This window comes from Mirounga leonina, unplaced genomic scaffold (assembly GCF_011800145.1).
Source record: "Mirounga leonina isolate KUSES-001 unplaced genomic scaffold, KU_Mleo_1.0 Mir_128, whole genome shotgun sequence".
NCBI classification, from domain to species: Eukaryota; Metazoa; Chordata; class Mammalia; order Carnivora; family Phocidae; genus Mirounga; species Mirounga leonina.
This window is the reverse complement of record NW_023270320.1, coordinates 34,385,022-34,445,969: the sequence shown is the minus strand read 5'-3', so window position 1 is coordinate 34,445,969 and position 60,948 is coordinate 34,385,022. Positions and strand designations below refer to the sequence as shown.

The following is a 60,948-nucleotide window of genomic DNA, read 5'->3' as shown; positions in this document are numbered from 1 at the left end:
CAGGACCCAATGCCCCACATGTGCTTAATAACCAACCACCTGTGGAGTGCATGGTGGGATAGGGTGGATGAGAATGAAGCAGAAGCGATGTGAGCAGGGGAGAGCAGAACAGAACGGAGGAGAGGAGATACACCCCTGCTCACTTGGCCCCTGGCCTAGAGCGGTAAGTGAGGGATGTGAGTTTAGCTACTCAGAGTCCAGGGAGGGATCTCTGCAGCTCACAGTAGGCCGTATAAAGCTACAGCCCTTAGGCACGCAGCTGGTAACAATGCTGGAAGCACGGTCCAGGTGAAGGGAGAGGCTGACGGTGGATCCAAAGAGCCCCCTGCAAGAACTGTGTTTGAGATGCTTCTACAGACAGGTGCCTCTTGCACTTGGCAAGCACCAGATTCGGGGAAGGGTCTCAAGAGAACTCTGGGGACAGGGCGTCCAGGCTGCACGGGGGCTCCCTATGCAGAGGTCAGGGACTTCGGTTTCAGCTGCTATAGGTACAAAACCTGGAAGTCACCACTCCTACCTTTAAATAAGGAAAACTCTGAACAAACTGAAGATCAATGATTTTTCTTAGCCCTCTCAGGGAATTGAGGTCACACGGCAAACCACTGCTCCCAAATTTGGAGAGTCACAGCCGAGATGTGCTAAATGGAGAAGAAGACTCTGGAACCGTAAACTGCTTAGGAACACTTTGGTAATTTTGACACATTGCCAGAGGCTGAGTGAGCACAAGCCTGAGCCAAACTACCGAGGACCACGGGCTAAGGGACCGACTCCTTCCTGGGTTTTAACCCAAGGAAACTCATGAGGTTCTCATGCCGAAGAGCCAAGAAGGAACTCCCAGTGGCTCTGGCAAGGAAAAGGGGAAGTAATTATGTGAAATGTGTCCAGAGTTTTCCACAACAAGAACTTACTCTCCCAGGAAAATGATTTTACTAGAGCTTTACCTGGGGGAAAGGCACATCCCCTACACCAGCCCATCCAGCTTCCTCACTCAGCTGAATGGGAGAACCTAGTGAATACTGGTGAAGGTCACATTGCAGGGACACCAGCCAGGACAAGACTGGGGTTTCTGTCCGTATGGTGGAGGCATGATCATGGACATTTAGTTTATACTCTGGGTTATGATCCAACACTACTTTTTTTTTTTTGCTCAAATTAATTCAGTTTTTGTGTTCCTTTGGCATACTGGTGCTATTGTTTGTTTGTTTGTTTGTTTGAAGTTCTCCCATATGTTCTGCCACTGGCAGTTCCTCTGGGTTTATCTTGTACATTTTCTGCTCCAGTCCTAGAATCGGCCACTTCTCCAAGGATCACTGGCTCCTTTTATTGGTTAATGGAATTACAAACCAATATGTGAGTCCCAGGTGCGCTCAGAGTTGCTGGAATGTCCTTGCTTCTAGGACCTCTCAGCCAACAGAACAAGGAAATACATATTTATTTAATAACGCACATCCACACACATATCAATAAATATTTGTATCTGTTACCATATGTTACCATCTGTATCAAAGCCCTGTCTCCACCTCTGATCCATCTCCACATGGGTCATTCTATCTTTCCCTTGCTTATCTATAACCTCCCTCTCTAACCCTGGCTCCCATTTCTGCCAGTCATGTACTTAATTCTTCAATTTCGGCTATTTGTATATAGTAAGATCTGAACTGCTAAGTTTATGTTACTGAAGAAATACGTCACCCACTAGAGTGTGGTGCTTTGATACAGTTTCTTTTGTCTGTAGACTGAGAGATAGCACTCACTGCCAAAGCCACCTAGGCCAGCATCACCAACCTCCCCACCTTCAGTGAAGTTGTTTTACACATTTATGACACAGTTAGATAGTTTTGTCACATTCTGCATTCCATCCTGGGGTAGCCTTGACTTTGCAAAATTCACTCTTTGTACTGCAAAGTTTTCAGGGTTTAACAAAGGCCTAGCATTATGCAGAATAGTCTGGTATTCCATCTTAACACATTCCTTGTTTTTACCCCTGGCCAACTCTTGGCAACCATGGCAAAAAAATCACTTCTTTTTATGATCCTTAGTTTTTCCCTTTCCAGAATGCCTTATAACTGGAATCATACAGTCTCTAACCTTTTCAGACTGGTTTCTTTCACACAGGAATATGCATTTAAGATTCCTCTGTGTCTTTTTGCGACTTGATAGCTTATCTCTTTTTATTCCTCAATAATATTCCATTAGTTGGATGAACCACAATTTGTTACCAACTCACCTATGAATGGATATCTTGGTTGCTTCCGGTTTGGGGTGATTATGAACAAAGTTGCCATAAACATTTCAGGCAGGAGTTTGTTTGGACATAAGTTTTCAAATCAGTTGAGTCAAATCCTACAAGCCAGTGTTTGGCAAAAGAGCAACAGGAATCCAATGGAGAAAAGACAACTTTTTGGACAAACACTGCTAGAGCAATGAAACACTCACAGGCAAAGACAGAAATGGAAACAACAAAACTGACCATCTTACAGCTTTTAAAAAAATTAACTCAAGGTGGTTCTTGGATGTAAGTGTAAATGTGAAATGATTAAGCTTTTAGAAAAGAATATAGGAGAAAAGCATCTAGGGCTACCCAAAAAGTTCTTAGACTTGACCCCATATAAACCCCACAATTCATAGAAATAAGTTGGATTTCACAAAGTCTAAAAAAAAGAAAAAAAAAATTGCTCTGCAAAAGACCTAGCAAGAGGTTAACAATACAAGCTGTAGATTGGGGGGAAAATATTTGTAAACCACGTTTCCAACCAATGACCCATATCAAGAATATATCAAGGACTTTCAAAACTCAACAGAAAAAATCCAACAAGAAAAAGTCCAATTACAAAATAAGTATGAGACACACATTTCACTGAAGGAGATAGGAAAATGGCCAAAAAAAATAAATAAATAAAAAGCACAGGACAAGGTGTGAGACACCATTAGATTTTAGAGAAATTCAAATTAAAATCACACACAAGCTGTTGATACACACTTATCTGACTGGCAAAAAAAAAAAATAGTGACAATTCTTTGCAGCAGATGTCAACGACAGTGTGGATAAGAAAGGCCATGCTTACATTCCTGGTGGGAGCTTAAAACAGTGCAGCCACTCTGGAGAATAAGGCATTCTCTCATAAAAACTGAACTTGCAAACATAGGACCTGGCAATTGCATATCAGGACACTTATCTCAGAGTAATGAAAACTTGTGTTTGCTCAAAAACCTATAAACATTAATGTCAGAGCACCTGGGTGGCTCAGTGGGTTAAGCGTCTGCCTTCAGCTCAGGTCACGATCCCAGGGTCCTGGGATCGAGCCCCGTGTTGGGCTCCCTGCTCAGCGGGAACCTGCTTCTCCCTCCCTCCCTCCTCGTGTTCTCTCACACTACCTCTCTCTCAAATAAATAAATAAAATCTGTAAAAAAAACCTTCAAAAAACATAAATGTTGACAGCAACTTTACTTGAAATAGCACCAAACTGGGAAGGACCCAGCTGTCCTCCAGCAGGTGAATGGTTAAACTGTGGTACATCCATACCGTGGACTACCACGCAACAACAAAGAGGAAAGATGTCCTAAGACATGAAACAAACTTGAAGAATCTCTTGTTCTTGTGAGTAAAAAGAGAACTATCATGAGTACAAAGTCAATTCCCAGAAGTTACCTCGGTATGATTCCATTTATTTGACACTCCTGAAGGGACAAGTTGTCGAAGTGGAGAACAGATTAATCTCACCAGGAGTTAAGGCGGAAGTGGAGGCAGGAAGCAGAGTGGCTCTGAACGTACAACATGGCGGGGGTCTCTGTGGTGATGGACTTGTTTTGTATCCTGTCAATATTTGGTGGTCATATTGTACTCTGGTTGTGCTATTGGGAAAACTGGATTAAAAGGTAGAGATGTATCTGTATCATCTTTTACAACTATATATGACTCTATAATTATCTCAAAACAGAAAAATGTCATTAAAAAAGATGTTTGATTCCAACAGGATTAAATACATTGACCTTGAGGAATCAAGAGGCAAATAAGGCAAGATTTCTGATCCAGCAGGGAACCAAGGCTGGATCTTAGGCCTGTGGAACATGACCAGGAATCCTTACCTGAAGCGAGTAATATGAAAGCTTAGTGCCAGGCAGTAATTTGGCAAATCATAGAAAGTCAATCTGGGACCAGGACCCAGGTCCCTGGAGATATTGTCAACTCTAGATACTTACAATCCCTCTGTCCATCAGCAAATTTGATTCCAGACTTATGGATGGGGACAAATCCATAGGGAATATGTAACTGTCTCCAATTAAAGCCATGGAGTCAAGATGATTAATTTAGACATGTATCTGACACATGAGAGTCCTTAATAAGTAAATTTATCTGCTATCTATTTGTCATTAATATAACTATCTGTATAGATATATGTTCAATTCTCTACCCATCCATTTATCTATCCTCTATCTCAACAGGTGGTTGGGGCTGACACCTGAGGACAAGCTAGAGGTTTGTTGACTTAGTCTTTACCAGTCCCCTTTAAAAAGAAATATCAGATGGTTTTGGGAAAATCCCCTTACCAAAAAATTACAGAAAAAGAAGCCAGTAGGCAGGGACCATCAAGGTTAACTACTCACATTTCCTTATTCTAAGTGAAGCACTTGACAAATTGATAAAAGACATTCATTTATTTTTATTGAGGTGTCTTCTCACTGAAGAGGCCAGAGTAAAGAGAAGACAAAACTAGGTCATTTATGTCACTCTGGAAAGCCAGAGTCTTCAGATTTAATCATCTTTACTCTTCCAACATGGCTGGAGCGTCAGGCAGCATTTCAGAGACTTCTGGCAGAGAGCAACAAGTTCTTCATTTTTCCGACAAGAATTCACGCATCTCCCGTTAAGCTTGAAGCATTTCTCATCAAAAAATGCATTCCTGGCTATACAAGGGAAGGAGCCACCTGGATTAATTCTCTTCTCAGATATGTCCAGTTACCAGGTACGGTCATGTAACTGGCTAGTGAAGATTGCTTTACGAGCTGCCATAGTGTCTCGCCCTGACAGTAGATGAGATAGTAGGGAACTATTTTCTCTTTGATTTTTTCTATCTTTTTGTCATACGTGGATTAAGGACCAGGACGAAGAGATTTATCTTCTGGTATTTGGGGTAAGGCTGGGGGGGGGGGGTTGAGAAGCAGAAGCTATCGTTCTTTTATCAGAATCTATTGGGGTAATGGTCACCTTATTCCTGTAAACCCCTCCAGGGTGGGTAACTTCCCAACACTGTCAAAGTGATCCTTGGTGAGAGCAGGGCAAGTCTGAGGCTGGGGAGATGGTCCAAGACTGGAGTAAACAAGGATAAATATATAGAAAGGGAAACATTTACTGTTGTGTGTGGAAGCAAAAACATTGTTTAGAAAGGCTCAATCAAATTTCTTTAACACATTTCACCAAATGTGTTCAAGAGCAGGTAAGGGCGGATGCTGGGAGTGGCTCTCCAAGACTCCTCTTGTCTGTTCTGCACAGAATACCTGCTCTGGCCTTAGTATTTTACCAGTAGCAATCGTAGGAGCAGCCCCCTTCAAGTTAAGGACAGACACACATCTTATCAGAATCAACATTTTAGAGTTTTAACTAATCCTGGGATACATAAAGACAGCATCCGATGTACACAAATTGAAACTGAGGTCGACATATAAAGGTGGCTAATTCACTCATATGTAAAACTAAAACCAGGTGGATTGGTACCAGCATGTGCCTAATCGTTTCTAGCATCAGCATTTAAGTTCATAAGTACACATACTCCAATGTTTCAAAGCTCAGTGAACTGTGGCTCCCACTGCAGGGGACTCCAGCTACCCTCTTAGTGTTGTAAGGTCAATTGTCAATTGAACAATTGGTATTGGACCTCACTCTTGACAAGAGCTCTTGTGTTACATCCAATTGACAGTGATGGTCCAGAAACAGAAAGCCTCTGCAAAGGGAGAGTACATCTATCTGTGTGTACAAGGCTTTGAATGGATCATCACACGCACCCATCTAGAGGTTAATGGAACTCTCTGTGTGTGTGCGTAGGGCACATAAATAGGTCAGCTCCATTTGCTTTTATTAGATAACTGTTTATTACATGTTTGCATATTGTGTCGACTAATTATATAATAAGTCTGACTGGTCTGAAAAGGGAGCCTTGCTCGGTTTCCAATGTGTACATTGGATTTCTGGGTATCGTTTGACCTGGCACGAACACAGAGTCTGACCTCCACCCCTTTCCTTGTCCAGCACTCCTTTCTCTGGCTCTTTTCCTTACCTGTTCCATCTCTATCACAATTATTTTTTAAAAGATCCACTGATGCCTACGCTTGTTTTTATATTTTTTCCCCCAATTTTTGTTTTTGTTAGTGAGCATGGAGCTAGGGACCAAAGGGCATCTTTTCTGGCATAGCTTTCTTTCTTCAACACTGTGATACCCCATCCTAGACAATAATGAAAAATGAAAGGGATTTACAGAAGAGGCATTCAACGAAAATCACCTCCTGTAGCAAATGTTCCCCTGCAGGGTCACCTGGCTGAGTACACCCAGGTGCTCACTTGAAGCAGACCTGTCTCTGGGCCACCACCTCTATAACCTTCCCTGCAAAGATGTTGGTTTTACCTGGGGCCAGAAGGAAGAGAACAACAAAGAGAAAGAGGAACGTCCTCATGACTCGCAGGGTCTTGAAAGATCAGCACAGTGTCCATGATAGAAGAGCAGCAAACATTTATACATTTCTCTAAACCAAAGAACATCTTGATCAACGAGGCATGTCAGAAATGAGAGCCTGTCCATGCTCCGCTGAGTAGAGCCCACACATCTCAGTGGGTGGTAGGCTGCAGCTCATTGTTTTTCTGATTCTGGAAAGTTCACAACAAGGACAATGGGGAAGAAGGGAAGACAGAGGAGAGGGTGCCTTGATGACCAGGGGTAGATAGATACACCAGCAGGAATGAAAGATCTGGAATCTGGCAGTCTGGATTTCTAATCTTGACTCTACTCCTTAATAGCTTTGGTTCACTCATATGTAAAATGAGAGTAATTATATAATATCATAATGGAGTCAGTGGGATCTGAATTCCAGCTCCAATATTTGTGAACTGTGTACACTTGGCAAGTTGCTCAACTGAAGCTTATGTTTTATTATTTATTTTTTTTAAAGTGCTACACAGGGGTGCCTTGGTGGCTGAGTCAGTCAAGTGTCTGGCTCTTGATTTCAGCTCAGGTCATGATGTCAGGGTCCTGGGATTGAGCCCTGCATCAGGCTCTGTGCTCAGCAGAGAGTCTGCTTGTGATTCTCTTTCTCTCCTCTCCCTCTGCCCCCCATCATTCTCTGTCTCTCAGATAAGTATATAAATCTTAAAAAAAAAAGTGCTACATACAGTATCTTATTTAATCTTTAAACAGCTCCCCGGATAGTTGTGAGCTTATGGGATATTTGATTAAGACTATACACACACACACACACACACATACATTTTATACATATGTACTTATGTATATATATATAAAATATCCATATACTCTGAACGTCATAGTCTCCCACTAATTTGATTACCTCTTTTTCCTAATCTGGAGTAAATCAACTAAGTGGGTGGAAAGACCTGAATCATCCACTTTAACACTTCCATCTTGTGGAATACCTCTCTTTAAAGCAACCTTAGGGAGATGAGCCTCCCTCATCATCAGCCCCCTATTATTACTGCTACTAAAAGTTGAAATACCTTAGAAGTGTTTGTTAAAATAATCATAAACCCCCGAAAAGCAATAGATGCTTGCTGTGTTATTGAAAACATGGTTTTTGTATGTGATCTGGACAAGACCATCCATTTACTTCCTTGTGCCATACTGATATCAATAAATGATTGAATACATAAATACTCTAAGAAAAGGGACACATTTTTAACTTTTCTCTATTCCCTTCCAATCCTCAATCAAAAAGATTTAAATCCATAAGAAAAGACCAACTTCCAAACATTTTCAGTGACACACAGTCTCACTGGTCTTATTTATTATCCCATTATGTCATTTATCTCTGCTTCTTAAGGCCTGTCTGATTCATCAGGAAGCGAAGGTTGCAAACTTAAGGGAATCATAGTTGGACTTTGACACAAATAAATGTTACTGAGGTTATGGGAACCCCGTTTGGTGGTAGGATTTCACATGGCTTCTCCTCTAAACTCAGGTGGTGTCTCAGTCCCTTTGAGTTGCTGTCACAAAACATCACAGATGCAGTGGCTCATAAACAACAAATATTCATTTCTCATTGTTCTGGAGGCTGGAGACACAAGACTGAGCGCCCGCATGGCCAGGTGCAGGTGAGGACCCTCTTCTGGGTTGCAGATGGCTGACTTCTTGCTGATCTCCCTTGGAGGATAGGGACAGGGAGCTCTCTGGGGTTCCTTTCATAAGGCAATAATCCTATTCATGAGGGCCCTTAACCTAATCACATTCCAAAGGCTCACCTCCAAATACCATCCCTGTGGGGATTAGCTTTCCACATGAATGTTGCCGGGACACAAATACTCAGACATGGCACATGTTATCTTGTCTGAGCACTCCAAAGAGCCAACTAACTCTCCTAAGGGACATGTGGGGCACTGCAACAGCTAAGAGCCGTCTTGTTCCCACCTCACTGTGGAGAGGACAGATGCCTCCGAGTGGGTGAATTCTAAGGGCTGGAGTGTGGTGAGTTCCAGGGTTTGGGGGCTGCTCAAGGAAGAGAGGTGTCATCAGGGGGCACTTGGGCAGGGTTGCCTGGGGGGAAGGCCCTCCCAGAGATGGTAGCATGAGGCATCCACCCTAAAGGGGAAGGGAACTCCAAGGGGAGAGGGGCACCAGAGAGGGGCTCACGTGTCTAAATGATACCTCTCAGCAGCAAGGTGGGGAGTCTTGGGATCACAGCCCTCAGGAAGGCTGCGGCAATTTGGAGTCTTACAGCTATGGGCTTTGTCTTATCTACATTAACAGATGTTGGGGGCATTTTGTGTGGCATGCAAAACAGGCAAGCTCTAAGTGGCTAAACAAATGCTTATTTGCACCCTACTCGAAGCCCTCAGGTGTGGAAGAATTTGAGTTTGCAGCAAGGGGCTTAGAGCTATAGAAGTGAGCGCCCTAGGGACCACTACACAGGGGCCTCTTTGGCCCGTTCATGTAGCAAGGAGGTCTTGTGATACCCATGACAAGGCCCAACCCTTTAATTTGAGAGTTGCAAGACTCATTTTTCTAAGGCTAGAAGTTCACTCCAGGTCAGGACCAGCTACATAATGTGCTGACCTGAGTGCATAATAAAAATGCGAGGTCCATATTCAAGAACCAGAAAAAGGTGCCATTAAAGGAACTGAGTTCCTCTGTCACAGAAATTTTTCTTTGCTATTTAATGTCACAATTCCTCAGGCACAAGGATACTTGCAGGGCACTTGCAGACCCTCACAGGTCCTGCCAGTTGTTGCAGGACCACCATGCCTCGCTGCAGAGAGAGTCAAGCCAGGTGTGTTTCCTCCGTGAGCTTGCCACTCCCACCCACGGGGACCGGGCAGCTCTTAGGTCAACATCTGTGCTGGGAGGGAATCAGTATTGAATTGGGGGCTCGGGAGAGGTCTGCTCCTGCCGAGTTGCCCGCCTACACCATGGCACCATTATCACTGAGACACCCCCATCCCATCGCTACGTACATCTGCACTCAGTCCAAGCATGGGGTCTGATAGCCACTTGATACTCATTTCAGTGAGTCCTTTTAAATATCCTATGAAGCAGTACCTTTATTATATCCCCATTTTAAGGTTCAGAAACAGGTTCAACCAAGTAAGCAACTTGCCCCAGGTCACATACTTGCTAAACCAACCTGACTTTAGTCTGCCTGGTTCAGTGCTCCCATTTTGCCTTCCTAAAGTGAAGAACAGAGCCTTGCATTAAGCATAGGCAATAGGATGGGACTTATTTGGGGGTGCAGTGATACCTGTTAATTCTGATACCCATGTTCTTGAAACATGAGAAGGATGTGGTAATTCTGGCTTCGGGCTGCTAGGACATTGTTACAGGCTTGGGGATTCAGAGCTCACTTGGCGAAATGATGCCCCTCCCCGCTTTGTTCCTGGGGGCATTGACAGGTAGTACAAATGAGACCCGGGGAAGGAACAGTGCCTGCTTCTTGGGCTCCTCTTAGAGGGCACCAGTCCTCCTTCCAAGCCTTCCCTGTGTTCCAAGCATGTCCCCATCATCATCCCTAGAGCTTGACACCAAGCCTGAGAGGCTGGCAGAAGAACTGTGTTGTCTCTTAGCAACTGCGGTTGCTCCTTATTCAATGGAAGAGAAGAGTAAATTCTGAGAAAGGAATGGAGTAGGAGGCTCCTGCTTGCTGGATTGGGAGGATCGGGGTGGCTCCTGGTTTTCCAGCTCCTGGCCTCATGTTCCTTGCACTACCCTGGCCAGAGCTTCCAGAATACAAGGCTTTATGGAGGCCAAGGGTTATTGTGCATCATGTCAGTCCTTGATCCTGGGAAATGGAGCATATAAATGTGCTTTCTTTATTGATTCACTTCACTGACCAAGAGCGTTCCCCATTACTTTCAAGTATAAGTGAGCCTCTTGTCCTCTCAGAGAGGTCCCAAACCTCTGCTCTGAAGAGGCTTCCCTCAGAGATGACCCTAAGCAGAAAGATGTCTTATTTTGTCTTTGCCTTTTTCTTCATTTTGGCTCAATTTCTATCAGGTAATTGCAGAAGGATGGGATTGTGAAGGGGGCAGATCATAAAGCCTGATGGCTTTTCTGTGGACCATCGTGAAACTGAGAGTAACAGTCGGCTCCCCACTGAGCTTCTCACGGGATTTTCTTGAATCTGCAGTGGTATTTTCTAAGCACACTATGACCCTGCCCACCCTTTTAAAACCTCTTACCGGTTACTGGGAGTGCTGGCCTTAAGAAATAGAATAAAGATGCAGCCTCTGTGATCTGTTATCTTTCGACAGCAGATGTGTGGAGCTGGGAATACTGTTTTATACATCATTATTTCCTGCACTGATTTTAATATTCAAAATGTGTTGTTTTGAATCTAGGGTGCCAGGCAGGACTCGAGTATTCTGAGCCACTTCCAGGAGGTAAGTTGAATCCCTTGTGTATAATTTCTACGTTTAGGACCTCTGGCCTGACAGCTCCCTCTGACTTCCAGAGACAAGAAGTGATGGAAATGATAGTGAGAATAGAGTTGCCTGAAGTCCCAGATTTCTGCTTCTGTCTTCACTCCTCTTGTAGCCAGCGTCATGCCTGGGTTTGCCATCTCACAGAGAAATCTCTGTGTTACTACAAGGGAATTTTAGCCATAGGGATTTGGACCTGGTGGCTAGTCTCATTAGCTCATGGTGGGAACTAAAGTAAGATTAGAGGATCACGCTTGTACCAGCCAATGAGCACTGACTGCTCTGAGAACATGCTCATCTGTCTCTTACAGGATCTGGTCCCAAAACCTGTAAAATGTGTCCCAATCTCTGCTACTAGTCTAAGAAGGATCAAACGCTGTGCAATCTAATCACCATTATATAACAGCTGTGCACAATGAAGAGCCCCCAATCTCTATTTGTGCACTCATCTTCTACAGGAAGAAAGCGTATTATAAACAGAACCAAAAGAAACACCCCTGGGTTATTACAAACAGAATTTAAAAGTGTTTAGACAGAATTTTGGAGTGAGAAAAAAAATTCAGGTGGCTACTAGTCACTGAGTGCTGACTATATGCCAGGTAGTCTATTAACCTTATGTGGATTATGTCATTTAATCTTCAAACATTCCAATGATGTGGGTACTTTTGTAACTGCCACCTTATAGAAGATGAGGAAGCTGAGACATAGATGCGATGTTCAATCATTTTGTCCAGGTGACACAGTGATAAGTGGTAAGCTAAGCTTCCAACTCAGGACTCCAGAGTCACAAAGTTTTAATTCTGTAATTCTCAATCAGGTAGAACAGTGCCCAGAAATACCCTTAAGCAGAGGTAGCATACAAAATCCTCAATAAAACTGCAGCACTGAACAGTCAGACCACCCACGCCCTAAAAAGAGCAGATCCCGTCACAAAAAGTCACTCTGCCCATTGCAGAGAAGACCTCCATATAAATGCATCCAGAGAAGGTCACCAAGGGTGATGAGTAGAAGAATGTGTATTCCAATTCAGCAGCAAAGGGGCATCTAGAGATAATCCCTGGCATGCCAAAGAGTAGGTCAGATTAGAAATACAACATAATTCTATATCCTATCTGGTTCCAAGGCTGCAAATGCCGATTCTTCCCTGCTTCAGTAATGCAAGGTTCAGGAGATAAGACAGGCTGGGGCATCAAGTCTGGGTGAAAACAGGAAGAACTCACATAAGCTGGGAAAACAAGGTAGATGCTGATGCAGAAGTTTCCAGGCAAGGAAGAAGGTTGGAACTCAGAAGGAGAAAATAATAAAATCAGGAGCTAGAAGGGAATGAGAAGTTGAGAAGCTTGAGGTATAGCAATTGAGTGGAGATGCCTCGGAGGCACAGAATTGTACTGTAGGGTTAGACCATCATGGCGTAGAAGCAAGACACTGGTTCTTTATTTATAAACGTTATCAGGGAGCTTTGGTGTAATCTCTGCTAGCAGAAAGGCATCTTCATTAGAACGTTAGCTTGTGCCTGTCCTCACCTCAAATCAAAGCAGGCTGGAATAAAAGTCATCATCAGGGACTTTGTTTCAGAGCCAGTCAGAATTCTTAACACAACGTGTGATGAGTGCACAAATATCAAGCCCAAGAGGCAGGTGATTCTAACCTAGGCTTACCAGAGCAAAGACTGACTCTAATGGTGGACTCCATAGAAGCAACTGGACAGCCACGGCCATCCCCATGCCCACAGCAAGCTTCGGCCCAATGCAAGCAGCAATTAGCGTGAACAGAAAGAGTCTCTGGGTGAGTGTTCAGAAGTTAGGTGGGCAACTTCAGGAGATCCAGCATCAAGGGGATGGAATGCAGCCCAGGAATGGACCAATTCTGGGCCCGTTACTGAGCAATGATGTGAGAGGGAGGAGCAGGTGGTGAGACAGGAAGCATAAAGCCTGAAATATCCCCGGGGACCGGCAAATGGGCTGTCAAGGAGCCCAATGAAAGGTTGCAGTAAAGAGCGAAACCTGTAAGCTTCCATGTAGTTCTGAGGTTCCTGAGAAGAGGGTGGTTAATAGGAAAGAGAATAAGGGGTTACAACATAAATGTTGCCCTTGGAGAACCAGACCAGCATATAACGGATTCTCGGCTGGCAAAGGCCCTACCTTCCTGGTCCATGAAAGTTACCCTGAAAAATTTTTTGCAGTCATATAAAAAAGCTTCTGATTAAAGTAAACAACAACAAAAATAACTAATGGAGGACATAGTGTTTGGCAAAATATTCTCACATAAATTACTCCATTTGACCACTAGAGAAATTTACAGTGTAGACAAGTATTTCTAGAATGTCCATATGACAAGTGAGAAAGCTGAGATCAGGCAGTTTACTGAGGACACACCACCGTTACCAGGCCCAAACCAGAACTGAACCTAACTTTACCTCTACCTTCAAGAACCTTTTCAAACCACAAGGTAGCCCTCCCACCTTCAGCCTGTAACCTTTACAGAAGTATCAGGTATGTATTTTTATGGTTCTACCGTATACATGACACTTCATCCCACTGCGCTTGCCTACTTTTGACCTACGCAAGACACGGGGAGCAGGGATGGCGTCCACCTCTTGCTTCAACATTAACTCTTCCCCAACTCCATCCTGAAGAAAGTAGAGCCCTTTGAAAAATCAGGGCTGGTTCTTTAAAAACACTCTTTATGACCATAGAAACCCTCCCCCTTTTTTTGGTGGCTTTTGACCTTCTCCCCGTTTCCAGGGAGTCCCTGGAGAGATGTATCAGCTGCTCTTTGTTGGCCTAGGTGAGTTTGCTGCTTGTGAGCCTTGCAGGCTCGGCCGGGGCAAATGCAGAAGGATATGCACCGAGGATGAGAAGGTTGTTGGAAATTGCAAGATGAACTTCTTCTGTTGCCGACGGAAGATCAGGTGAAGCAGGCCAGCACTCTCCTGGCCTTCCAAGGAGGACTTGGTATTGAAGGGAGGACAAGAGAAGTTGTGTGCCTTACCCAGTTACACTGGGAGTGAGTCTCGGAATCATTCTCATGTCGCTCTCCCTTTATTTTGTTTCTTTGCTTATGTTTTAAGATAATCCTTAAAAAATCAAGATCTGAGTGGGTAGCTGATAACCTACTCAGATACTACTACTACGTATTTGTAGAGTACCTTATAATTTTCAAATCTTTCCCCCAAACTTTCCTCCTATGACTTAAGATCATCTAATGATTTTATTATCTCCATTTGTATTTGAAGAAATTGAGACTCGGAGAAGCTTTCATTTCTTCAAGGTCACAGCCCGGGAGCCAGAAAAGTTGTGTTCACCCCTGTCATGTGCTGTGTATCTATTTCTGTGTAATAATTTTAACCAAACAGATAAACAGAGACAGCATCTGCATCTGTGTTAATGGAATTATAATTCTACAGCATACTAGAAATATTAGCACACTGTCAGTCATCGATTCTAGTACTTACGGTGCATTTTTAAAGCAAATCATACCTACTCAGTTAATGTCCATGCCACCAACTTTGCACTTCTCTTCTTGCCAGTAAATGAAAATGTCAGAGATTAATTTAAAATGCTCAGCCTGGACTATGAATGAATGGTTGACTGTATAACTTTTGCCTTATGAAATAAAATTTGTAGCTTCACACAGTAAAGGTCAGAATTACTTGTCCTATGAGCAGCTCCTCAAATTTGATCACTTGGGTTTCACATGGGTGGCTGACAGTGTTTTGCTTCACATTTGAGCTACCATCGTATCGTCTGTCGCTTCGCACTCCGATACATTCCTTGCCCTTCCCCTGCTCTGCTCTGAGCGCTGGCACTGCTCTCTGCAAACGCCCGTCTCCACACCTCCTGGCTTCTGGCCGGCGCCTGTCGATACGGGTGCATGGTGGGAGAAGGTGCTCCGTCAGTGGCTCATCTCCCATAGCAAAGCCCCTGCTTCTGTGTTCTGGCTTCTCCCTCCTTTCTGCCCCTGCAGGCACAGCTCCCGCCGGCTAGTCCTGGCTCCTGGGCTCACACCACAGCCTCCCGCTTTCCCCCCAGCCAGCTAGGGCTAACCCTGGGGCTGCCTCATGGCTCCCGTTTTGCATGTTCAGCTTTTCCGACACTTCATCACTTCCTCTCCAAGTGAGATCATCTCTATCAAACTACCTGGTGTGGGAGCTGTTTTCATGCCTGGAGCCTGACCGATTGGGCTTTTCCGTGGGCTCTACTGTCAGATCAATTGACATTTGATCAATTGTCCTCCAAAAGAGACCTGAGTCATCACCTTTGCCAACCTGAGAGTGTTTCCCTCGTTTTCACAGGAATTAACTCAGGGAAGTGGGCAGTGGGGCAACGTAGGAATCTACAAGTGAGTGATCATCTGCGAGTGCGTGCTCCTCCTCAGTTCTCCACAGCGAAGAGTACTGTTGATGGTTTACAGAGGACCATGAAACCAGATACTCCCTGCTCATTCCAAACACCACATTCCTTGATTCCCCAAACTGAAAACACCCTGGACTCTAACTGATGTCTCTTTTATGGAAGGAGTCATGTGCATGTCTCAGAGTCATACAGAGAGGTGGACCGGTGGCTCTGCCCTGATGTTCCTTTACTCTTTACCTTGTACAGCATCCCATAGATGCTCGCCTACTCAGGAATTATTCCTTCTCTCTTCCTCTTGCTCTCTCCTCTCTTCTTCACTTGGCTTCCTTCTAGGACATTTTCATCCCCTCCCCTTCTTCCTGAAACACTCAGTCCTCCCTACAAAATAATAAAGTCTCAACCCATACTAATTTCTTATTAAATTCAGCACTTTCAGGGGTCAAGTGGCTGCCCTTGGCTTCTTCAGATAAATTTCTGTTGATTTCCATAGTAACTCATGGAGATCTCCAAAATCAGTCTGCTGGATTTTCTGAAAGGGAAAGTCTCCTACATGGTGGACAGGTCAGAGGGAAATGGTCAGGAAGAAGAGACACTGGTGCAGCTGGTTTTTCCCTGAAGTATCTCCACTCTAGTCTACATAATGCTCCTGCTTAGCATGACTTTACCTCCATTGATTTTGAAACCGTGGCTCTGGTCTAACTATGCTAACCGTGCATTGTCCCTTCTTGGTTTGGGGTTCCATTTCAGAACTCCCTCCCCATAGCTGAAAGGGAACAGCAGTGCCTGTAGAGTAAGATTGATCAGTTTGGGCTGAGGACAAAACATTAAGTATCATTTTCTCCCACATTCCCCCCTGAAGTACCGGACCCCAGATGCAGGAATAGTAAAGAAGTTGACCACAAAATGTGCTCTGAAACACTTAGCCTTCTTCCTGTGCCCGGAGGGTATAAAAGAAAGCTCAGGGACAGATTTCTTTGGAAAATGGTCTGCTGTGCTGTGATTGGGACCTCACTCTGGCTCTCAAGGAAAATAACACTTTCACATCAATCCTTATGAGATGGGCTTCATTTCAAGCAGCTACTTGGAAAACTCAACACTCTGCCCTGTCGTGCTCACACCTGACAGTATCTGCAGGCGAAGAACTCCAGCTGGAGTTGTCCACAGTGGCAGGACAGAAAGGTCAGCCATGGGGTGGCTGCATTTACCATATTAGGCAGGGCAAAAGGGGCGTGGCTCCCATGGACCAAGCAAACGCTACACAAGATCACTGGGCTGAAACCATCCTATAGGAAACTCCCAAATACTGTGCCCTGCTAAAGCAAAGGGACTCAGTAGTAAGTGGTTTTAGGATACAGCCCTGGGAGGTGAGGGGTGGAGGGAGATTCCTAAGATGGACCAGAAAGAACATCAACCATTCAGGAAACTGTGCAAGGCTGTGGGCCACACAGGAACCTCAAAAGAACACATCAGTGTGTTCCCCAAAAGGCGATCTACCTTGGAATATTCTTGCACTCGTTTCTTTCACTGTGTCACAAAGTACCACAAAAACTAGCAGCTTAAAACACCACACATTCTCTCACACTTCTGTGGGTCCCAAGTCCAGGCATGGTGTAGCTGGAGCCCCACTCAGGGTTTCGCGGGACTGACAGCATGGGGTTGGCTGGGACTTTCATCTAATCTGAGGCAAGAGATCCCCTTGCACCCGCTCTGGGGCTTTGGGGAAAATTCTGTCACTTGCAGTTGTCGGCCTGTGGTGGGTGGCTGTCCTCTTGCAGGCTGTCAGCCAGGAGGCTGTCCTGAGCACACAGAGGCTGCCTGGCATTCCTTGCCCTGTGGCTCTTTCCATAAACAGGCAGGTTTCTCCTTCAAGGCCAGGCAGAGTGTCTCTCATACTTCAAAACTCCAACTTCTTTCTAACAGCACAAAAGAAATGGGAGAAAACCAAGCTATACAGAGTAACGTTTTTGTTCACCATTGGAATGGGGTTATTATTAATTCAAACTAGATTGTTTAAAATTGATTGCAAACCCCCAAGTCATTTATAATATAACTCAAACATACATAGCACCACAAATGGCAAGGGAATTCAAATGGTACCTCAGGAAATATCTATTTAACACAAAAGAAGACAGTAATGCAGGAATGGGGTGGGGGAGAAATAATGTAGAAAACAAATAGCAGGTGGCACCTGGGTGGCTCAGTCGGTTCAGCATCTGACTCTTGATTTAGGCTCAGATCATGATCTCAGGGTCGTGAGATTGAGCCCCATGTCGGGCTCCACGCTAGATGTGGAGTCTGCTTGGGATTCTCTCTCTCCCTCTCCCTCTGTCCCCCACCCCCAGGCTCTATCTCTCTCTCTGTCTCTAAAAAAAATAAATAAAAAAGAAAACAGCAAATGGCAGATGTAAATCCTACCTCATCAATTATGGCATTACATGCAAATGGATTAAACACTCCAGTTAGAGCCTAGCAGAATGGAGTTTTTTTAAAAAAAGATCCAACTATATGCTGTGTGCAAGAGACACACTTTAGATTCAAGGAAATGAAGAGGTCAAAAGTAGAAGAATGAAAGAACATGGAGCTAGGGACAAGAGAACTTTGTATAGTGAGAGGTGCATCAACCCCTCAAGAAGACATGACAATGATAAGCATGTATAAAACAAACAAGAACCACAATGAAGTGAGAACTGACACATTGAAGGGAGAACTCGATAATTCAACAAAAATATGAATGTTTTATGGCCTAGTGTGTGATCTATTTGGATGAATGTATCATATGTACTTGAAAAAAGTGTGTGTGTGTATTTTGCAGTTGTTTTATGTTGTACTGTGTAAATATCAATTCAGTCAACACAGTAATAGAGTTGTTTAGGTCAACTTTGTGTTTACTAACTTTTGGGTCTACCCTTTGCTGAGAAGAGCGATATCAAAATCTTCTGCTCTGAATGTAGAACTGTCTGTTTCCCCCTTCACTTCAATCAGTTAATGTGTAAACATGTTACGCAGCATCCCGCTTTCTATTTGATAATATATTCTTTTTTTTATCTGAAACGAATATTGCCACTCCAGCCTCCTTACTCTTGATAGTTTCATAGTTTATGTTTTTCCATTCATTAGCTTTCGACCTTTCTGTGTCTCTTTATATTTACAATGCTTTCCTTATAATTTGTGGTCTGATTTTACTCTGCCAATTTATGTCTTAGCTTTGACAATTCACAATTATGGGTGATGTCCCCATTGGAGTAGGCTGGGTAATGGGTGCACAAGACCTCTCTGTACCATTTTTGCAACTTATTGTGAGTCTATAATTACTTCAAAAGAAAAAAAATGTTTGGAGAGATGCTTCCTTTATAGATCACACATAGTTTTGTCTTCCTGTTTAATTCATCTAATTATCTCTACCTTTTTTTTTTTTAAAGATTTTTTTTTTTTAAGATTTTTATATATTTATTTGACACAGAGGGAGAGACAGCGAGAGAGGGAACACAAGCAGGGGGAGTGGGAGAGGGAGAAGCAGGCTTCCCACGGAGCAGGGAGCCCGATGTGGGGCTCGATCCCAGGACCCCGGGATCATGACCTGAGCCGAAGGCAGACGCTTAACTGGCTGAGCCACCCAGGCGCCCCTAATTATCTCTACCTTTTAAGGAGAATGTTCAGTCCCTTGATAGTTTTACATAAGTAATGATAGATTAGTTAGATGTTGGTCTATGAATTTACTATTTTTGGTGTGTTTGTCCTCCCTGAGCTTATTCCTCTGTTCTCTCTCATCTTCTTCAGATTATTGGGATATTTGAATCAAAACTTCCATTATAAGGTGTTAATTATGATTACTGGTTTCACTGGGGTATCAATACACATCCTTAAGTTTTTATATCTACTTAGAGTTGATATTAATCTACCTTATTCAAAATTTGGAAGCCTTGTAATTGTATAGGTAGATATATTTCTCCCCATTCTCATAACAGACCTTTTTGCTGTATTTTTTTGTATGTATCACATCCATTATAAACCCACAAGGCAATGTTACAGTTTCTGTGTTAAGAAGTCACGTACATTTCAAATAAATTAAAAGACAAAGTATTTTTAATACTTACTCTGATATTTATCATGTCTGACGTTTTTCATTCTCCTTGAAAATCAAGTTTCCTTCCGGTAGTTCCCCTCACCTTTTACAGAATTTCCTTTTACAGTATTCCTGTAGGGAATCTCTGCTAGAGAAAAATTCTTTTCGTTTTCTTTGCCCTGAAAATATGTTCAGTCTATCTCCCCCCCTTTTTTTCTTTTATTATGTTCCATTAGCCCACATATAATAGTACATCATTAGTTTTTGTTGTAGTGTTCCACGATTCATTATTTGCGTATACCACCCAGTGCTCATTGCCACACATTCCCTCCTTAATGCCCATCACCCGGTTACCCTTTTTTAAAGGACTTTTTCCTGCAGATGGAGTTTGGAGTTGGCAGCGCTGTGCCTGTTTTCCTTCGGGGCTTTGAGGTGCATGCACGGTCACCTGACCTCTTTTGTTTCTGAACAGAAGCCAGTGGTAACTCAGTTGCTGTTTCCCTGAACTGAAAGTGTTACTCTTCTCTGGATGCGTTCACGATTTCCTCCCTTTTCTGGGTTTCAGGAGTTTGACTGTGATGTGCCTAAGCATGGTATCCATGTCCTTTGCGATTTGCAAAGCTTCCTGGTTTGGTCAATTTGTCTTTCACCAAATTTGGGAGTTTTCAGCCATTATTTCCTTAAACTACTTTTTATCCCATTATGTTTCTCTCCTCATTCTGAGACTTTAATTACCTGCCTTTGATATTATCCCTCAGGCCCTCAAAGGCCTGTGTTTCTTAATCTTTTTTCTCTCTGATCTACAGATCTCATAATTTTTTTGATTCAGTGACTCTTGATCCTGTCATATTTTCTATGCTATCAAATCTATTCGGTTAATTTTTTTCAGATATTGTATTTTTTAGTATCGAAGTATCTTTATATTTTCTGTTCTCTAATGAGATTTTCCATATTTAAAATTGATTGCAAGCATATTTTCTTTACTATTGGAGCATCTTAAAATAGATATATTAAATTCCTTGTCTGAAATATTTCAACATCATCGATGTCCTGGACACTGTGAACGTTGTGTTGAAGAGGATGTGAATACTGCTACAGCCTCAGAAGAATTGCTAATTTTTTTAAATTTATTTTTTTAAGATTTTATTTATTTATTTGAAAGAGAGTGAGAGAGTGAGAGAGAACAGGCAGGGGGGAGGGGCCGAGGCAGAGGGAGAAGGAGACCCCCCCTGCCGAGCAGGCATCCGGATGTGGGACTTGATCCCAGGACCCTGGGATCATGACCTGAGCTGAAGGCAGATGTTTAACTGACTGAGCAACACAGGCACCCTGATATTTTTGTTTTAACAGGAAAGTGACTTTATTAAACTCAATTTGCAAATATTACCTTGGCTGTAATGGGCAGCAGCTCAAATCTCAGGGGTGTTTGTGTGTTTGTCATTTTGTTTTACCTTAACTAGGTGCAAGCATCGCTCAAGGGTTAACAAAAGTCATGGGCAGAGTTCACACGTAGAACCTAAGCTCCCTTCTCTGGGTCTTCATTTTCAGCAGATAGAGTCTCCCTTGGCCCTGGCTTTGTGTTCTAAGTTTAGAAAGAGGATAGATATTTTTGTTTGTTTTGAGTTAACCTCTCCATGCCACATTGCAATCAGAGAGAACATACTCTGTGTTGTTTCATTTTTCCAAGTTTTGACTTTTTTCTAAAATATGCCTGTATTTGTTTCAACTTTCATATTCTTCAGGTAATTTTTTTTCCCAAAGTTTTACTTATTATCAGTAGGAGCTCACTTTGCTTTATTCGAAATGGAACTCCTTGTTTGAGTTTTAATCTTTCAAATAACCCCCTTACTTAAAACCCTTCAATAACTTCCCTGTGATTTTAGGATAAAATTCAAATTTCTTAGTAACATATAAGTAAACATAAATAGTTCTCCAACCCATATTTGTTGAATGAAAGCTATTCCCATAACATATGAGATATGGTCATATTTAATCATAATGTCGTTATCCTTAATAATAATATCTTACAAATGTAAAAACTTGGAGCATTTAATAACGATTTCCATATTAATTGTTTCATGGTTTCCTCTAACTAAACAGCTATCAATTAATAAGTCAAAGAACCCATATATTTTGAACATCTACTGCTGCAAAGCACTGTCACGAGGAACGAATGGAAGGAAAAGGATGGAAGGAGAGTCATTCTTCCGTGGAGCTTATAGTCACATTGGACAGATAAAAATTTTTCATATACTATAATTTTTGAAAAGCAATTTTACCAGGCACCCATTAATAACTGCCAAGTGAATCTTATAAGAGACCAAGTTGAATGTAACATCTTAGAGAAGAAGAAAAGAAATGGGGGTTATAGACCTTCTGGAAGTGGAGGTACCTAAAATGTGGTTTCAGGGAAAAATAGATGCGGAGGCAGAGACATAGAATAGAAGAATACAAGCAGGAGAACAAGCCTTACTCTCCCAAAAACATCACTGGGGTAATACCTGATCCAGCAGCCCACACATTACTCAGTGGAGCATGAACAATAGTTTCTTCTTAATGAATATCACAAACCGAAGTTGACTTCCAGCCCTTCCAGAGCTGCAGAACTTGTTTTAATCAACTTTCCTTGGTAAAAGAGCTGCATTCTAGCAACTGTACCCTCTCTCCACCGATGTCTGGAGCCATGAGAATCTTTTTCTTAATTTCTGCTGCTCTCATTCTCCTTGTTCACATTTTCTCAGGTAAGAAGGAAATCCTAATAGATGTAACCATGGCAATCTGTCTTTTGAGAAGAAAGCTCAGGTTTTAGAAAAGTTTGTGACTCATCCCTGTGTTCTAAAAAGGTCCCAAGACAAGCCAGTTACTGGAAATCTTTCCTTGAGCTTAGACACAGAACAACAGGACCACACTGAGCCAGACTAGCTCCACCCAGAAGAGTATCTAATTTCCCTCAAAGCTCTACCAAGGGCTTCAACGCAAGCTTCAGGATATGCCAAAGTGATTGCTCTAAAATGAGAGAACACTTCAGAGGCAAATTCCAAACACACTTGTTAATTTAGAGAATTATAATTTTTGTAGCCTAAATGAGACTAAACTCATGATAAGAGGTTCTTAGTCTATTTTTTTATGTCTTACTAGTTGGTCCAAATCTTCTAATCTGAGACTATTTAGAATTTCTTCCTAGTTCTCACATACTGATGGAAAATTATATCATTTAAACAACTAACATCTTGATTAGTTTTCTTTTCAATCTTTGAGAGCTTTGAAATGGTCTCTTTTTGCTCAGTACAGCCAAGACTCTATCCCTAAGAAACTTTTTAAAAAGATTTATTTATTTATTTTAGAGAGAGAGCTGGGGGAGGGTCAGAGGGAGAGAGAGAGAAACCCAAGCAGACTCCCCAATGAGCGCAGAGCCCGAGGTTGGGCTGGATCCCATGAGCCTGAGATCATGACCTGAGCCAAAATCAAGAGTCAGATGCCCAGGGGCGCCTGGGTGGCTCAGTTGGTTAAGCGACTGCCTTCAGCTCAGGTCATGATCCTGGAGTCCCGGGATCGAGTCCCGCATCGGGCTCCTTGCTCAGCAGGGCATCTGCTTCTCCCTCTGACCCTCCCCCCTCTCATGCTCTCTCTCTCTATCTCATTCTCTCTCAAATAAATAAATAAAATCTTTAAAAAAAAAAAAAGAGTCAGATGCCCAATGGACTGATTCACCAAGGCGCCCCCCCTAAGAAATTTTTATATCATCCCTTCTCAACAACACTTCATTCTTTCTGTTATGAAGCCATTTCTAATGGGGGTTCCCCAATTATCATGAAGCACTTTACTTCTTCATGTTTCCTGGATTTCTACACTTATTTATTACACAATCAGACCTCATAGATATGAAATGTGTGCCTACCACTTAATGAGAAATTGGGCACTATAGCAAAAGTAGGTAATGTGGAAGTCAAAAATGTAATCAGAGCATGGTCTTCACCCTTAATTTGCTTGAAGTTTATGATTTCATTATTTCTGTATTGGTAAAAAACAGGTTGCCCAGAATAGTAAATAGGTATTTGATACATTTCAAATGTGTAAATAAGTGAATGGATGAGATGGAAAGATGCACAAAAGAGTATAATACAAAACAGTTCCCATAAGCGCCATAAAAGATGTAAACTATAAAGAGAAGCCATGGAAATAGAAGCATGGTTCTAACTGGGGGGATCAGGAGGGGCTTCCTGGGAGGTGGTAGTAGTTTTGCCCTTTTGAAAACAGGCATAAAAACATGCCCTCGGGGTTCAAAGTCTCATTTATCAAATCAGTTTCTTAGCTTCTGCCCCAGTCTCTTTTCTCGGAGGTCAGACAATGGATCCAGGTAGAGAAACACATTTGAGGCCTTCTTCTCCATTCGCATTCGTCAGGTCTCTGACTCATTAAGGGCTCCTTGTCCCCAAACTCAGCCCAAGCACATTTGAATCCTAACAATAAACACAGTGTGGGCTCGAATTAGGACCACCACGATCACAACAACCACACAGAATCGCAGAGTTGGGAGTGAGTTTAATGATCAATACAAGAGGTAACACAATTGAGGTTGAATCTCAGTAGCAATCCTTGTAAGTTCTGTCAACTCTTGTGCTTCAACTTCCTTTCTATAAATGGTAATAATAATAGGATTGTTTGAAAGATGAAGACACTTGTTACATTAATTAGAGAAGAGGCAAACTTATTTTAACAAAGACACTTAAAAGGAGAGTAAATGGAAAAAAATAGTTTATTTTTCTCTTATGCAAAACTCCAAAAATAGGCAAGTTGACTATTGTGGGTAGAAAGAAGGCTCTTCTCCATCAGGTCATGTTGAGACTAGGGCAGAAGGTCAACTTTGCATCCTAACGTGACTGTTTTACCTGGTTCTAAAGATGCTCTAACGGGAAGGGCTGAAAAGTAAATAAAGGGCATGATCAGAAAGATTGCATAGAAGTAGCTACATCATTCCACTCCGGTTTCATTGATCCAAACTTATTCACGTGGCCATACAGAGACACAGGGCCAGGGACTGACGTCTTTCGCTGAGTCTCCATGTGTTATCCATTGTCTGAAGGGAAAAATAACTGCTTGGGAAAGGTTTAACAGTCCCTCTGTTTGTATAAACTGCTTAAACAAAGACAGGCACATCCTCTGTGCCCTGAGAAAGTTCACTATTACTGTTGCTTGCCTGTCATTGTTTTTTATCATCATTCTCGTTCTTGTTATCTGCCCCAATTAAATATTTAAACACCTTATACATATTGCACGTCAGTTGATTGCCCAGAAGCCTGATGAAGTTCAGTGGTCTATTTCCCAAGTTCAACTTTGGACTATTTAAAAACTTTCCACTATTTTGAGCAGAAATCTAAGGCCATGCGATTCCTTTCCATTGGTCTGAGTCCTAATTGAAGTGCAGTGTCTCTTCAGCACGTATAACATCTCAGTTATATGACAACCATATGTATTCTTTCCCCCGCCCCAAAGCTGTACTTTCCAAGAATAATTTCCTTTTGAGAGTAACTGCCTGTTCTTTCTATTTATTTCTCCTGAGAACACGTATCGCTAAAAACTTTTCTCAATCATTCCTCTCAAAATATTTTTACTCTCCTCAGCTTAGTCTTGTTCTGAAGGGAAACCCATTGCTTATGCCTCTCTAAATTCCAGAATTAAATCCATTATTCCACTGATATGCTTACAAAGCAGACCAGTACCACGTTTCTTTTATCTTTGCACCTAAAATTGTGAAACTCCACAACCACACAGCAGTGCATGTGGGCTATCGTTGACCTGCCTACAGTGTCAACAGCGTCGTCTTTACATTTTGTTATATATCCTAGACTATTAATTTGGAGATGTGAGAAAATCACATATTGGAAAGGACTGTTTATTGGAATTACAAAGTATACTGCCTCCCTCCCAGGAAGAAATACTCTGCTTCTAGATATCCTAGAAATGATTGTGGCAGAGGGAATTGAATACAAAGTAAGGACGCTGTATCAATTGTGCGGGGAATCTGAGCTCCCACACGCTGTTCAGGTGGCATGTGCTTTTTCTGATCTCTAGGCGTGTACTCTGTGTCTGCAGGAGATTCAGTAATGGGGAGTTGTGAATTTGGCCCGGGTGATGTCGTGTTGCTTTCCGGTCACCAATGACTGGGTAACTGAAGCCCTGCTTTCTTCACTTTAGCCCGCGGAGGAATATACAGAGAGATGCAGTGTCAGAAATTGGATGGGCGCTGTGAAGTCGAGTGCCTCTCCTTCGAAGTTAAGATTGGGGGCTGTCGAGCTGAATTGACACCACTTTGCTGCAGGAAAAAGAGGAACAAGCAAAAGCCAAGCAACAGCTACAAAAAGTGAGAGGCAAAGGTCCCCTGGCTGTGAAGCCCATGCAGCAAACCTGTCTGGATTTTCTCTCTTGACCTCCAAGGCTGGCATTCTTTGAATGAAGCTGTCAGTCCAGCTCCTGGCGCTGCGGAGAAATGCCCTCTCTGGGCCGTGAGCTGCCCAAGGGAGGGCACTGTGTTGTGTTCACCTTGGCAATTCCCACTTGCTGGCATAGGGCCCATTAATTATTTTATTGATTGATAAAGTAAGTGAGCAAATGAACAGATAAAACAAGCAGAATGGAAAGGTGGGACCATGCTTGAGAGGAATTCTAACGTCCTGGCTTCAGACAGAAGTGTGACCCTGGGCCTTTGCTATTCAGACGCTGGTGTCTGTAATAAGAGGAGATTCAACCACATAGTAAAGAGCCCACCTGCTGGACATGAGTTGTGGCTGCCTTAGCCATACTGTGGGCATGGGCTTCTCCAGCTCCTTCATGGGTAGTTGTTAGAATGGCTTCCACTCCCTGTCCCATCTGGGACATCAAGTGCCACAAAGAAATTGGCCCATGTCAAAGTTTAAGCTGGGCCAAGAATGGGAGCATCTTCATTCTGGCTACTTGCAGTGAGAATGTATCAATCACAGCCTATTCAAGCGTAAGTTCCCTAGAGATAGTCTAACTCAACACCCTCATTTCCAAGAAGGAGATACAGGCCTAAGAAGACCCCACCCTTGCTGGCTTAGTCACAGTCATATGCAGACTTCAGGCCTTTTGGTCTTATATTCTTAGCACGTCCACAGAATGGTGTGCTGGCCAAGGGCAGAAGCCTGGAGAAGGAACACTTTTCAGCAGCTCCAGTGAGCAGTTGGATGGAGGAAGAAGTGGAAACCAGCTGCAGAAAAACTGCACACTTTCCAAAATCCCTCCTGTGACCCTGCGATCCTTGCTTTTCCGGGCCAATGGTAATGGCACCCAGGTTTGCCTCTGTCCTGACTTGCCAAAATTCAGAGCCCCAGCTTTCGGGTAGAGCAAGATATATTTCATGGGTCGTTTTCATCCTCCATTTACAGCACACCCTTCCAGAACAGAAGAAACACAGCCCCTTGTCTCTGCTCTGGAGAATTTCCTTACCTATTCACTTAAGCCCGCTTCCTGTAGGGATGTAAATAAGAGAGAACAAAATAAAACACAATTTCTTAGGACAAGACAATTTGTAAAAGACTGTAAAATAAGAAATAAAAATGTGTTTTAAAAAATGTTCTGGTGCTGCTACATATCTTTATGGCTAATGGGCTGAATTTTTTATTCTGAAAACTATACAAGAGAGAAGCGGGCGGATGAAGCTCTCTGTTGCAAGTGTCTCAGGTCCTGGGCTTTCCCCAGAATTTCCTTACCAGTCTCAGGTAAAATAACTGCCTTTCAGAATCTAAATGTACTTAGATCTCTTCCCTTGTTCTTCCTCCCTTTTTTCTCCCCTTTCCTTGCCAAATGAACTGTGGTGTGTGTAACATATCCCTCTTTACTTCTCAACTTAGAGAAACATCTTCTGCCACCTTCGTGCTGCTGGGATTTCTCTTGATAAGGAGACCAGTGAGTGACCGCTTAGGCACGTCTTGGTCACCATTCCCTCTTTCTAAATACCCAGTGTAATTTCTGTTGGCCTACATGGGCCTTAACTGATAAAAATCCTACACTGTATTTCCAACTTTAACTTCTTGCTGAAGTTTTATAAGGCATTGGTCTTCCTAACTGGATTTCTGATAGGCACCTAAAAGTAACTTGTGTTTATTACAATTTATCCCTTTCTTTCCAAAACTGACCTTCATTTACTATTCTAGATCTTAGTAAATATTGTTACAATTTACTCAGACACTCAAGTTAATAATGGCTTGCTCAGGCTTACTCTCCCTCACAAATCACACAATTCCCTTATTGCATGAATCTACATAGATTACTCACTAGCACGTGCAAATTGTGTTGTAACTTTTCTTCCCTTCTCTCTCCTCACTAACATTGTTCTCATTTACCTAGAATTGGGGTTTGGGCTTTGTTCCACATTTCACGTACGAAACAGAAGTGTCACACTCAGATTTATAGGAGTTCTTAGAACATTAAAATATTAAAGCTTAGAAGTGGGCTTGAAAATAATGTAAGTCAATGTTTCCAGAACCAAATTGATTCTAGTCACCTAGAGTATTTTTGGAAGTCAGGGGTCGGCCCCCTACTCTAACACTTTCATATTGGGAACTCTTCAGTTAAGAATCTGAATTTTTAAAACCACGTTTCCAATCAAATCTCCTGCATAGTGGTTTTTGGCAACTATAGATCACTGACCAGAGCATCTGAGATTCAAAGGTGACCCTGGTTTTGTGTCCCACACTTCTAGCTAGAAGCCAGGATGGAGCTTCAGAACTAAAATCCAAAAGTCCTGCCTTTAAGTCCAGTGGTATTTCACTGTCCCACACTTTTCGAAAAGGAGATATTGAGAGGAACTGAATAAATGGCTCACCTCCTTGCTCAACTCGGGGAAGAAAAGCTCAGACTTTAAAGACTGATTGATTGATTGATTGATTGATGCGAGAGAGAGCATGCATGAGTTGGGAGGAGTGACAGAGGGAGGAGAAGCAGACTCCCTGATGAGCAGTGAGCCTGATATGGGACTCCATCCCAGGACCCTGGAATTATAACCTGAGCCGAAGGCAGACACTGAACCCACTGAGCCACCCAGGCACCCTAGAAGCTCAGACTGTAATGGGAAGACAAATATATGTCCAGCAAACTAACATACAACGTGTTAGGTCCCACAGCATGATGGGAAGCCTGTGGGAGCTCAGAACAGGATGACTGAGTACAACAGGAGTTAGTGGAGTCTGGACCAAGTTCACAGACAAAATACCCAACACTGTCAGACCAATTGCTTTGTCAGTCTAGCCTAAATCACTTTAACTCAACTGAAAGATTGTTGTTCCTTTCTGTTGCCAATATGTGGGTAGCTTATGTACCCATTTGACAATTATTTCCACTCAAAACTGCCCACTTCCATGAGCCTCCAAAATAACAAGGACTCTCTGTCCCCCCTTGAAGACCATTCTGCTCTCATGGGATACCACTGTCCCTAGATACCCTTAAGGAGGTATTGAAATGTCCTCATTATGCAAACAGAGCCATACTACTGGTCCTGATGAGCTTTGGACTGAAATGAAGCCATTTTCCACCTGTCTGTATGGGTACTTCACCCATGAGAACCATTGTCATTTTCCTTTGCCATTCTATTCTTTTTCCGAACCAAGTCTCCCCAGGGAACAAAACAAATTTATTTAAAACTTGGTCAGTCTGAGAATCTGAGCACTTGAGAAAATCCTACACACAGGACAAAGTCCCCACTACCTACACAGTGAGAAGAGGCCCCATGGGAAAGTCAATGTTTGAGGGAACAGTAATCTCCTGATCCCTGAGTGATGGTTTCTGATTGTGTGCCCCACATCCTAGGTCTGGTAAAGACATACTTAGATGCAGTGCAGTCAGAGGCTTTCCAGGTGTCTAGAACCATCTGTGCTTCATCACTAGAACGGAACAAGATCTGGGTAACAGAAAAGGGGGTATTTTCCTCATAATTTTTTGTCTCCAAACGTCTTGGCTTATGTTCTCCAAGAGTTAGTGATTCTCAGATAATGGCATGACAGAGCCATGTTAAAGCTGTTGGACCCAGGCCGAGGGTAGTGATAAGGACCTACTTGTAAGGATAACTGAGTCTAAGAAAATGGGCTCCATACAACTGATCTTTTGGGATTGACTCTGTCTGTATGGCTTTATTCCACCCTTGGCTCTCCCTCCCTGTTCCTTTTCAACCCTGGTCTCCTCAGATGGATTCCTCCTGAGATTCTAGCTGACTCCCAAACCAAACATGCCCTTCTACATTCAGGGTAGAAACAGGAACTAGCGGTCTTAACCATCCTGCCCAGACATGCCTAACCGCAGCCTGCATCAGACTCCCTGCTTTGGGACAAGAAAATGACTGGAAGTGTAAAAGAGAACAGCCAGTGTCTAGAACTCCTGGCCAAGTGTATTCAAGGAGGCATAAGCAAAATTATTACACTCGAAGTAGGACATTTATTCATTTGTTTTGAGGAACAAGAACTTTAGGGTTTGCTGAAACGTAGGAAGTAGACATAGAGGTAACAATAGTCCTAATTACCAGCAGCAGTAAGTCAAAACGGGGAGAGAGGAATGCTGAAGGTGGTGCTGGTGTTTATGAAGTACCACGCATTGCAAACAGATGGACAGTCCTTGGAAATGTTTAAAGTCCCTTCCTTTTTCCAAAAAAGTCTTGTGTTGCCCTCGAAGGCACAGGATGGTGACTGCCTGCTTACTCCAGCAACTTCAGCACTCTTGAGGTCCTCTCCAAAGCAGTGTAAGGCTCCCTGCTGGCCTTTGTTATCCCCCTACTGGTCTGGTTAACAGGCTCACACTCCAATACGGTTACCTGGCCTTCTAGGGGTCTGATGAAAGAGGTGGCAGAAGGGCAATGGGGATGCTAAGGCTAAGAAAATGCTGGGGTTTAGTGGGAGTCCTAGGCATGGTTTGTGGACACTGAGTGTGGGTCTGGTTCCTGCCTTCTTGGCATGGCACTCAGGGCTGGCTAAACACCTGAAATCTGATGGGTATGGTGGGGCTGGCCGGTCCCAGACCAGGGGTCCTTCCACCTCCACGCCTTAGGACTCCCCTGCTAGGATGTGCACACAAGTTCCCTAGTTCACCCATGACCTGAACCTAGTTGGCTTGGCTTTCTAGGGCATAGGCTGCCTGTTTTTGCCTTATGGAATAATTTTCTTGGTGAAAACCTAGGGCTCAGAGTCTGAGATACCCAGGAAGATGGTCCTGGTACCTTGTCACTTGACAAGGAATTTGAGGAATCTGTACCTGAATCTCCCACCTCCTTAGGTTTATAATAGTCTATTGACAGTATTAATAGTTTTAATAGTGTTAAAGTCATTGTGATCATCCTCCAATCATTATGTTGGTATTGATTATTACTTTGATTGTTATGTTTCTTATTATAGATTGTTCACAGGCAGTTGTTACAAAACATTGAGTATAGTTTCTATTCATGAGGAGTGTCTAATTTTTGGAGACCATTTCTGATGGTTCCCAAAAGACCTTCACACACTGAGGCTACAGTTCTCCTGCCCCACTGCTTGGTCTCCTCTCATGCAGCAACCCTCTCAACATGCTCATGTCCCTCTCCTGAGGCACATACCCACCCATGCTGGCAGGGAAGCCATGTGGATAATGTCCCCAGGTTGGCTGAGCCTGGAAACACGTACACGTTCCCTCCAGAGATCAGACCCATATCCTGTACAGCTGGAAGAACCAGACAGATCTCCTTGGCTCACTCAAGCCAGGACAATCTTTCTAATTCCATTTTCGTGCCCTGGAACTGCCCCTGCCATCCTAAAATCCTGGAAAACATATTACCAGGTGCCTGAGCCACCCTCAAAATTCTCTACCTTAGCTCAGAGCTCAGGGTTCAGCAGTGCCAAAATTAGAGTCACACGGAGGGAATCCCTGGTCCCGGGACCTTTTGTAAGTATTCATTGTCCCCTTAGGGCCTCAGGAAATGCTCAGGCTGCAGCTGCAGGGCATGGAGATGCAGACCTACCAACCTGAGCACCTGCACAATGTCAAGTCCTCCTGGGAGCCTAGGAAATGCTTCTGCTGGCCAGCATCACCCCCTGCTGGTCAGAGAGCACCGAACAAGACACCCTCTTGTGAACTCCCCTGTGGACTTCCTCAGGTGTGGGTGGAACACAAGGCAGAAGGTCATCCAGGAGGTGCTGGCCACTGTCATGTAGGGAGCTGAATGGATGCTTCTGGATGCTTTCATGAGATCCATTTAAAACAGTGTGTGTGTGTGTGTGTGTGTGTGTGTGTGTGTGTGTGAATGCAGATGTAATTCCAGGAAGAGAATGTTGGATATCAAAATTTCTGTGGTTGACCTATAGTTGATTTTTCTGTGGTTTTTTGCTTCATGGCTCATGGGCGCATGCACTATTTGCATTTTACCTAAGATTCTACTCAATTTAGACTCAAATAAACAATAAAACTGACTCCATTTGATTAAATCATTCCAAATTTAAAATCCATTTGAACAATTTAAAATCTTTTAATTAAAAACTGAAATGTCATAAATAGCATCCTAGTTAAGACATCTTTTTGATTTCCAGGGATGCATAACAAGTGACCATAATCTCAGTGGCTTGAGACATTTATTCCCTCACAGTCCGGAGGCCAGAAGCCCAAAACCAAGATACCAGCAGGGCCACATTCCTTCTGAAGCCAAATCAGTGACAAAACCCAGGCAAATCGCTCGTATATTTCTTGGTGTCTTTAGCAAAGAGGAGAGATAGACTTTGGTGTCTCTATTTCCTAAGCTTTATACATTTTCAGAAACTTTTTTTTTCATTACAAGTTACATAGTGCATTACTCATTTTCTAATGGAAACTGATAATCATCACAAGTGCAAAATAATTCTCTCATCCATTCAAACAATTTCTGCAGACACTGCCCATTCAAGCTGGTCAAGACATACTGACACCTTAAAGCCACAGGCTAAATGTGAGTGCGTTCCTCCCTGCATTTCAATGTCCAACCTCATACTGTGTCTAAATGGCACAAGTCTACAGCAAATACATACTTAAACAACAGAACCTAAGGTATCTTGCTGCATAATTCCCAGAGGTAAAATTTAAAATCTTGCAAAATGAACACTAGATTTTGGATATGTACTCATATTGGGATGGAGCTTAAAAAAGGTGTTTTTACAAAGAAGTGTGAAACCAGCCTCAGGATTTCTATTGTTATAATTTCTGGGCCACACCTAGGTAGAAAAACATTTATAAAGGCCTTTATGATCACTGTATATATGAATCATATTAGAGAGAGTTCAAAAAGTTTGGGAGAAAAGCAATGGACTGTAATCTTGCCAAAATAATTTGTTGGTGCTACATGCATTCTGGCTGGTGAGGAAGATTGTCTTCCTATGTGATCCCTGAGCTCTTTGGGAAAATGATGCTCCCTACCCTAGAAAACTAAGGTCCCACAATCCTTGGCTCACATGATATTACTCTGAAAGCAAAGTGGATATTCATAAGAATTTCCTTTGAACTTGGAAACTCTCAAGAAAACCTGTCCAGAAGAGTGCATGGAAGTTAGGGAGGTTGGGAAAGCGCTGAAATGTGTGTCCGTCCATTGTGGGAGGGAGGGGAGGGAGGTGGGCTGGCCTGAATGGTCTCTCTACAGATGAAGAGTGACCACACCCTAAATTTCTTCCAATCAAGTGTTTGGATGACCTTGTTCCTATTCACGTGGGTGGACCAAGCCATAAAGGGCTGAGGAGATGGCCATACCTGTCATTTGGAGACTGGCTCAGTGAGAGAAGCATCCCAGGGAGTGGACATCCAGGCATGAAGGGTGGGAACAATGTGGAGGAACCCCTGTCTGTGTGAAAATGACTGACAGCCATGGTCCCATCATCCCATTACTTCCTGTTTATATTGAAAGAACATTGGCCCAAATATATCCATGGATGGAGTCTAGGTAAAGATGTGTTTGGAAATACAAAATATGCACCATCTGGACAAACTTAGTGCATCTACACAAAGAAATAACAAACTACCATGGTACTGGATGAACTACAGCTACACGTGGCAAAAGACAGACTCTTCAGGAAGTTATTTGGGTCAAAAGGTAAGGAGCAGAATGAAGTAGAGTAATTGATAAATGTGCAAAGTTTTTAGTTGAACAAAATATATATTGTGAAAAGTCCACACATATATCTGTGAATACTTGCTAATTGCTTGGAAACGGTAAACAGCAACTAAATGCTTATTTTTCAGGAGATAACTGCATCCAGCCTGATTGAATCACATTGATTAAGTTCCCTTAACAATCTCCCTCCCTTGAGACAGCAGAGAAGATGGCAGGAAGAGTGACAAGTCAGTCATCACTACAATGTTCGGTGTAGATGGGGCTGGAGGACAGGGAGTGGGGGATGGGTGTGGCCCCTGACTCTCACCTTCTTCCAGGTAGACCCTCTTCCCTGGAACACACATACACACTCAAAAAGACAAATTGTTGAAAGATGTTTTCAGGGGCGCCTGGGTGGCTCAGTTGGTTGGGCGACTGCCTTCGGCTCAGGTCATGATCCTGGAGTCCCGGGATCGAGTCCCGCATCGGGCTCCCTGCTCAGCAGGGAATCTGCTTCTCCCTCTGACCCTCCTCCCTCTCATGCTCTCTGTCTCTCATTCTCTCTCGCAAATAAATAAAATCTTAAAAAAAAAAAAAGAAAGAAAGATGTTTTTATACCTAATGCCTAAGACATAATATTGATTGTCAGATAGGGGGGTGGTAGCAAACTCTGCCCCAAAAGGTACAGGTACTGGGATGCTGAGCAATTCCCTGTGGGAGAAGGGTCCTTGCCAACCATCTTTCCTGTCTCAAGGAAGGGAGATTGGGAAGGGAACCTAATTCAATCAACATGATCCAATCAGGCTGGATGCAGTTATCTCCTGAAAAATAAGCATTTAATTGTCTTTTATCATTTTCAACCAATTAGCAAATGTTCAGGTATATATGTGTCCACTTTTCACAATATGTATATTGTGCAAGAAAAAACTTTGCACATTTATCAGTTACTCTGTTACATTCTGCTCTTTACTTTTTCATGCAAATCACTGTCCCTAAAAATTCTGTCTGCAGCCATGTATAGCCGTAGTTCATCCATTTTCATGGTAGGTTGTCATTTCTTTCTCTCTTTTTTTTAAAAGATTTTATTTATTTATTTGAAAGAGAGAGACAGCAACAGAGAGCACAGGCAAGGAGGAGGAGAAGCAGGCTCCTCACTGAGCAAGGAGCCCGATGCGGGACTCGATCCCAGGACCCTGGGATCACGACCTGAGCTGAAGGCAGACGCCCAACCGACTGAGCCACCCAGGTGCCCCGGTGGTTTGTCATTTCTTTGTGTACATGCACTGAGATTGGGTTTTTGTGTCTGTTTTTTGTTTTGTGTTTTTTTTTTTTTTCCTGGGGTTCTTTTTAACTCCTCCTCTGGTTGGTGCATATTTGTATATTTCTAAGCACATCTTTACCTAGACTCCACCCATGCATACGTTTGGGCAAATGTTCTTTCAGTATAAACAGAAAGTAAGTAATGGGATGATGGGACTGTGACTGAAAGCTGTGTTCACACCAACTCCAGGCCCTCAGCATTGTTTCCACCCTCATGCCTGTTTGCCCACTTGCGCTGATCCTTTCAGGCTGTGAGTTGCCCCCACTTCTCCCCTGTGCTGATAGAAGGGAGGGTTCACCCACAGACACAGATCCAGTAATAAATCCAAACCTCTCCAATAATATCCCCATAACAAGCAAGCCTTAAATCTCAGTATCCTGCAGTTTAAGTGGAATGCCATATCCCATGAACACACCCAGATAGGGTCTCTCCACGTGTGCAGAACGCACACCTACAACGCACAAAATATTTCCTGTCCGGGACTATCTTCAAGTTAGGTGAGTGAGTGAATGAGGGTGTGTATGTGTGTGTGTTGTGGGGGAGGGGCCCGTGTACACCCAAGCTAGTAATGAGATCCCTGGACTACTTCCCTAGACTTCTGTCCCTTCTGGTTCTTCTTCTTGCTAGCTCTGGCTCTCCGTGCCAGACAAGGGACTATGCCCATGTCCCCTGCCCTCTGAGATGCGATGTTCCTGGCTAAAGTGTTGAGCCGGTTGAAGTTTTGTTCAGGATCATTCTTCAACATCTCATATTTGGACTGGTGAATTATGACTGCATGTGCAGGAAGAGCAAATTCTACTTTCCTGACATTGAATTCAGCCTTAGGTCAGTTGCGTTCTTGGAGGAATCTCCACTGGTCTAATGTGATTTGTTGCACTGATGTCTCTTCCACGTGATCCTCTAATTCAGGAACTTTGATTCTGGAGTCGGTTTTGGGCTCCCTTTGGAACCCAACCAAGCCTGAGTGGTCAGCCTCAAGGGATGTGGCTCCCTCACCGAGTGACTCACTCACAAGTTCTCTTTCCAGTTTGGTCTTCTGGATGTAAAAGAGGACATAGGCATGTTGGCTCAATGCACAAGTCACATCACAGGCGGTGACCTTAGCATCATCCATTTTATACCACTGGCCATTTCCAGCTTTTACGAAACAGAAGTAATGTCCGCTGTGACAACTCCACCCAGCGTGCACCAGCACAGCATAGAGCACATAAACCAACGGCCCTGCCCTCTGCTCACACAGGTAGGGTTGCATGTCAAGGTGCTCAGGATATTGTACGTCCTTAGCCATTTCGTTTCCCGTGAAATCTGAGAATCGTTTCAACACCAGGACAAGGACCTTTGAGGGAATGTGCAAAGTCAGCGTCTTGGAAGCAGGCACCTTCCCTAGACAAGTACTACAATGATAGGCATTTTCACCATCCAACCTTTTGGGCTTCACCAACTGCTCCAAAGCTTGGCTCACACTCTGAGCTGCCACGATGTCCAAGCTAATGTCCAGGTACGGGTCCAGAGTGCTTGAAACACTTTGGCCGTGGAGACACTGGATTTGAGACCTCCAGTACCCTCCAAAGATTTGACGGATGAGGGTGGTGTCCTCATATTGAGGGTCTGAAGGCTTGTCCTCAGGCAAACATGCTTGCTGCATTGCGCCCAGAGTGAACATCAGAAACTCATGGGCATCTTCCTGCTTGTGTGTGTGGAAGGCAGCAAGTAGTCCTGGCAAGGGACAGATCACAACTCCAGGATGGCTGAGGGCCCAGGTCATGTGAGCTTGCAGAGTACACAGCATGCAGAATGTCTGTTTCCCACAGGTTTCTCCATGCTGCTGGGACAGCATAGAGATGGCAAGGGGCGGTGTGTATGCCAGACACTGCAGGACCGCATTCACATAGCAGGTGTTCCCCAGGTTCTGAAGCCCAGCCCCAACCACAGAAGGTCTCTTCCAATGCATGAGTTTCTTTGTGGGAGCCAGCCCTGCTGATGTGGGAGCCAAACCATTAGTCAGGTAGCACCATCTGTGAGATGGTGGTGATGGCTTCTCAGGCAGAGAGGGTCCCCCGTGGACCTCAGCACCCCCTACATTTGACCAGCAAGATTTGAGTTTTGGAAAGACATTGAACTGAGACCCCTCTTGGTGGTGGAGAGAAGCAGCCTCCATGTCTCCAGGAACAGTGTTCACAAGATCCCCCACGTGGAGCCTCCGGTTGCAGAGGGATGCTTCTCACACTGAGCCACTCTCCAAATGACAGGTGTGGCCATCTCCTCAGCCTTTTATGGCTCGCTCCGCCCACGTGACTAGGTACAAGGTTATCCAATCACTCCACTGGAATAAGGGATTTAGGGTGTGGTCGCTCTCCTTAGGCGGGGAAATGATTCCAGCCAGCCCACCTCCCTCCCCTCCCTCCCACAATGGACAGACACACATTTCAGCACTTTCTCAACCTCCCTACTTTCCATCACACCCTTCTGTAAAGATTTTCTTGAGAGTTGCCAAGTTCAGAGGAAATCCCTTATGAATATCCACTTTGCTTTCCCAATAATATCAAGTGAGCCAAGAAGTGTGGGACATTAGCTTTCTAGGATAGGGAGCATCATTTTCCTAAAGGAGCTCAGGGATCACATAGGATGACAATCTTCCCTACCAGCCAGAATATATGTAGGATCATCCTGTTTTTAGAAAGTTTACTGTCAGATGCTTTGCCTCTAAAATTCCATCACACTCTCTTAATATGATTGATGCATTCAGGGATCATGAAGATCTTTATAAATATGTTTGTCCACCTAGGTGTGGCCCGGAATTTATAACCGTAGATCCTGTGGCTGGTTTCACACTCCTTTGGAGAACATTTTTTTCTTTTTTTAAAGATTTTATTTATTTATTTGAGAGAGAAAGAATGAGAGATAAAGAGCATGAGAGGGAGGAGGAGGAGAGGGAGAAGCAGACTCCCTGCTGAGCAAGGAGCCCGATGCGGGACTCAATCCTGGGACTCCAGGATCATGACCTGAGCTGAAGGCAGTCGCTTAACCAACTGAGCCACCCAGGCGCCCGAGAACATTTTTTTCTTAAGCTCCATCCCAATAGGAGTACCTATCAAATATCCAGTGTTCAGAGGCACCTGAGTGGCTTAGTCAGTTAACTGCCTGTCTTTGGCTGAGGTCGTGATCCCAGGGTCCTGGGATGGAGCTCTGCATCGGGCCCCCTGCTCAGTGGGACCCTGCTTCTCCCTCTCCCTCTACCTGCTCCTCCCCCTGCTTATACTCTGTCGCTCTGTCAAACAAATAAATAAAATCTTTAAAAAAATCCAATGTTCATTTTACTAAATTTTAAATTTTACCTCTGGGAATTTTACAGCAAGATAGCTTTAGGTTCCGTTGTTTAAGTATGTATTTGCTGTAGACTTGTGCCATTTAGACACAGTATGAGGTTGGAAATTTGAAATGCAGGGAGGAATGCACTCATGTTCAGCCTGTGGCTTTAAAGGGTCCATTTGTCTTTAACAGCTTTCAGAATGGGCAGTGTCTGCAGAAATTGCTTGAATGGACTGGAGAAGTATTTCATACTTGTGACGATGATCAATTCCTGTTAGAAAACGAATAATGATGTTGCACTATGTAAATTGTGATGAAAAGAAATTTCTGAAAATGTATAAAGCTTAGGAAGGGGAGACATAAATGTCTATTTCTGCTCTTTGCTAAAGACACCAAGAAATACATGTGCACTCTGCCAGGGCTTTCTCCCTGACTTGGCTTCAGAAGGCAAGTGGCTCTGCTAACATCTTGACCTTGGACTTCTGGCGTCTGGACTGTGAGGGAATATGGTTTCTTCTCTTAAACTACCACATTTTGGTAACTCATTAGGCAAAATTTAGAAATTAATAAGATGTCTTAACTTACTATTTTAATAATTTTTTTAAAAGATTTTATTTATTTATTTGAGACAGAGAGAATGAGAGAGAGCGAGCACATGAGAGGGGGGAGGGCCAGAGCAGGGAGCCCAATGCGGGACTCGATCCCGGGACTCCAGGATCATGACCTGAGCCGAAGGAAGTCGCTTAACCAACTGAGCCACCCAGGCGCCCCTTAACTTACTACTTTAAAAATACAAATAATCTATCCAATAGTTAAGGGAACAATGACAATGAGAAATATAAACTTAAAATATAGATAAAAATAAAGAATTATGAGAAGTCATTCCCATTTATCAAAGATGTATTCATAATTCTACATGCTCTCAAAACAGTGAAATGTGACATGCAATGTATACAATGCAATCACTGAGAAAGAATGATATAGGTATACGATTGTGAGAGAAAAGATAAAAGATCATTTGTACAAAGACAGTTGACAGATAGACAGAAAGATAGATGGCACAGAAATCCGGACATGGTAAAAATTTTCTCTGGAGCAAATCCCAAGCCCTCCATCACCACTGAGAAGGCCCTGGCCAGGTCTGAGGCTTGGGGGCCAGGAGGACCCATGGTGTCACCCTCCTCTGAAGGCTGGCAGGTTCAAGACCCAGGAAGAAACAACCTGTCATTGCCAAGGCAGTCACCAAGGAACAGGTGTCTAATACAGGGTGATGGGTTAGCTGTGTGATCCACGAAGGCCTTGGATTGACTGGCAGTGGTCACTCCATGAAGGAAGGTAATCTGCATTGCTAAGTCGACTGAAGTCAGAGATCATCTCATCTCAAACTGTCCATTGAACATCCCAATCCAACAGATTGTCTAGGAAATGATGACAACTCAATGGACACTTTAATCCTTTAAGAAACAGGTCCAAATGTGGTGGATGCAACTTGGTATGTTAAGAACAGTGAAAGGTACTCCTCCACTGCCCCCAGATCTGGTTTCTTCTACATGGAGAGTGGTCCTAAGAGGGGCTGGTGCCACTTTGGCCAGGTCGAGCAAGGGACTGGGGAGTCGTTGAGGCCAGTTGGGGCAGGAGAGGATAGGGACTGGGTAGGAGTATGTATGGGGCAGGGGTCAGGCTGATGGGCATAAGGGTTGGGCAATGGCAGGGACCCCATGAGATTGGGTGAGGCCAGGTGGGGGCTCAAGGAAGCAGTGGTAGGGCTGCAAGGCACCAGGCTGGGACTGGGCCATGGCTCTAGGGCCATGAACAGAGGCCCAAGGAGGAGCTTCATGAAGAATAGAGGAAGGGCCCATTCAAACGTCTCTACAATGTCCAATACACGCCAATCTTAAAGTCAGGAAATCGCCCAGAGGGCCAACACGATTGGAAATGGAGGCTCTCTCCCCTCGGTTAGTGGTGGTGGTCCTCGTTGGACTGCTTTGGAAGAAAGATGCTCGCTTGGATTCCAGTCAGGAAGCCCAGGTGATAGCATTCCCGGTTTCCATCCCTGACTGTCACAGAAGAAGCCCCAAAACAGGGGAGCCTTGATGGCTCAGCAGAGTACCAGGCCAGTTCTTGATTTCAGGTCAGGTCATGAGGTCAGGGTCTTGGGATCAAAACCTGGGTTTTGCTATGCACTCAGCAAGGATTCTCTCTCTCCTTCACCCACTGCCCCTCCCTCCACTCCTGTGGGCTCTCTTTCTCTCATTCGAAAAGAATTAAATCAATATTCAAAAAGACAAAATCACAGGGATATATTCCAGACAACGGTGAGTCTGATGACAGGAGCATGAGGAATGGTGGAAATCACACAAAGATTAACCGGGAGCAGAAAAAGTGCCAGTTCCTTGACAAGAATAAAGAATTGAAAAGGAGGAGATGAAAAGACATAGAGCCACATTGGTCCACATGAGGACTGGTCAGGACCCACAATTTCAGTCCCCACACAAACGACCAAAGGAGCCAGTCCCAAGAGGACACATAGCAAAGGATTCCCCTCCTCCCCAGCTCGTTCTTTCATTCTTACTCTCTCTCTAAAAGAAAAAAAAAGAAAAAAAAAGGAAAAGAAACAGTCATACCCTCAAAACTTTATTATTCGTACAAAATATATGGATTCTGAAAAGCACATCTGCACATACATATGCTATGGAATGCATGAAAATGCTGGACAGGAAGGGATGCAACATTAGGACTGGCCTACTGACAGGAAGGAGGATTGGATTGGTGGTTGTCAAGTGCCTGAAAGGTCACGTGACATTAGGTCAGTAGAAAAGACGAGGGAGGGAAGGAAGTGGCCCTTTCTGACCACTCCTCAGGAACCTGGGACACGGAGTCTCCTCCAGTGGAGTCCCTCTGCAAACCTCTGAGCCTCTACTGAGAGACAGGAGGAGACAGCTGCATTTCAGGTGGGTTTGGGGACAACTGGGTCCTCACTTCAGCTGTCAGAGAAATAAGGCAGTGAGGAAATTATGAAGGGTTGTGACTTTCCACTTCGGGTTAAGCACCCTTTCATTGAAAGCATATTCTGAGAAGAGTGACTGGTCAAAGGCAAGGCTCTCAATGCTCCTGACTCCCTGAGGTTGTAATTCGAAGGGAACTTCATCCCACAGTCTCATCAGTGTGGGGTTGTGGAGGAGCCGTGACAAAATCCTGGTCCATTTGGCTGTGGGCGCTGAAAGCCTAAAGAAGGAACTGGTTCCCAGGATGTGGAAAGATCCTCAACTCCAATGGATTAGAAGGGAGTTAAGAATGGGGCCCTGAGAATAAAACATTAAAGAAGAGATTCCAGACCCAAAGTTGGGCAGCTTCCTGTCGAGTAGAGGAGAAAGTATGTTTTGCAAAGTGATTTTGTAGTTGAAAATGGCTCCCTCGTGTGTCAAATGGGAAATTCAGACTTTGAGAGGAAAGCATAGGTTCTTTCCCATTTTCTACTCTGTGTGCCCCATGTCGTATTGCCATAGCATGGATTCTTGTGAGTTCATGGGGGCAGTGGCCTATGCCACTAGGTATGAGTTGAGGCCAGTTGGGGCAGGAGAGGATTAGGAAGGCATGTGGGTCTGGGTGGGGCAGGGTAAGGATGAAAGGCATAAGGGTGGGGCACTGTTAGGGGCCCCATGAGATTGGGTGTGGCGAGGTGGAGGCTGGAGGAAGCTCTGGTAGGGTTGCCAGGCACCAGGCTGGGACTGGGCCATGGCTTTAGGGCCATGCACAGAGGCCCAAGGAGCAGCCTCATGAGGAATAGAGGAAAGGCCCATTCAAACATCCCTACAACGTCCCAGACATGCCGATTTTAGGGTGGGAAACTACCCAGAGGGCCAACATGATTGGAAATGGAGGCTCTCCCCCTGGGTTAGTGGTGGTGGTACTTGTTGGAGTGCTTTGGAGAAAGATACTCGCTTGGATTCCAGTCAGGAATGGCCAGATGATAGGACTCTACCATTCGACCCTCCACTCTCTTTGGAGAATCCCAAGGATAGGGGCATTTGCTTAAGTGGTGGTCCATTCGCTTAAGTGGCTGGCACTTTCTTTCAGATCAGGTCTTGATCTCAGGGTCCTGAGCTCCAGCTTAACATTGGGCTCAATGTTCAGCGGGGAGTCTGTTTGAGGATTCTCTCTCCCTCTACATCTGCCCCTCATCCCTTCCCACCTGGCCCCTGCTCCCACTCTTTCCCTCTCTCTCTTTCCCTCAAAACAGAACAAAACAAAACAAAACAATTTCAAATGAAACAGTCCTAGACTCCAATGTGTAATTGTGGCAGAGAAAAGTATACAGAAAAGACGATCTGTGAATAATACGATTTTCCCATGCAGGAAAATGTTCTTCAAGAAGGCATTGTTGATTGGGTCTGGCCCTGCTGACAAGAAAGAGGATTAGATTGATGGGCATCAGCTGCCTGAAAGGTCATGTGACCTTGGGCCCATAGGAAAGTCAGGGAAGAAAGGAAGTATCCTTTTCTGACCATTCCTCAGGCATGACAGACCCAGAGTTTCCTCCAGTGGAGTCTGTCCAGTACCTTCCCAAGACTCTACTGAGAGACAGGAGGAGCACCGTTGCCTTTCAGGTGGGTTTTTGGACAACTGGGTCCTTACCTTAGTGGTCAGAGAAATAGGACAGTGAGGAAATGATGGAGTGATGTGCCTTTTCTCAACAGCTTAAGGAATGGTTCCTGTGAAAGCATATTCTGAGAAGAGAGACTGACCAAAGTCATGGCTGGTCAATGCTCCTGATTCCCTGATGTTCCAATTCCAAAGGAACTGACCCCAACAGTCGATTTGTGTGGTTTCCTTGAGGAGCCGTAACAGAATCCTGGTCCATTTCACTGTGGGACTGGGAGCCTAAAGAAGTCACAGGTTCAGGGCACCTGGATGGCTCAGTTGTTTAAGTGTCTGACTTTGTCTCACGTCATGATCTCAGGGTCCTGGGATGGAGACCCTCATTGGGCCCCCTGCACAATAGGGAGTCTGCTTGTTCCTCTGCCCTCTCCCCCCACCTTGTTCTTTCTCTCTCTCTCTCTCCCAAGTAAATAAAGATAACCTTAAAACAAAAGAGAAACTACTGGTTTCACATGAAGTTAAAAGGTATTCATTTCCCAAGGATTAGACACGAGTTTAGAATGGGGCACTGAAAGAAAACAGGAAACCAAAGAGTTCGGACCTTCAGATAGGCCACTTCCAATCTAGTAGAGGAGAAATAATGTTTTTTCCAAGGGATCTAGTAGTTGAAAATGGCTTCCTCGGGTGTCAGGGGGTTAATTGAGAGTTTGGAGAGGAATGCATACCTGCTTTCCCCTTTTCAACTCTTGAGTGTTCCATGGAGTATTGCCATAGCTTTGATTCTTGTATAAATCGGGGTGGGGGGGCAATCCTGTCCCTGGTTTTGCTTCCAGAGTGCATTGTGAGAGAATTCATGAGCCACAGTCAGTCATTCAAGGCAACCTCACCTGCCTTTCCTAGGGCACCGTCCTGGGGAGTATGGAGAACAGGGAAAGAAGAGAGGTCGTAGGGTGACAAGTGTGTTTGATTCAGTGGTCCTGAGGCACCCTAATGCCTACTTGGAGAAGAAGGGACAGGAAAGAGGCTTGCATCTGTGTGAATATGACTCTCCTTTTTCTTTTGACTCAGGAAATCCAGACATCCATCCCCAAGGCAGGCTGGCTGACATGTCCCACAAGAAGGTGGGACCGATGGAGGGCAGTCACACCAAGCTTAGGCCCTACAGGCCCTTGGCAGCCCAGAAAGGGAAGAGGTCACAGAGGGCACCCATGGCACCAAGGGCTCCTGGGCCAGAAGAGGAGGATCCCAGGGTAAGTGGAGGCCAGCATGTGTTGTGAGCAGGGGATCAGCCAAGACTCTTGAAACAATCTTGGCACATGGAAAGATCTGTGTCCACAAACTCAGTTGTCCTTTCCTGGGCCAGGATGACCTGCCTTGGAATCTCATCACCACACACATTGGGGTTTTCAGAGATGCTGAGGATCCACCTCAGGGGTGCACACGTTCAGGTCCAACTGGCATTTTTCCAAATCTCTCCATGTGGCCCCTTCTATTCAGCCTAAGACCAGTGATCCCTCCTCCTTCTCCCCCCCAACACAGGCTGGGGGAAGCATCCTATGGTCTTCAATAGGCTGTCACCACACAAGCCCTAGGTGATGTCCCCTATCCAAAACCAGTCTTCTACTCCCCGAATGTGTCCTTCTCTTGTTCTTTGCATTTGGCCTGTGACTTGGACTTCTTCACTGACCCCTCTTCCTTCCTCCGCAGGTGAAGTGCCGGGACTGTGGAGCCTTTGGGCACAAGGCATCCAGCAGGAGGTGCCCCATGAAGCACTGGGCTAGGGCCCGTGTCCCCCAGGTGCTGGGCTCCAGGAAGCTGAAGGAGAATGTAGAACCACAGAGTCAGCAGGACCAGCAGAATCCTGGGTCCTTGAAGCAGGCTGAAAGGGAGAAGGGAGAAGGACCAAGGTGAGAAGCGGGGCTCGCTGCTGTCCCCAATCCAGGGGACACCTAGGGACACCATGTCTCTGCCCCTGGACACTGTGTGCTGTGCTGTGCTGTCTGCAGGCAGGGACAGGGTTGGGGAGGCAGGCAAAGGAGCTCTCCATCCTCCAGGGGTCCACACTTAGGCTCCCATGCTGCCCTTGCTGAATCAGCGAGGGTGTGTATGGTGGGGTGGGTGTCCCTTTGCCAGGGGACACATGGGAACTTGGCCAATGCCAGGCAGACCCGCTATAGATCCCAAATGCTAGGAGTTCCTGGGCAAACCTGGAGGGCTCCCAGGAGTGGGGGGAAGCATGGCAGAGGAGGGAAAGGATGCTGTTGGCCGAGGCCCCAAGCTTGTGTCCCAGTGGAAGACACAAAACTGAGTTCCTTCGACTTCCCATGCTTTGTTGTACAGGCAAGAAGCCCAGCAGAGGGTGGCCCTGCTCCAGAGATTCCCCAGGAGACCCCAAGGGGAGCAGAAGCCAACCTGGAAGGATTGCACAGAATCCTGTGGCTACGTGAGGGTGAGTGTCCCCTTCTTCCTGGCTCCTGTTCTCTCTGGGGGACCCAATGGGCTTTGTTGCCCTCCGGGTGAGGACATGGCTCAACTTCCATTCTGAGCAGTATGATTTCAGGGGACGTCCTCTTGCCCCATTTTCCCTTGTGTGTCCATCCTGTTGCCTTATTCTTGGATGTGTGTGCACAGTGAGCAGGGTAGGATGTGAAGACCATCGGAGGACACTCTTTTAACACGTAGAACCCTCTATGGAAAAACAGGCAATTCTCCTTTGGGACACATTTTCCCTACATTTCCCATCAAAACTCAGTAGCCACCAAAGTGACTCCATACCAGCAGGATTCCTGTGCTTTCCGGAACCCATTGGAAGGAAGAGCTGGTCCACTGGAGGAACCACAGAAGCTTTCTCTGTTCCTCCCTGATGTAAAAGGTGTATCAAGGTGACCCTGTTGAGTATTTATTCCTGACCACCCCAGAGCTGTGGTCCTACTTCATATGTAAACAGAACACTTTTCTGTCTTTCTCTGTTGATTTGAACATAAGAAGGACTTGGGGTTTTGTTGGTTTCTTTGTTGTCCTTCCTGGGAATGTTGCCTCAGAGGAAAAACTAATGTTTGTTCTGTGTGTTGTCTTTCCCCACAGCGTCCACACAGGCCAATGCCCGTCTACACCACCAAGAGAGAGTCCATCCTAGAGCCTCCCCTCACATGGGAGCCACCTACCAAGACCCCTGACATGAGAACTGGGTACCACCTGGTGTCTCCTCTCAGAAGCCCTGCAGGGAGCATCTTCCCACCTGGTGCACAACACGAGGCCCAGCAAGTGGTGACCACTGACATGCCTCACCTCGCATGCCAACCCTTTGCCATGGAGGGTGGCCTGGTTGTCCCCCTGACAGAAAACAGGCCCCAAGGTGACTCCCTTGAAGGTCCCCAGGCTGTGTCCAAGGCACATGGCGTGGACCATGCCCACGCACCAGCCAAGTGTCCTGAGGAGAACTCACGTCCTAATGCAAGCAACCGTATGGTTCAGACTTCCCAAATCCACCTCAAGACACCAGGCAAGAGAAGTGCCCAGATCCCCCTAGAGACGGGCCTGAACTCCCAGAAGAAAGCATGCTGGAGCCCCTTCCAGCACCCTCACAAGAGCATACAGGGAGGCCATCTTGGGGTTTCTGAAAGGCTGTGTCCTCCAGCAAGGAGAAGTGCATGTGGACTCCTAGAGGCAACCCCAGTGACCAGGAAGACTCCTGCCCCAGGGAAGAGCATCAACCTGCAGCCTGCACGCACCCGACCTCACCTAGAAACTGTGCAGGGGTGCACCGAAGCCCCACATCTGCCTTTCAAGCCCGCCCCTGGCAAGCCCCTGAGAATAGTCTTCACGAGATTGGACAAAGGCTGCTGGGGCTCCAGGTTCCTCATAGCTCCCTCATTCCATCCTCCTGTGAAGTCAGCCCCTCTTGATCAGGGCCATCCCGTCGTTCAGACATCTGAGGGACCCTTTGGTCACGTCCCTTTGAGTGCCCTCCATGATGAACTGCAGGTGTCCTCGTCCTCTGAGGACAGTGGGAGAGAGTGAGACAGACCATGGCCTCAGAGATTGGTCTTCCAGCCCAGGGGACCCTGAGGAGGTGTCTGTTGAACTGAGGAAAAGTCACAGTCCTGGGCTGATGTGGTGAATCAGCCCTTCCTCAACTGCCTTGGAAGGAAATGGTGGAGTTCACATCATGTTGGGTGTCATGCTTCTGGGGCTGTGCATATGCAAACCAAACACACACATTGACACACACATGCACACACACACACACGGCCCTTCCTCTTTATGTAAATACGGTACTTATCCATCTGGGATGTCAAGCTCGTTTTATTTAAAGACATTCTCCATGAAAGCGAAATTATAGTGATAAGTGGTAAACTCGAATGTAAATTGAACCTAGGACCTAAACCTGCATTTGGTTTACAAATATCTGAATTGGGGGATTCTGGATAAAGATCCCACCATGTGCTCTGCCAATGGTGACACAGTATTTTCTCCTGACATTAGATTTTCTTGATTCTGTGATGAGATTTTTGTGGAAATTGTCAAGGGGAATATTTGACCTGGTTTGCTCTTTTTCCTGATTTAATGTGATTCCAAAGTTGTGTGTAGTTGTTTTATCCTTAATAAAATCTTCCCAACTATGACTTAATGTGCATGGTTTTTTTCCTCTGCATTTCAGATCCTTTGTGTAATGATTTTAATTCCTCAAAGCTTAATTACCTGAGAGGAAAGAGGAGCTTGATAGGACCTAGTGCTTTTAGACCTTGTGGATCTCAGGCACACCCAGCTCTCCCACATGAATAGACGCCTAGAAAACATATATCCCCTTGCATCCTCTGTACATGCCACATGCACTGCATGGGGCCTCAGTCTCCCTTTGGTCTCTCATGGGATCTGGTGGTGAGTTGTCCTCTACCTATATTGCAGAATCCCCCTTCAAGTGATGGATATTTTTGCTGCTTTTCTGAGGCCTGGGCATTGGGATTTACCGCCCTTCAGATGATTTCCCAAGGCAGCAATGTTTGACAGCCCATTCAGGTGGTGGTCAAAATATCTCTAGTCCCGGGCTCCGGTTCTTCTCTCTCTCTCTCTCTCAGAGAAGTCTCTGATGAGGACCAAGGGCAAAAAGCCCGTAGAGAGGATTACTCTCTTAGGAAGGGCCAATGACTGCTCCTGCCTCCCTACAGAGCACCAGTTTGGGGAATGCTCCCTTTCAAAAGTGCCTGAAAGTCTTGAGAGTTGACATTGTCATGCAATTAAAAGAGAATCATGTCTTAGCTAACAAGGACATGGGTGACATGCTTCCTTACCCAGAGTGGAGACAATCTATTCGGAAGGAGAAGAGAAAAACTGTTGAAACTCTCTTCTAGCTCCAAAATAAAAATGGTCTCTCAAATAGTCCCAAGAAAAAAAGACCAGGAACGATGTGAATTCAAACTATCCGCCTGGAAAAGAAGCAATATGGGCTGTCATCCACATGTAGGTCAAAGGCATTGGAATTGACAAACCCTCTCCAGACGGGTGGAATAGAATGGATACAATGGTTTGTTTCCTGGAGTCCATAGTCTCTCATGGGTCATCTCTCCCTCCCATTTCCCCCCCTTCTTTTTTCCCTTCCTTCTCCTAATGTCCTCCATGTTATTCCTTATCTTCCACAGATAAGTGAAACCATATGATAATTGACTTTCTCTGCTTGACTTATTTCACTTAGCATAATCTCCTCCTGTCCCATCCATGTTGATGTAAAAGTTGGGTATTCATCCTTTCTGATGGCTGAGTAATATTCCATCGTATATATGGACCTCACCTTCTTTATCTGTTCATCTTTTAAAGGGCATCTCGGCTCTTTCCACAGTTTGGCTATTGCAGACATTGCTGCTATGAACATTGGGGTGCATATGGCCCTTCTTTTCACTACATCTGTGTCTTTGGGGTAAATACTCCTGTCAAGCAACTGGCACTTTCGAGTTTAGCTTTTTCTCCTGCCAGTTAATCTTTGTGTGATTTCCACCATTCTCATGCTCCTGCCATCAGCCTGACCAGTGTCAGGCAGATGTCTCCGTGATTTTGTCCTTTTGAAGACTGATTTAGTTCTTTTGATTCAGAGAAAGAGAACCCGCGGGAGTGGAGTGAGGGGCAGAGGAAGAAGGAGAGAGAGAATCCTCGGGAAGAATCCTCGCTGAGAGGGGAGCAAGACCCGGGCTTTGATCCCAGGACCCTGACCTCACGACCTGACCTGAAATCAAGAGCTGGCCTAGTAAGCCACTGAGCCATCCAGGCGCCACATCTTTGGGATTCTTCAGTGATAGTTGGGGATGGAAACAGGGAATGCTTCACCTGGGCTTCCTGACCGGAATCCAAGCAAGCATCTTTCTTCCAAAGCAGTCCAACAAGGACCACCACCACCACTAGCCCAGGGGAGAGGCCCCATTTCCAATCATGTTGTCCCTCTGGGTGATGTCCCGACTTAAAGATTGGCATGTATTGGACATTGTAGGGACGTTTGAATGGGCCTTTCCTTTATTCTTCATGAGGCTGCTCCTGGGGCCTCTGTGCATGGCCCTAAAGGCATGGCCCACCCCCAGCCTGGTGCCCTACCACAGCTTCCTCGAGCTCCTGCCTGGCCTCACCTAATCCCATGGGGCCCCTGCCACTGCCCCACCTTTATGCCCATCAGCCTGACCCCTGCCCCATACATTCTCCCACCCCGTCCCAATCCTCTCATGCCCAAAATGGTGTCAACTAATCCCTTGGTTCTTTTTTCTAACTGACCACTGTGTCACCAGCGCTTCTGTGCTACACCCCAATTATAATAAACTATATACTGGGGTGGGGCACGGCATGGGGAAGCATACCTTTCACTGTCTTTATAATTAAAATTTGCATACACTAATTTTGAATCTTTTTAAATATTAATATTTCCATTGTTTCTTTATCTTTTAAGGTAAAACATTTTGGGATTTTGATTTGAATTAATATAATGATCCCCTAATTAAGGGAAAGCCTTTTGTGTGTGTTTTTTTTCTAATTCATTTATCTATTAACTACCACTTATTTCTACATCACATGTGTTTAATTAGAGGTATTTTTTGCTGTTTTCATGAAACTCCACAAAAGTGTTCCTACTTGTAATGTGTGGGACTGTTTGTTTTTTGGGTATTTTTTTAAGTATCCTTCCAAATTACATTTTAATTTATTGAAATTATATTTGAATGCTATTTTGTTTGCCTGACCTTGGCTCCAATGTTTTTGTTGAAAATAGCTGTTAATTCAAAGAATTTTTTTCCATCATTTTTCTAGGATTTGTTCTGTCATCAATCATATCTCCTGCCGATGACACAAATGCTGTGATTGTATTCTCACCCTCCACCATGCACTCATTTCTCTTGTGCTGAAGTCCTGGCTACATGTGTAGCACTGCGTTGAAAATCAGCAAACACTGTGAGCTCAGTATCTGTTTGTCTTTAAGGGCATGCAAGCTTTCCCTAGTGTATCATGTTTGCTCTAGGAATCTAGTCGGCCATATTTCTCTTCATCATTACCTGGTCATGACAATGAATGTCAGAAGTTTATAAGTCTTTCCACCACTTAATTTCATCCTATTTCCCCTGTACATTTATATTATTGTCAATTACAGTAAGAGACTTTCTTATATTTAATTTTCTTATGCGTAATCTTCAATTTGCTAGGACAGGACATCTGGAGGTTTCTCAACACACACACACACACAAACAGGTGTGTAAGGCATGTAAGGTAATGGATGTGTTAATGCACTTGATTGTGGTGATCACTTCCCAATGTATATGTATATCAAAGTATCACATTGGATGCACATGATTTATCAGTTATAATCTCAGCAAAGCTGGGAAACTGTTTCCTTTAATTATATAAAAATGTTAAGTAAAGGTATAAGGTAATAAAGCATTCTTGCATTACATCTGATGTCCATGAAGTAGTCTTAAATCCACTGTTGTTTTATTTTGATTGAATATTTAATGATTTGATCCATACACACCTAAGGATGGTTGGGCTTTACATTGTTCTTCCCTTACCGCTTCAAGTGCATTTCAGACTCTCCTCCCTCTTTTCTCAAACGGGTCTTTACATGAGTCAAGTTTTCTCATTGGGTCTTGTATCACAATCCTGGGAACATTGTAATCTACACTGATATTGAAAATCAGGTGTACTATATGCTGGTTAACTGAACATACTAAAAAAAAAAACATTCCTCAGCAAGAGAATAGCCAGTAATTCATAACTGTCCATAGCATCAGATGTATGCTTTTGTATAAAGACTATTTTCTAACTTTTTATTTTGTAGTCTTTTTGGATTTAGCCAGAGTTGCAAACCTATCACTCAGTTTACTCCAATGTTAATATCTTATATAACTAGATATATTTATCAAAACTCTGAAATTAACATTCATATAATAAAATTAATGCAGACTTAAAAAAAAAAAGAAAAGAAAAGTCAGATTTCCAGGCATCTGGGTGGCTCAGTCAGCTCAGCATCTGCCTTCAGCTTCCGTCATGATCCCAGCTTGCTGGGATCAAGTCCCACATTGGGATCCCTTCTCAGCAGGAAGTCTGCTTCTCCCTCTGCCCCATCCCCTCTCATGCTCTCTCTCAAAAATAAATAAAAAATATTAAGAATTCCTCATATCAGTGAGGTCATATGATACATGTCTTTCTCTGTTTGACTTATTTCACTCAGCATAATACCCTCCAGTTCCATCCACATCGTTGCAAATGGCAAGATCTCATTCCTTTTGATGGCTGCATAATATTCCATTGTATATATATACCACATCTTCTTTATCCGTTCATCTGTCGATGGACATCTTGGCTCTTTCCACAGTTTGGCTATTGTGGATATTGCTGCTATAAACATCGGGGTGCACGTACCCCTTCAGATCCCTACATTTGTATCTTTGGGGTAAATACCCAGTAGTGCAATTGCTGGATCATATGGTAGCTCTATTTTCAACTTTTTGAGGAACCTCCATACTGTTTTCCAGAGTGGCTGCACCAGCTTGCATTCCCACCAACAGTGTAGGAGGGTTCCCCTTTCTCCGCATCCCTGCCAACATCTGTCATATCCTGACTTGTTAATTTTAGCCATTCTGACTGGTGTGAGGTGGTATCTCATTGAGGTTTTGATTTGGATTTCCCTGATGCCAAGCAATGTTGAGCACTTTTTCATGTGTCTGTTGACCATTTGGATGTCTTCTTTGGAAAAATGTCTGTTCATGTCTTAATCTCAGGAAACAAACTGAAGGTTGCTGGAGTGGGGGGTGGGGTGGGAGGGATGGGATGACTGGGTGATAGACACTGGGGAGGGTATGTGCTCTGGTAAGCGCTGTGAATTGTGCAAGACTGTTGAATCTCAGATCTGTACCTCTGAAACAAATAATGCAATATATGTTAAGAAAAAAAAAGAAGAAGAAGAAGATAGCAGGAGGGGAAGAATGAAGGGGGTGGAAATCGGAGGGGGAGAGGAACCATGAGAGACGATGGACTCTGAAAAACAAACTGAGGGTTCTAGAGAGGAGAGGGGTGGGAGGATGGGTTAGCCTGGTGATGTGTATTAAAGAGGGCACATTCTGCATGGAGCACTGGGTGTTATGCACAAACAATGAATCATGGAACACTACCTCAAAAACTAATGATGTAATGTATGGTGATTAACATAACAATAAAAAATTAAATAAATAAATAATATTTTTAAAAAGACAAGTCAGATTTCCCTGTGGCATATTTAATGACATCTTATCTCCCCCACCCCAGGGGCATTAAATTTTAATAAGTTACAGAGCAAAGTAGTTAAAACTTGTGCACTTTCTGGAATTACATAGAAACAGAATCATTCAGAATGTGCTTCTAAATTTTGTGTGACTCCTTTAATGCATCCACCTGTATACTTTATTGAAAAATATTTTTAGGTGTTCAAACTTCTTAATTTTATTTAATGTTATTTTATTTTAATTAAGTTAAATTAGCTAAAATATAGTGCATTCATTTTTTATATATGTTCAATGATTCATTAGTTGCATATAACACCCAGTGCTCACCACATCATGTGCCCTCCTTAATGCCAATCACCCAGTTACCCCATCCCTCCACCCCCTCCCTTCTGCAAACCTCAATTTGTTTCTTGGAGTCCAGAGTCTCTCCTGGTTTGTCTCCCTCTCTAATTTCTTCCCACTTTTCCCTCCCTTCCCCTATGGTCCTCCATGCTATTCCTTATATTCCACATATTAGTGAAACCATATGATAATTGTCTTTCCCTGCTTGACTTATTTCACTTAGCATAATACCCTCTAGTTCCATCCACATCAATGCAAATGGTAGGTATTCATTCTTTCTGATGGCTGAGTCATATTCCATTGTAAATATGAACCACATCTTTATCCATTCATCTGTTGAAGGACATCTCAGTTCCTTCCACAGTTTGGCTAGTGTGGACATTGCTGCTATGAACTTTGGGGTACATGTGCCCATTCTTTTCACTACATCTGTATTTTGGGGGTAAATAACCAGTAGTGCAATTGCTGGGCTGTAGGGTAGCTCTATTTTTAATGTCTTGAGGAACCTCCATACTGTTTTCCAGAGTGGCTATAACAGCTTGCATTGCCACCAACAGTGTAAGAGGGTTCCCCTTTCTCCACATCCTCACCAACACTTATTGCTCCCTGTCTTGTTAATTTTAGCCATTCTGACTGGTGTGAGGTGGTATCTCAGTGTGGTTTTGATTTGGATTTCCCTGATGCTGAGCGATATTCAGCACTTTTTCATGTGTCTGTTGGCCATTTGGATGTCTTCTTTGGAGGCAAGTGATGTGGAGCATTTTTTCATGTGTCTGTTAGCCATTTGCATGTCTTCTTTGGAGAAGTGTCTGTTCATCTCTTCTGCCTATTTCTTGACTGGATTATTTGGTTTTTGGGTGTTGAGTTTGAGAAGTTCCTTATAGAGCTTGGATACCAGCCCTTTATCTGTTATGTCATTTGCAAATATCTTCTCCCATTCCATAGGTTGCCTTTTAGTTTTGTTGACTGTTTCCTTTGCTGTGCAGAGCTTTTTATCTTGATGAAGTCCCAATAGTTCATTTTGGCTTTTGTTTCCCTTGCCTTTAAAGATGTGTCTTGGAAGAAGTTTCTGTGGCCACGGTCGAAGAGGTTATGGCCTATGTTCTCCTCTAGGATTTTGATGGATTCCTGTCTCACATTGAGGTCTTTCATCCATTTTGAGTTTATCTTTATGTTTGGTGTAAAAGAATGGTCCAGGTTCATTTTTCTGTATGTGGCTACCCAATTTTCCCAGCACCGTTTATCGAAGAGACTGTCTTTTTTTCCATTGGATATTCTTTCCTGCTTTGTCGAAGATTATTTGACCATAGAGTTGAGGGTCTATTTCTATGGTCTCTATTTTGTTCCATTGATCTATGTGTCTGTTTTTGTGCCAATAACATGCTGCCTTGATGATGACAGTTTTGTAATAGAGCTTGAAGTCAGGCATTCTGATGCCTCCAGCTTTGTTTTTCTTTTTCAACATTCCCCTGGTGATCCAAGGTCTTTTCTGGTTCCATACAAATTTTAGGATTGTTTGTTCCAGCTCTGTGAAAAATGTTGATGGTATTTTGATAGGGATTGTGCTGAATGTGTAGATGCTCTGGGCAGCATAGGCATTTTAACAATGTTTATTATTCCAATCCATGAGCATGGAATGCTTTTCCATTTCTTTGTGTCTTCCTCAATTTCTTTCATAAGTGTTCTGTAGTTTGTTTGTTTTTTTTAAGATTTTATTTATTTGACAGAGAGAGATAAAGCGAGAGAGGGAACACAAGCAGGGGGAGTGGGAGAGGGAGAAGCAGGCTTCCCGCCAAGCAGGGAGCCCGATGCGGGGCTTGATCCCAGGACCCTGGGATCATGACCTGAGCCGAAGGCAGACGCTTAAAGACTGAGCCACCCAGGCACCCCATTGTTCTGTATTTTCTAGAGTACAGATCCTTTACCTTTTTGGTTAGATTTATTCCTAGGTATCTTATGGTTTTTGTTGCAATTGTAAATGGGATCAATTCCTTAATTTCTCTTTCTTCAGTCACATTGTTAGTGTATAGAAATACAACTGATTTCTGTGCATTGATTTTGTATTCTGCCATGTTGCTGAATTGCTGTATGAGTTCTAGTAATTTTGGAGGGGAGTCTTTTGGGTTTTCCACATAGAGTATCATGTCATCTGTGAAGAGAGAGAATTTGCCTTCTTCCTTGCTAATTTGAATGCCTTTTATTTCTTTTTGTTGTCTTATTGCTGAATCTAGAACTTCTAGTACTATGTTGAACAATTGTGGTGAGAATGGGCATCCCTGTCGTGTTCCTGACCTTAAGGGAAAAGCTCTTGGTTTTTCTCCGTTGAGAATGATAGTCACTGTGGGCTTTTTGTAGATGGCTTTTATGATATTGAGGTATGTTCCCCCTATCTCTACACATTGAAGAGTTTTAACCAAGATAGAATGCTGTATTTTGTCAAAAGCTTTCTGTGTCATTTGAAAGGATCATATAGTTCTTGTCTTTTCTTTTATTAATGTGCTTTATCACATTGATTGATTTGCGAATGTTGAACTACCCTTGCATCCCAGGAATAAATCCCACCTGGTTGTGGTGAATAACCCTTTTAATGTACTGTTGGATCCTATTGGCTAGGATCTTGGTGAGTATTTTGGTATCCATGCTGATCGGGGATATTGGTCTGTAATTCTCCTTTTTGATGGGGTCTTTGTTTGGTTCTTTTCAATGCATCATTAAATTATCTAAGCCTTTCTTCATGGGCTATTGTTTTTCTCTCTTTTCCCTAATGTCCTTTCTTTCCATCAGCCTGTCCCAAATCACTTATTCCCTCTTCTGCCTCATATACCCTAGCTGTTAGAGCATCCAATTTAGACTGCATCTCATTCATAGCATTTTTAAATTCGACCTGATTAGATCTCATTTCTGCTCTTAGAGATTCTGTATTGTCACGTATGCTTTTTTCAAGCTTAGCTATTAACTTTATAATTGCTATCCTTAATTCCATCTATGACATCTTGCTTATATCCATATCAATTAGCTCTGTGGCAAAGAACATTGCCTCTGGTTCTTTCCTATGTTGTGAGTTCCTCCTTCTAGTCATTCTGCCCAGGGAAAGATGGGTGAGCAAATGAATAGAGTCCAAAATATCAACTATGAGCCAAGCAAAATGCACCCTAGAAAAAATCCAAAGTGGTCAGAAGCCACTGCAGAAAAGGGAACAAAGCCAAAATGAACAAAACAATAAAAATGGTGGAGGGAAAAGAGACTATAATCTCACAGGATGGACAAAGCAGGGTGATCTTCTTGTTCCTGATTGAATTTTGGTCTCTGTGTTAGAAGACACTACATCTCAAAATTGCAAAGAATACAAGTTTAATTGAATAGAGTGAAAAAAGGACTAGAATGAGGAATAAATCTATAAAATGTAGATGTGATTTTAAAAAAGTGTTACAAGTGACTTAAAAACATAAATTGGTAAAATAAGAATCTAGTTGAAACAGGAAAAAGGTAAAAAAAAAAGAAAAGAAATGTAAAATTTTAGACTGAAGGATAAACAAGTCGTAAGGAAACACCTGGAGCTGGAGTTTTAGTCTCCTGGGATTCATAAGCTTGTCATTCACCTGTTCTTCCAGTCTGTCTTCTGCGGGAGGGGCCTGCTGTGCTGCCTCTCAGGTTTCTTTGCCTGGGCGGAGTGACCCCACCCCTTGTCAGGGGGATGGGCTCAAGGTGAGCTGGGCCTCTGTGTGGCTTTTGTTCCTTGGTGGCTTTCTGTGCCTCTTCATAGGGTCAGAGCAAGAATGGCCCTGACTGGATCTCCGACCCAGAGCTGCAAGATCATGGTCCCCCCTCTTCAATAAACTCTTCTGGTCAAACTGTCTCCACTTCTCTGTGCACAAAGCTCCACAGAAACCCATGGATTGCACCTACTGTAATTCCCAGGGACCCATGACCATCTCTCCGCTTTGTGTCTGTGGGACTGCGAGCATTTGTGGCCTGTGCACGCACCCAGCTCAGCTTCTCCCAGGTTATGGCTGGGTGCCGCCCTACTGTTCTTTTTGGGGCGCTGCCACCCTGAGAGCTGTTGCCTGGTCGTGGCTGCCACTGTTTCAACCCTCCCAGAGGTTGGTAACAGGCCAGCACGTTCCAGTCTTTTTCTAGGTGCTCAGGCACAGAGCAATCTCCCTACCGGCCTGTCTCCTGGTTTATGGTGATCGGAGCTGAGAGTCCTTCCTGGGCTTGCTGACTATAACCAGTTTCCCCGCTCCACTGCTTGGGAACTCCATTGGCTCAGGCACCCCAGTTCTTTCTGTGTCTCCTGGGATCCTGAGACCACAGTGACTCCCTTAGAATTCTGCCATTTCCATCCCCTGAACCCCTTTCAGAAAGGGATGTCTCTCACTGAAGCAGATTTCTAAGAGTCTTATTTTGCATTCCAGTGTTATATCACTTTCCAGTAGCCAGCTTATGGAGGCTCCCTCCCCCCTCCATTTATCTTCTGATATTTTCCCTCAGATTCACGACTCCACAACTCCCACCTTGCAGATTGCAGTCATTTTTCTGCTTGTAAATTTCCATATATATTTTCTTACATCTCAGGCTAAATTCATGAGTATTCAGAATGGTTTGATAGATACTCAGCTAAATTTGAGGGACCAGATGAAACAAGGTCCCCTACTCTTCCACCATCTTGCTGCAACCTCAGTGACTACGTCTTCTAAAGGAAGTAATCCCAACATGTGTTAATATAGCTTGGCTTGGCCTCTTTGATGCTCTTTCTAGAGCCCTTGAGGAGCCCTCCCTCTCAGGTCCTGGTGGAGGAACAAGCAGGAAGCTGGACAGGGGACCCAGTCCCACTGATCAGGGATGGCTTCTGGCAGGGCTGGCTCAGGCTGGCTCACATCCAAATCACAGGCTAGATGTCATTTTGGAAAATGTTCCACTTTCTCCACCCCATATTGGCTTAGTAGTAAATTTTAATGTTGTAGAAAAGCAAATAGTGAGCCAGAGGAAATGAGTTTAGAAAGCCCTATAAATCTGGCTCCCTCCAGGTCATGGACAGGGGTAGGACCACAGCAGTTCCCAGATCCCTGCTGTCAGAAAATTTTCTGGATCTGCTAAGATGTGGGTGTGACCATGGGCAAGTTTCCCATCTGATTCTTAGGTTCCCAGTAAGTGATGGGATGTATCTTCAAATGCTATGCAAATTCCACAGAAATATATGAACAAATATGTTCATAGCATTTTTATTCATAATCACCCAAAACTGAAAACAGCCTAGGCTTCCAACAATAGAATAGATATACTCTCTGTGGTGATTCAGTCAGTTGAGTACCACTGCTTAGTAATGAAAAGAATGAACTGAGTAGATACAACATCTCAGATTGATTGAAAGAAATCATAGCCAACAGAGTACTTACTATATAATTTAATCAATATGAAGTTCAAGGACAGGCAAAATTTGTCCATAGGGCAAAAAATCAGAACAGCAGTAGTGTTTGTTGATATAAATGTGGGATTGACTTGGGAAGGGCATAATGGAACTTTGTGGAGTGAAGGTTAATATTTTACAACTTGACAGGCCTTTGGGTTACATAAGCACATATGTTTGTTAAAACTCATCCCTTAAGGTATATATAAACTTTACATAAAATTAAAATTTTAAGTAAAATGAATTAGTTGTAATAATATTGAACTCTAATAATATACTGAATTATTTAGGGAAAATTTACTGTTAGCTATAACTTTTTTGAAATAGTAAAAAATAAAATGGATTAATGGGGAAGTTGTGGAGAGATGAAATAATATGTACAAAGCAAGTACAATCAAATGTTAGCAGCGGAATAGAGAGTTAAATGTAAAATTCATTGCTGTTTTCATTGTTTTTGAACATTTTCTTAATTAAATACTGGGGGGATAAACTTTATAAGTCCCTTCCCACTTTAATGTTTTTGTGGTCCCCATTCAAAGGGATACAAAGGTTCAGGGTAGCTGGAAAGTTCAGAAGAGAAGGCTATTGAGAAAATGAACCAAACAATGAAGAATCATTCTCCAGGGTTCCAGATGCCTTTAGGGAATACCAGAAAACCTCCTGCCCTTAGTGTCCCTGCCCTATGAGCTTCCTGGACCAGGGAAGCTATTCCTTACACAGATCAGAGGGCAGCCACAAAACATAGGAGCATGCATATGATACTATGAAGGACGCAGTGAACTATTCGCTACAGCTTTCACAATTGTTCATCCAGCCCTGCCCACATGCACCTTGTTCCTATTTAGGAGTGCAAAAATTCTGCACCTCTTTAAACACTGTAAAATTTCTGAGAAATGCCCCTTTCGAGGTTTCGTCTTTGTATTCTGCTGCTCTAGGGCACATTGCTCTCACGCAGCACTTCAGTCCCCTTGTCAGCCAGAGATCCCAAGGCTTTCTGGGATTCCCAATATGTTTTATGGTCACTAGCCTCATGATACTGCTCTTGATGCCTTCCTATTTTCACTTCCTCCTAAGCACCTGTTTTTTGGCATCCCTTTACCAAACCCAGAAGGCTCAGCTTGGTGTTTCACCCCTTTGCCTGCCCAAGCGTGGAGAAGAAAGATGTGATTGGAAGGTCAGGACATGAGCCTGTGCCTGAGACCCAGAAGAGGAGCGCAGGTTGGAGCGGTCTCATCAGCAGGGTTGACATGAAGGCATCCGAAAGGAGGGCAGCAGAAGAGCCAGAGCATGGGAGCCGGGAAGACTCAGTGCAGCCTCGCGCCCTAGCGCAGGTGTTCATACCCCACCAGCCAATATAGCCAATATAGCTCCGCTATGTCACAATGGAGCGATTGTGCTGCACACTCCCTCACGTGACTTCACTGGGCATTCTTTCTCCTTTGGCCCTGGCCTGGCAGCTGAGAGCCAGCCCACCCAGAGCCTTCCCTCCTCCAGCCCATTGTCCCATCTGCAGATGTCCCCAGTTCATTGGAGAATTTATTTAGGCTCTGTTGACCGTTCCAACATGTCCGTTCCAGCTGGAAGAGATGTCCTAAACCCTTGTTGGAGCCCAGGGTTCGGAGAGCAGCTGGGGTAGCAGAAGCCTGGCAAGGGGCTGATTAACCTGATGGTGATCATGCCTGTCCCCAAGGTGTGCCTCAGACCCACCCCTCTGATGCCCAGCCCAAAAGGCCACGACTGCTTTCCAAGAGGAAGGTAAATAAACCATTTATTATTTCCTTGATCTCTTTAATTTCCATAGTGTAGAAAACATTTCTCAGTGTTTGTCTTTTGTCAGTCTTCATTTTCAGTGGGGTTTTTATTTGATAGTTTTCTATTCTGGTTTTAACCTTTATTTTAGCAACAGATAATTATTTTATTTGGTCAAATTCAGGCTGATGTTCATTAATAAAAATATAGTTCATGGGGGCGCCTGGGTGGCTCAGTCGTTAAGCATCCGTCTTAGGCTCAGGTCATGATCCCGGGGTCCTAGGATCGAGCCCCTTATCGGGCTCCCTTCTCCACAGGAGGTCTGCTTCTCCCTCTCCCACTCCCCCTGCTTGTGTTCCCTTTCTCGCTGTGTCTCTCTCTGTCAAATAAATAAATAAAATCTTTAAAATATATATATATATAGTTCATGATCCCATTACATATTTTTATTTCCCACAGAATTGTCAGCTGAATTTTGTATCAAAAAGAAAAAGATTGTTGGGGCCCAATACTTCCTTAAATAATCCCCTTTAATGCCTATTGCCAATCATCTTGGAGATGAATTGACCTGACACTATGTATCAGTGTTCTCTTATGTCCTATACAACTGAACATTGTCTCCAGGGACAATTTATGTTTCTAGTTGTTTATTCTTAGTGTATAGAAATGCAACTGGTTTTTGTATGTCAATTTTGTATCTTGCAATTTGAAAATATTTGTTAGCTCTAGCAGTGTGTGTGTATACTTTAGTGTTTTCTATGTATATGGTTAAGTGACTTGTGCAGAAAGATAATTTCACTTTTTCCTTTCCAATTTGGATGCCTTTTCTTGCTTAATTGCTCAGGCTATAACTTCTACTACTATGTG

The 60,948-nt window shown here is 44.0% G+C and overlaps 4 protein-coding genes across 4 annotated transcripts; 2 read left to right on the top strand and 2 right to left on the bottom strand.

Annotated features, from left to right (window-relative positions):
• Positions 1-4,753: 4,753 nt before the first annotated feature.
• Positions 4,754-6,666, bottom strand: DEFB106B (defensin beta 106B). The gene is made up of 2 exons (XM_035003881.1): positions 6,618-6,666; positions 4,754-4,905 (listed from the first exon to the last, which is right to left on the bottom strand). The coding sequence occupies exons 1-2, from the start codon at positions 6,664-6,666 to the stop codon at positions 4,754-4,756; spliced, it is 201 nt and encodes a 66-aa protein (XP_034859772.1).
• Positions 6,667-10,636: 3,970 nt separating this feature from the next.
• On the top strand, positions 10,637-14,046 carry DEFB105B (defensin beta 105B). Its single transcript, XM_035003880.1, has 3 exons — positions 10,637-10,706; positions 11,051-11,092; positions 13,919-14,046. The coding sequence occupies exons 1-3, from the start codon at positions 10,637-10,639 to the stop codon at positions 14,044-14,046; spliced, it is 240 nt and encodes a 79-aa protein (XP_034859771.1).
• Positions 14,047-35,512: 21,466 nt separating this feature from the next.
• On the bottom strand, positions 35,513-37,108 carry LOC118009822 (ubiquitin carboxyl-terminal hydrolase 17-like protein 6). The gene is given in 1 exon segment (XM_035003845.1): positions 35,513-37,108. A coding segment is annotated over 1 exon segment (1,596 nt).
• A 6,856-nt stretch (positions 37,109-43,964) lies between these two features.
• Positions 43,965-46,878, top strand: LOC118009821 (putative protein FAM90A14P). The gene is made up of 4 exons (XM_035003844.1): positions 43,965-44,108; positions 44,566-44,765; positions 45,199-45,307; positions 45,943-46,878. The coding sequence occupies exons 1-4, from the start codon at positions 43,965-43,967 to the stop codon at positions 46,876-46,878; spliced, it is 1,389 nt and encodes a 462-aa protein (XP_034859735.1).
• The last annotated feature ends 14,070 nt before the right edge of the window (positions 46,879-60,948 follow it).

What these genes read in the sequence shown, in the direction of transcription:
- DEFB105B (XM_035003880.1), top strand. Translation starts at nt 10,637, where the DNA reads ATGACCCTAAGCAGAAAGATGTCTTATTTTGTCTTTGCCTTTTTCTTC. An exon ending in TTTGGCTCAATTTCTATCAG is followed by an intron (nt 10,707 to 11,050) that starts GTAATTGCAGAA and finishes TTTTGAATCTAG; the next exon opens with GGTGCCAGGCAGGACTCGAG. An exon ending in TTCTGAGCCACTTCCAGGAG is followed by an intron (nt 11,093 to 13,918) that starts GTAAGTTGAATC and finishes TTGTTGGCCTAG; the next exon opens with GTGAGTTTGCTGCTTGTGAG.
- DEFB106B (XM_035003881.1), bottom strand. Translation starts at nt 6,666, where the DNA reads ATGAGGACGTTCCTCTTTCTCTTTGTTGTTCTCTTCCTTCTGGCCCCA. An exon ending in TCTCTTCCTTCTGGCCCCAG is followed by an intron (nt 4,906 to 6,617) that starts GTAAAACCAACA and finishes TCCCTTGTATAG; the next exon opens with CCAGGAATGCATTTTTTGAT.
- LOC118009821 (XM_035003844.1), top strand. Translation starts at nt 43,965, where the DNA reads ATGTCCCACAAGAAGGTGGGACCGATGGAGGGCAGTCACACCAAGCTT. An exon ending in CAGAAGAGGAGGATCCCAGG is followed by an intron (nt 44,109 to 44,565) that starts GTAAGTGGAGGC and finishes CTTCCTCCGCAG; the next exon opens with GTGAAGTGCCGGGACTGTGG. An exon ending in GAGAAGGGAGAAGGACCAAG is followed by an intron (nt 44,766 to 45,198) that starts GTGAGAAGCGGG and finishes TTTGTTGTACAG; the next exon opens with GCAAGAAGCCCAGCAGAGGG.